The sequence below is a fragment of the Gobius niger genome (assembly GCF_951799975.1).
Source record: "Gobius niger genome assembly, chromosome: 2".
NCBI classification, from domain to species: domain Eukaryota; kingdom Metazoa; phylum Chordata; class Actinopteri; order Gobiiformes; family Gobiidae; genus Gobius; species Gobius niger.
The window spans coordinates 7,648,661-7,719,816 of record NC_136853.1 but is presented as its reverse complement, the minus strand read 5'-3'; the positions used below and the strand labels follow the sequence as shown (position 1 = coordinate 7,719,816).

The 71,156-nt window shown below is 41.3% G+C and overlaps 5 protein-coding genes across 5 annotated transcripts; 2 read left to right on the top strand and 3 right to left on the bottom strand.

The window, feature by feature from the left end:
- Positions 1-11,827: 11,827 nt before the first annotated feature.
- Positions 11,828-28,177, bottom strand: selenoo2 (selenoprotein O2). The gene is made up of 10 exons (XM_079582600.1): positions 27,851-28,177; positions 26,548-26,759; positions 22,627-22,830; positions 20,904-21,078; positions 20,713-20,843; positions 18,914-19,188; positions 18,603-18,783; positions 16,567-16,752; positions 14,084-14,243; positions 11,828-11,959 (listed from the first exon to the last, which is right to left on the bottom strand). The coding sequence occupies exons 1-10, from the start codon at positions 28,067-28,069 to the stop codon at positions 11,849-11,851; spliced, it is 1,854 nt and encodes a 617-aa protein (XP_079438726.1). The 5' UTR covers positions 28,070-28,177; the 3' UTR covers positions 11,828-11,848.
- Positions 28,178-37,774: 9,597 nt separating this feature from the next.
- Positions 37,775-38,709, top strand: LOC306959911 (uncharacterized protein; the record flags this gene model as incomplete). Its single annotated transcript, XM_079552166.1, has 1 exon — positions 37,775-38,709. Exon 1 carries the CDS (start codon positions 37,846-37,848, stop codon positions 38,707-38,709), a length of 864 nt encoding a protein of 287 aa, XP_079408292.1. The 5' UTR covers positions 37,775-37,845.
- Positions 38,710-40,736: 2,027 nt separating this feature from the next.
- On the bottom strand, positions 40,737-42,761 carry apex1 (APEX nuclease (multifunctional DNA repair enzyme) 1). Its single transcript, XM_079582637.1, has 4 exons — positions 42,647-42,761; positions 42,397-42,560; positions 42,105-42,297; positions 40,737-41,386 (listed from the first exon to the last, which is right to left on the bottom strand). Exons 1-4 carry the CDS (start codon positions 42,690-42,692, stop codon positions 40,872-40,874), a joined length of 918 nt encoding a protein of 305 aa, XP_079438763.1. The 5' UTR covers positions 42,693-42,761; the 3' UTR covers positions 40,737-40,871.
- Positions 42,762-44,340: 1,579 nt separating this feature from the next.
- On the top strand, positions 44,341-53,158 carry osgep (O-sialoglycoprotein endopeptidase). The gene is made up of 12 exons (XM_079582653.1): positions 44,341-44,439; positions 44,917-45,050; positions 45,323-45,442; positions 47,125-47,300; positions 48,374-48,469; positions 49,720-49,769; positions 49,844-49,922; positions 49,999-50,064; positions 50,304-50,394; positions 50,575-50,650; positions 51,441-51,539; positions 52,904-53,158. Exons 2-12 carry the CDS (start codon positions 44,936-44,938, stop codon positions 52,941-52,943), a joined length of 1,008 nt encoding a protein of 335 aa, XP_079438779.1. The 5' UTR covers positions 44,341-44,439; positions 44,917-44,935; the 3' UTR covers positions 52,944-53,158.
- A 2,970-nt stretch (positions 53,159-56,128) lies between these two features.
- LOC306982990 (uncharacterized protein) lies at positions 56,129-68,987 on the bottom strand. Its single transcript, XM_079582639.1, has 5 exons — positions 68,866-68,987; positions 61,565-62,038; positions 59,943-60,242; positions 56,818-56,850; positions 56,129-56,296 (listed from the first exon to the last, which is right to left on the bottom strand). Exons 1-5 carry the CDS (start codon positions 68,879-68,881, stop codon positions 56,247-56,249), a joined length of 873 nt encoding a protein of 290 aa, XP_079438765.1. The 5' UTR covers positions 68,882-68,987; the 3' UTR covers positions 56,129-56,246.
- Positions 68,988-71,156: the final 2,169 nt, after the last annotated feature.

The window sequence follows — 71,156 nt, the reverse complement described above, 5'->3', positions numbered from 1 at the left end:
TCACCCAGTCTCCCCCCGACACGATGATGAAGGAGGTCACCCACTCAAACAGCAGACCGCTCCCTGCAACATCAGACATTCTTCTTTTATTCCCCTTCCATGAAAAAGTCTGAGATCTGTGAATATCTCTCTTCCCTCTGCACCTCCTGCAGGGTCTTCCTTTCCGAGCGCAATCGGGTCTCGTTCTTGCCCATCTGGACGTCTTTCACTCAGACCTGCACAAGTGAAGACACAGCTCAGCGGAAGAAAGTGAATTTCAGATGCACTGTCTGGATTTCAGAGTCAGAATCAGAGTCACAATGGGTTTTATTGCCAAGGTTATGAACAGGTTCACAACTAGGATTTTTATTTTCGGTCGATGGTGCAACAAGAAATGTATAATGCAAAACTTACTTAAATAATAAACTATAATAAACTATAAGACTATTAGACTATGGCAAGACAAGTTTATTTGTAGAGCACAATTCATACACAAGGCAATTCAAAATGCTTCAAGAAAATTACAAGAAAACAGATCAAATCAATAAAAACATCAACATAAAATTAATCAGTTACAGTAAAAGGCAAGAGTGCAGATAAAATACTTTCAGTTATATGCTCGGGCATTGCTCGGGCAAAAAGAACTGTTTTCAGCTGCAGTATTGGTATATTTAAAAGCAGAATCGAGTATAAGTGATTTAAATACAGGGGTTATTGTTCTAGTCTTGTTGTTCAGTCTGACAGCAGTGGGGATGAAGGACCTGCTCCTTCTTGCACTGAGGGTGCCTCAGTCTTCCACTGAAAGAGCTGCTCAGCTCCTCTACAGTCCTGTGCAGTGGGTGGGAGGTGTTGTCCATGATGGAGGTGAGCTTGGCTAACACTCTCCTGTTCCCCAGGGGGCAGCCCGGTCTGGCCTCTCACTTTATACCTCACCCTTACCCCCGGGCGTAACCGAGCTTTACCCAAATCTAAAAGCTTAAAAGAAAACCATTCAAAAACAAAAATGTGCAGGAAAAGCAACAAAATGTGACGAAAACGTGATGACAAAGCAATGAAAAAAAGTGATGAAAAAACAACAAAAACATGAAAAAAAAAGCGAAAAACAAGAGACGAAAACACAATGAAAAAGTGACAAAAAAGTGACGAAAACACACCAAAAAGCCACAAAAAAGTAATGAAAAAGCAGCAAAAACATGACAAAAATGCAGCGACAACGTGACAAAAACTTACCATCACTTTTCTAGATTTGAGCTTTCAAATGAGGCGTTACAGTGTTGCTCTCCAGTCAAGAAGCCTTTAGATTTGGGTAAAGCCGAACTGGAGAAAATGCTCTCGGTTAAGGCGGGTGGTTAGAGTTCAACATATGTATTTGTGGAAGTGTCGCATTTACGCTAATTTGGGCCAGGCTGGCCAGAGTCCAGGGCTGTTTTTCGACCCAGTCCGCCCCTGGCCACCACAGAGTCAGAAGGTGGAGGCGACTTTGGCCCTTCTTGATCAGAGCGTTGGTGTTGTGGGACCAGTCCTGTTTATTGTTGAGGTCCACCTTCTCCGTGTCCTCCCCCTGGATGTTCAGCGGTGTGTGCGGTGACTTCCTCCTGAAGTCGAACACCATCTCCCTCGTCTTACTGTGTTTATGTGTTTGAGTGAGTGAACTCTGAAACCCCACACATGACCTGACAGGGGGCGGGGCTTTACAGCGGGATGGCTTTACTAAATGAGATGTAAATGAGCCCTATTGTCACTCCCAGAGAGGTGAGAACAGCCCGAAAGTTTAGAGGCCGATTCCTCTCTTTCATATATTTCCAGCTCCTAAATTCAACATCTTCTCCAAATATGATCAGATCTCCATGTGTTACACCTTGTTGGAAACTTTCCAATCCAACTCAAAATGCCCCAAAACCGAGTTGTGTCCCCGTTCTCCTGATGGGTCAAAATGATAACAGAGTTGGATTGTATTGGCCATAAGCTCAACCTCTTCTTTGCTCGAGTGTAGGTTTGGATTTCCTTTGGACCGCTTGCGTCGGGCGCAGCGTTTCAGTTCGGTTTGATTTGTTTCATATATACTGTAGGTTCAAAAATGAAAATGAAGGTGATGATTTTCAAGTTCTCAAGCCCCAAAATCGCTGTAATAGTTGGTTCATGTTTATTCCAATAGCAGCAGTGATTTTCATAAACATATCCACAAAAGCTCAAATTGAAAATGGTTCCCAGATCATGCTATAATTGCGATCGTTCACCATAAACAGTGAATATACTTGTGCCACTGTCAAACCCAACCCATATCTTCCATATCTTATTCAGGCCCATCCTTTAATGAAGACGAGAAGTTGAAGTATGTCCTTAACTCTGTAATTGATGTGGAAATATAATCCCGCCTTTAGGCACAGGCCACATTTCGGACTAAGCCTGGATTAACTGAGCTGGTTCAGGACGAGCCCAGCTGGAGGCAGTGTCTGTAACCGGGAACGGGAACAATAACCTTTTTAACAAGCTTCCTTTAGCTTTCACGTCGACCCAGTCCTTTATTTGCAAATGTAGGAAGTTTCCTCTGCAGAGTCCACAAGATACATCCGCCCTGTGTTTTAGGGTTTTAATAAGAGAGACCAGGCTAAACTGTGAGGTCATGGTCAGAGTGTGATGTCACTTCCTGTTCATGGAAGCAGCTGCCTGAAAGGTGAGTAAACCAGAGCAAAACTGAAAACATACACACTTTTGTAAACATTTGGTTGAGCTTCCACGCTGAAGAACTTTCATTTCTCATCATAATTTAAAGACTAAGTAGAATAGAATAGAAAAGAATAGAATAGAATAGAATAGAATAGAATAGAATAGAATAGAATAGAAAAAACTTTATTGTCCACCATGCACAGTGGTTCTTCATCATTGACTAAATACCATGGCTGTATCCGAATGTCCACACTATCCCCTATACAGTGACTATATAGTGCTCACGCCATTTTGTAGGGGTGTCCGAATGTCCAGAGAGTAGTCCACTCGAAATTTCCCACAATGTATCTCGAAAAGTAGTGAGCATCGATGGTCACTAAACGGGTCAATATAGACCACAATGCATTGCGAGAGTCGGAGAAGAGCCTGACAGAGACAGGTCTTTGAACTAAACAACACGACTGAAGTAAATCAGCTGTTTCAGTCGTGTGTTGCGTATTTCTCATGAATAAACGACCAAAATATAAACGGTTACGGTGAAAAGATGCTAACGTTAGCTGCTAACCTTTAGCTTGCGCTGTTAAATGACCGATAGCTTCTTCTCGAATAATCCAAGTCATTCATGTAAAATCCATGTGAAGTAAAAGCGTATCTGACTCGTATTAATCCATAAATATTCCACTGTCTCATGAGTCTGGTTGGTCTTTATCACAGAAATACTTTATTCCTGGAGTTTAGCGAACTTTTAGCAGATGTAGTCACTCAATCTGCTGGCGCTTCGGACACCGGGCTGTGACTTGCTTTCGGCACGTCTTTTGAGCTAACGCTGGGGTGATATTATATATTTTTTTCCTTTATTTGTGATGATAGTAACGCCTGTAAAAGTGCCAAAACAGCCGTTCTGTTTCATAAAATAAACGTTTGTAACAATAAATAAATTCAGATAAAAAATAATAAAAAACATATCTGCAGCCGCAGCACGCGTGACGTCACGCAGCGTGGAGAAAGTAGTGGCTTGCGTCCGAATCGCCAACAGAATCAGTGACTATATAGTGACTATATAGTGCGGGCCTATGTAGTGAATGAGGGGTTAGGGCAGTGGTTCTCAACCTGGGGGTCGGGACCCCCAAGGGGGTCGCGAAACAAATTTGGGGGGTAGCCAGATCATTTTTTCTTTGTTTTTTAAGAATTATGTAGGCTAATGTTCCGATTTCTCACGGTGTGACATGGGCGGGGGCGTCACAAACCCCTTTAACTGTTATAATGGGGGTCGCGGCTCCAATGGGCTCCACATGGGCTCCACATGGGCTGTATCCGAAGGATACAGCCCATGTGTTTTTTTGGCGTCTAAAATGGCCGACTGGGGAGTGTTGGGTCACACAGAAGACATTGGTGTCCTAAGCCTTCTTGATACCTGGTATACATGTTTTGGTGAGCAGTGATTGAAGAAGTGGTGGATGCTTTGCTATTGTGGATCTTCTGTTTTGTTCACAAACCAAGGAATACTTTATTAGATCTGATTAGATGAAGACTTACTGGATGGAGACTGTTCTCCTGCTGTTCCTCTTTGTCTGTCTGACGTTCTGACAGGTCTGATCCATCATGTTTCCTGTAGATCTAAGTGATGATCAAGTCCAGTAATTGATGAACTCTATGGTTTACAGGTGTTTGTTTAACAAAGTGATTTTCTATGTGAAGGACCTGCTGCTTGTTTCAATATTCTAGCTTTTACCAAATAACATTACAAATTCTATAAGATATCATCCTGTCATAAATGTTAGTGTGTCAACCCTTCAGATTAGTGACCCAACAGGAGGGTTGGGTCAAATCATTGCAGTAATTAAAATTAAAATTACTATTAATGATTCAATTGGATATTAAAGCCTCATGATTTAGAGGTACATATACACATGGTTCTGGTTCTAATGTTGAAAGCCTTGTCAGAGTAAAGCTAAGAAATATCTAATGTGACCCAACCCTCCCCGTTCTCTCCTGCTGTTTAACTCTTATGGCAGGGGTCGGCAAGTTTGCATCATAGAGGGCCGAATTTCATCATCGCCAAAACACCAAGAGCCGAACATCACCAGTGTCGCCTAAAGTTAAGAACCATTTTCTGCAAATGTCAATGTTTTACCTCAGTGGTTCCTAAGTGGTCCGGCTCCGAGACCCGCCATTACCTAAATGACAAATAAAACTGTAATTTGTCATATATCTTAGAAAATATTGCATTTACCACATGTTTTTATTGAACAAGCCGTAGATTTGCTTTTACGACTGAAATTATGATCAAAACAACCCAGTAATATACATTTTAACAGACTCCAGTGAGTTTCCGTAGAGTTTCAGTTGGAAAATATTGGGGAAAAAAGTTGCCTGTAGGCTCACGACCCACTTTTGAGTCCCGACCCACAGTTGAGAATCACTGTTTTACATATTATTGCTGGGTTGCAGGTGACATCACAGCGTTCTAAAGGCCTATAATTATATATAGAGGAAAAATTATTTTGTTTGTGAGGACATTTTTGGTCTTGTACAGAGAGATCATGGACCCAGTGGCTGATATTAATGATAATTTTTCTAATTCATCCATTTTCTTTATAGCTACGACTAAGTGTAATGCTGTTAAAAACTGTCTCCTCCCCCCGCTGGGTACGGTGACATCATCATATTCTAGAACCTGCAACCCAGCAATATGACCAAGTGGGATGTTCTGCAAGGACATTTAAAAATACACTTTAAAAATACATTGTTAAAGAATACTTTACCAGGTATTTGATCCCTTATTTGCATAATAATTAGGGCTGAACAATGTGGACAAAATTTCATATCTTGACTGCAGTTTTAGTGATTAAAATCTATATCAATTATATCTTGCTTTTTCAATTTTAATATCTTGAATGTCCATGTCTCGATAATCGATACGATAACAATATATCTTTCAGCCCTAATAATAATATTTCGCAAAATCATATTGGGGGCCAGGGGTTCTGTGCTGGAGGGCCGGATTTGGCCCCCGGGCCTGACGTTGCCTACCCCTGTCTTATGATATGGCACAGGGAACCACCATCACCCAAGGATGACAAGCTGCGACCCAAATAATCATGAATTCGTATTATGTTAAATTACTATATTAAAATTATTCATGAATCAGCTTTAAATCAGCCTTAAAAGCTGATTTTGAAAGATTCCACTGTCGATACGATACTTTTTCTGAAACTTTTTACCTTGTTAGCATGTGTTGGCATTTCATTTCCACTACTTTCCGCCCGGTGTTAACAGCCGCCTATACTTCCTATTATAATCTCCTGACCGACCTGAAATGCACAGAGCGGCCTCATTGTGTGCGGAGTTAATCCCCTCTTTGAGAAAGCCTAATTAAAAACACCGTGTTGGCAGATCTCAGGATTTCTGTCAGATTTCAACCGAGTTTTAGGGCAAAGACTGAGAGCGAGAACTGCTTTAACGAGAAGGAAAAAGCGAGCGAGGTTTGAGAACATACATTTGGAGTAGTTGAAACGCTGCATGAGAAGTGCTGTTTGAGTCGTCTAAATAATTGAACACAGAAATCTCCATTCTCCATGCACAGTTTTTGCGCATTACAAATTCAGTTAATAAAAAATCGGTTTCTTTGTGCGAAGTAAATCCCAGTGTCCCTGAATGTCCCACTTTGTGCAGACAGTGGCTTCATTCCACACATTCTTCACAGATCACACACGAACAACACACGGCTTCTGTGTGAGCTGCATGTTTCATAATCCCACTCACCCCAGCCGATGACATGTGCTACAAGGACCTCAATGTTTCATCAAAGTCTCTCAGTCACGGACGAGAAGAGCCAAAACATGGGAGTTCAGCTTCCCCATGGCCTCGTGTATGAAGCTGCTCTTCAGTCGACTGGAACTGGCCTGTACCATCACAAGCAATACAACTCTATGGGAGAGACACATTTTCAAAAAGAAAATATCTAAATGTTTCCCTGGTCTTTATTTGACAGTGATTAGATTCACAAACCTGACACATTATTCTTATGGCTGAGCTTCATCACACACATGTTTTTGAACATTGTCTCCACTTTTGACGCTTTTATGAGTAAATAACAGATGACTTTGCACTTTCCTGAGAAAGGAAATCTGTATTGTGAGCGTTACCATAGTTACCGCCATGGAATTTTCAGCTGCTCCAACTCAGTTTTAAACTATAGATACAGACGGCATCTCGTCATAGAAGGGGGCGTGTATCTATTCACCTTATTCCGGAGGCTCGCGTGGGCGCCGCCATGAATTGTGCCCGCCCCTTTTCTCCTATCTGTTAACATGGGACTGGAGAAGTCCACATAAAATCAGTCACTACACGAAAACAAAGCCGTTTTCAGACAAACGCTGCAGTGTCAACATGTCGGTGCAAATGAACATCGGACATTTTACACAAATCGATCGACTAAACATCAGATTTGAGCTGAGAATATTTTCCCTCGTTCTCCGTTAAAATGAACGGGCTTCACGCTCGACCGGAAGTGTCTGGACACCGGAAGTGCCGAGACAACGCAAAAAGTGGCAAAAGTGGGCGGGGTGGAATAAGGTGAATAGGCTCTTTAGAACGCTGTGATGTCACCTGCAACCCAGCAATTGCAGTTTTATAGTGTGACATCACCACATTCTAGAACTGTTGAGGTCGAGTCCTTCTCTTTCCATCTCCCCCTTGGCCCTTTTGTGTTTCCCTTATTTGTCAGTTCTGGGCGGTTCCCTCGTTAGTCACCACTCCATTGCCAGAGCGTAAGACGGAATTATTTGAGTATTTGAAAGAAACAGGACTTATGGAACGGATTTGAGCAAGCGTTTTTTTGTTTCCCTTTCTCTCCTATAAAAGTACGATATGCAGCTAAGACCACTCACAAGTCCGGTAGGTGGCGGCAAATGCACCGTGTGGATGCCAGCCGCCAAAAGAAGAAGGAGAAGGTTGCCAGATTGTTCAGGCTTTTTTTAAATAAATATTTTGTCACACTTTTTGATTCTTGAGACTAACCTGCCTTTTTCCGTGTCCTGGTCAGTTTAAGAACCAGTTCCTGTTCCCATCATGCTACTGTGCCGCCAGTGGCTTATGGGATGGCACATTTTCCGCCTTAAATGTCTTTATTTGGACACTATGTTGTTGTTGGACACTATACAGTAAGTGGCGGCATGAACCTTTGTTTGGCCTGCACAAGAAGAAGAAGAAGACCTGTTGGTGATGTCACTTCCCCTTCCCGTGGGTAAGGACGGTCGAATTGGGCGAATGGCTCTGAAGCTCTAGTTCACTAACTGCTAGTGTTAGTGCTTAGAGGCTATAATTTGATGGTTTCAGACGCAGCCATAGATGTCTGGAATGTGATGTCATATTGCTAAGCATTATGGGATTAGCAGCAATTATAAACTAATGGAGATTTTAAAAGTTAAAATACTGGAGTTATTGTTCACATTAAAACACCACAGTGAGTTAGATGTTTTTACCAGCAGTAACTCAGCAGCTAATGTAGTTGTTCTACGACTTTTTTCTCCACTTTTTATGCTGTTTTTAGCTCATGTTAGTCTATCTATGGAAAATGTATGTAACAGCTGCAAACATAGCGGATCTCCATGGTAACTGTGGATTTTCCCGAAGTCTATAGGCTCTTTATAATGTGATGCCACAGGAGCACAACCTTTTCATGATTTATTCATCATGAATTCATTGATATATTCACAGTTAATTCAGTTAATGAACTCACTAATGAAGGATCATCAGTAATCAGAGGTGGGTATAGTCGCCAAGCACAAGTGAAAGTAGTGACCAAAACAATTACTCGAGAGTCAAAAAGTACTTGGAGAAAATGTTACTTGAGTAATGTGTGAGTAGTAAAAAAAATGGGAAAAAAAACATGGTTAAGAGGTTCATCTTTTACAGGACATGCACAACCTATTGTACATGTTTTTAGTGGTAGGAGAAACCAGCACAGACACTGTGAGAACATGCAAAAACATACTTGGTTAAGAGGTTCATCTTTTACAGGACATGCACAACCTATTGTACATGTTTTTAGTGGTAGGAGCAACCAGCACAGACACTGGGAGAACATGCAAACACAGAAAGGCCTTGTCCAGGTGGGAATCAAAGCCTCATTTAAAAAAGGGAATCTTTTAAATATGTGTCAAGTATGTTCTGGTGAAAACATGTTGTGGTATAATCTGGACATGAACCACTACTGCCCCCTACAGGCCAACAGAAGAACATGTTTGTTCAAATCACACATGACCGATGAAAATCCTTGTGTGAAACTTTCTATTTCTAAAAGATGGATGAAGTTACAATCAGACAAGTCGAAAGTAAACATTTAAACGAAACAATTGCAACATGTACGGTTGAACATGTTGATGTCTTGCAATGTCTTTATTTGTAATCAGTGAAAATACTACTAAGAGTATTGATAATTCAAAAGGATGTCCTGGGGAAATATCTGTCTTAATGTTCAAGTGTTCAAGTGTGTAAAACAGTGATCCCGAATATAAAGCCAGACCCCTGTATAATCTGAGGGACCCTTTCAAACTGCAGCAGAGCCTTTGTGCAGGGGTGTAGCTTGCCTGCTCTTGCATAAAACGGCGCTTGGCTCCCCCCGAGTTTGATTGGCACTCGGCTCCTCTGGGCTGCAGCGCTGCTCATGCTGCAAGAGTCTGCAAGGTGAGCTCACAAAGTCACAGCGAGAACTGACAAATAAAACACAAGACAAGCACTTTAGTTCTGCCCGACGGACTCCAAAAGCCTCAACTCTGGCCAATACATTTCCCCCCAAAACAGACAGTTATTTTTGATGCAGTTTTATGTAGATTCACAGCATGTTTATGTTTTTCTTAAGCCTTTAGCAGGGGCCGGAGGGGGTCGGTAGGATTTCATCTCTGCTCTGCAGGTTTCATCAAATCTGGACCTTCAGTGTGCACTGGAGGGGTTTGCTGGCCATGGTTCTCCACCGGAAAAGGTTGTGTTACCACCAGCATTATCTAGTTGTTGTTAAGAAATAGATGAGGACCATGAGGTTTTCTGGAGTTTAATACAGAGCTCTGAACCTGAAGATGGGCTCTCTCAGTGACCAATGCTTTTATTTAACCAAATAAATAAGCAAATATACATCACAGTGAAACAGGTGGGGTTAGTTCTATATTAGAAATAAAGGATGCACCGATCGGATATCGGGCCACAGGCTTGTACTCATACTCGTACTCATTCATCAGGTCCTGATACCAGAAACCGATACCACTTGACGTGTTGCCGGCGCTCCTACAGGGCGCACCTACTGCTGAGGAGATAAAATAGCAACAAACTGGAGAATAGTTTAGTGTAAATCCAATATTCCACATAGAGCTGACTTTATTACAGACGACACTCCCTGAATCAGAGTCTGAGCTGGATCTAACCAGAGCTAAATGTTGTCAGTGCTGCAGCGTCTGCAGTGTTTACAACATACAGGCTAACGTTGCTAATGTTGCAAACTCGCGGAAAACAGTTTTGGCGATTCTTACGCCGTTTTATGCCCAGGGGTTTATTCATCTGAAAAACTAACCCAGCGACTAAAAAATACCCAGAAAACCCCAAATAAAGAGATAGAGCATGTTTATATTGAGCCAAAATGAGCTGCAGCAAAAAAATCTAAATGCTGAAGCTACTGGATAAGTTACTATAAACACACGAGAAAATCTACAGTGAGCTGTATTAATAAGAAACATCTCAATACTATTGTTCAATAAAAATACATAAATGACTAAAGCACAGGCACTGAGGAGCTTTAGGACATGAGCTGTTCTGTCTATGATGGACAGAGCAACAAAAATTAAACATTATATTGAATGAAAAATAAATAAAATGGCATCTGTTCAATTGTGATATAACTTCTCTTAAAAGTGTCGCCTACTTTACTCAAGGAAATGTAAATGAGTAAATTAACTAATTACAAACCAATCTGCTGTGAAAAACTCAGTCTATAAACCGTCTATTCACTTCAAAAAGTCTGTTGAAGAAAATGCCCTGTACTTGTATCGGTATTCGGTATCGGCAAATACTTAAATCAAAGTACTTGTACTCGTATCGGTTTAGAAAAAGTGGTATCGGCGCATCCCTATTAGAAATAGTCTATAAACTTGGATAAACAGTAATGGGCCTCTGTTACAGTGGGACCTTCAGTAAAGTCACAAAGTCACGATCATCAATCCACTAGTTTAACTAAATGTACATTTTCATCATTAGGTGGTTTTCTCTCTCCAGTACAGGGGCATTAAAAGTCATTCAATTAATTTTTCAAAATAAAGCCCTTGAATCGCATTAAAAAGCATTAGATTCAAACTGGCATCAAATCTAAGTTTATTGGAAAATTATGACATTGCTCAATGAAGTTCATCGATAAAACACAATTATGGTCTAACATATCAGCTGTAGTTTTAGCCGAAATTTACTCAAAGGTTTCCAGTTTAGTCCAATCCTCTTTCCTCTGTTTGATGAAATGTTTACGTATCTTAAGAGCTCGGAGTAGAGCCGCTGCTCCTCCACATCGACAGTCAGCTGAGGTGCCAGAGGAAGAAAATGGACAGATGATAACAAATAATGTTGATTTACACACAATTATTAACACTTTTCATCTCATGGATGAGTTGTTCATGGTACATTTTTTGTTAAGGTTCTTAACTTGGATAATAATTTGAGGAACTTTTAGTTGTATTGGAGTGATATTTGACTAGCTGTATTTATACTTATGAAGCTTATGCGCAAATTCAACCTGAAGACCTACCAGATGCATTCATTCATCCCCTCACCAGCCGCTCATCGCTCAGGATCCCTTTTTTAAGCTCCCTGGTCAATCACTCAGCCGTCTGCCAGCCGTGCTATGACCCTCCTCCACCCCTTTCTCCGCCTGGCTCCTCCTCAGCTCTGCTCATCGTCAAGTGGCCAACCCAGGTCTCTTCCACCACCACCAGGTTGAATTGCTCAAATACAAAAATTACTGCGAGTGCCTGCGAGTGTTCCCAGTGTTTCAGGCTCAGACAGGTCGAAGTGACTGGAAATCTGAGCCTTCATTCTCCATCAGCTGCAATTCCACAAACCCATGTGATGAAGAATTTGTGTTCGGCCAACGGGTACTGAGCCACACCACACATCACCCTCCCCCCCCTCAGAGAGTACAGTACTGGAGGAGGGCCTACGAGGATCATGTGACCTGTAGGTTGTGTGCCCAGGGCGGAGGTTTACGGTCGTAACCACAGTCTCCGTTCAAAGAGTCGGAGAAAGGATCCTCCAACACGTGCAGCACCTTGTTGACCTGAAACACAACGAGATCTGGGGGTTTATGATTGGATATTGGGACCGGTCCGCCCGTGTAGCCAATCAGAAAACAGAAGAAGAATCAGAAACAGGAGGCACTCAGGGGAATCCAAAATCAAAACAGCTGTCATGGCTTTGATATTGTTTCTTTTTTTTCCAATTAAAAACAAGCTACAAACTATGGCCACTGCCTCTTCTCCGTCCGCCATGTTTGTTTACTCTGAAGTCACGTTTGATCTCGAGGTTTCGCGAGATTTCCCGTCTGACCTGGGAGCGTTCGTGAGTGAAATCAGTTGGTGTGTGATGTGTTGATTTTCCCGTGTGGCTGAAAAATAGATCAAATTATATATTGTAGATGTAAAAATCTCTTTGGTCCTCATGACTGCCGTTGACACTGTGGCGATACCACCCCCTAGTGGCCAAGAGCAACTCCAGAAAGTTTGCTATAATATGGAAACCAATGGGGACTTTTCACATGTTAAAAACAAAGTTAAAGCCTGGCTCCAAAGACTTTCATTGTTTCTAAAAAAATAAATAAAGTTTATCCCAGAGAGCAATATGTTTTTTTTTCCACCATGCTGGTTTTGTTGTATGAATTTTTAAAGTTAAAGCTTTTGGCTTTGATTGACAGGCCCAGGAGCACGGTGGTGTGGGAAATAAAGACCTCACTCATCCAACAGAGCATGTTCCTGAAAAGAGCAATAAGGCGGGGAGCTCCGCCTTCACAGGGCAGGGGGCGGAGCAGCACCGAGCCTCCTCAGTTCTCCAGGGCCTGTCAATCAAAGCCCAAAGACTTTAAGAATCCAGAAAACAACAACCAGCAGGCTTTAAACCATGATACTCCTCTCAGTGCTGTCACAGAAGGGAAATATATTCATAGCAGGGGCGGACTGGTCATATGTCCATTCTGGAAGAGCACAGAAGGGCCACTGGGCTGGCCTCTCAGTTTTCTCCTTTAACCTCTTAACTCCCGCTTGAACCGAGAGGAGCTTTTCCCTCACATCAGATTTTTTTTCCCATCATTTTCTTGTTGGGTATTCAACTCATTTTTGTAACTTTTTGGTCATTTTTTTTTATCACATTTTTGTCATTTTTTTGTCACATTTTTGTCATTTTTTGTCACATTTTTGTCATTTTTTCGTCAATTTTTTATCCAATTTTGGTCATTTCTTTCGTCATTTTTTTGTCAATGTTTTCTCACTTTTTTGTCACATTTCCATCATTGTTTTCGTCACTTTTTTGTCAATGTTTTCTCACTTTTTTGTCACATTTCCATCATTGTTTTCGTCTCAGTTATGTTGCTATTTTCACAGCTTTTTTCCAGAAGCTTTTGGACTGGGGTAAAGCCAAACTGGAGAAAATGTGCTCGGTTCAGGTGGGAGTTAAGGTGTTAAGGGACTGGATGCAAGTTGGCCATTTTTATACTCACTACTGCCACCTCAGGTCATACATGTAACTGCAGTCTATATTAAGCTCATGCATGACGGCACTTTGGACCCAAAGAAACAACTTCTTGAGTAACAGTGCAGGATTTTAAAGGCAGTTGTGGTGAACAGGCCAAAAAAAGCAATTAAAAAGCCACAAAAACGTGACAAAAACACAACAAAAAATGTGACGAAACCATGACGACAAAGCCACAAAAAAGTAATGGAAAAAAACAACAACAAAACATGAGAAAAATGTGACAAAAACAGGCCGACAACGTGACAAAAAGTTACAATCACTTTTGTAGGTCTTCGCTTTCAAATGAGACGTTACATTGTCGCCCTCCAGTCGGTAAGCTTTTAGATTTGGGTAAAGCAGCACTGGAGAAAATGCTCTCGGTTAAGGCGGGTGGTAAGAGGGTTTTTAAGTCCCAGTCCGCCGTTGATTCATAGAAACAATAATATTCTCTGAAGCCGGGCGTTCAAGTTGTTTTTGGGAGATGTAAAGTCTTCATAGGATTATATATTGAGAACCAAAGAGAAGTGACCAGAAACCCACAGATTTGTTCAAAAATGATGATCGAAAACTTTGTAAACCATAAATTAACATAAATGCATTCTGTCACACTTTCAATATTGTTTGTGTTTGTGATCGAACAAACTCACAGTCACCCCATAGTTCATTGGTTCAGACTGACCTCAGAGTAGTCGCCTCTTTCCGCCTCCTGAACCGCGCTGTGGCAGATGTAGTTTCTGAGGACCACACGAGGGTTGGACTTCTTCATCATCTTCAGTCTTTCCTCCTCCACGACAGACGCTTCCACCGGGCTGCCGTCGCGCTCTCGAGCCAAACGCTTTCTGTTGCAGCAAACGCACAGACGAGAAAGACCTCAATAATCAAGGTTTAGTCCAATTCAGACAAAGGTTTGGTCCAGGTTTAAGTCATAGTTAAAGTGAGACACTGCATCAGTATTTGGACTTTGGCTGTAGGTGGCGGATATAAAGTATTCTGTCATTATGTATGTTTTATTTGATTTGATTAATTGCTAACTAAACCTAAATAACGCATAGAGCCAGGTTTAAATTGAAGGTTTTATTTTCTTGCTATATTAGTCAAAGATATGTTCTGTTTCTGTATTTTACAAAGGAAATGCCCGTATTTGGATTACAGAGTCTTGACGTGGAGAAAACTGGCCAAAACATCAACGTCAAGGTCAAGTTTAATTATAAAGCATCTTTAAAACAACCATCGCTGCCCATCAGTTGGAAAAAAATCTCAAAATTGGCCACCACCTGACGTTGTTTTACCTGCTGTGTCTTTCCTTAAAGGGGCAAGATGCAAGTTTGCCATTTTATGCTCACTGCTGCCACCTCAGGTCATATGTGTAACTGCACCTTCTATATTAAGCTCTTGCATCCCGAAATAACACGTTTCTGAGTGACAGTGTAGGATTTTAGAGGCAGTTGTGGTGAACAGGTCTGAGCTCATTCTACACATTAAGACATGGCTGGAACATGTAGGGGGAGGAAAATACTTAATTTTAACATTTTTAAACTACTTATAGTCCCTTTAAAGGGGCATTATGGACCTTTTTATGCCGAAAAAAAAACCTTGATATCTGTGCGTAATTTACCTTTTAATGACCGGCTGGACCGGTATGCTCCTTCCATAACTTTGTTTATTAACAAGGTAAAGGGACTAGATCAAACTTGGCCATTTTATACTCACTACCGCCACCTCAGGTCTTATGCGTAACTGCAGGTTCTATATTACAGTGCAGGATGGTGTATTTGCAGTGAGAAAACGTGTCTCTCTTTTCCTCTCGTGTCGTCAGGGCTTGGTATGTAAAGTGCACGCAGGTTGTTCTTATGCTTAATAGGCCTAGATGCAAGTTGACCATTTTATACTCACTACTGCCACCTCAGGTCATATGCGTAACTGCACCTTCTATATTATGCTCGTGCATGACGGTAGCCTGATAAACCACACCCACCTTCTTTCTGCACGAAAGAAGGTGGGTCTGGCCACGCACGGTAGACAAGTGTTTGATTGGCGGCTAAGGCCTAGCCGAACCAATCACGACCGTCACAGAGAAATGAGAAGGTTACGTCACTCGCTGCACCTCTATGTTTTTAGTTCAATTAACGTTAACATCAGCCAAAACTAATCATGGATGAAGTAGTCAAGGATTTTGCCTCGCGTTCTCCGCGTGAGTTTATATTCACTTCATATTTGTTTAATTGGACACGGCTGTCGTCACGTCCGCTAATCGCTAATTGGTTTATTTCACTGACAATCTGCGCACGTTAGGCCCGCCCCTTCAAACTGCTCCAATTGCTCCGTGACCAGACTAATTCCCTGCATGGAATGGACAGGGAAGAGTATGGCAGAGCCAGGCAAGCATGACGGCACTTCGAACCCAAAGTAACACCTTTTTGAGTGACAGTGCAGGATTTTAGAGGCAGTTGTGGCGAACAGGTCTGAGCTCATTCTACACGTATGTAGGGGGAGGAAAATACTTAATTTTAACATGTTTAAACTCTGTACTGCCCCCTTGTGCCAATTGTTATTTGTGTTTTGAGTTGTTTGTATTTTGTCCACTTCGCGCTTCCATACTTCTGTCATGCTCCTAGCTGTACCGCAGGATTCAAACTCCACAGTGTTTCTGCCTGTAACATTTTATTTTGGCCCTACAAAAATATCTGTAAGTATTCAAATTATATCAATCCTAGCTTCTATTAGACACCAAATTTAGTCATTTTAGCATGTTTCCAATAACACTGTTAGCATCCCTATGGCTTTCCCCATGTAAATTAGCATCATGCTAATCGCTCGCTAATGCGATCGTCTTTTGAGTATTTAGTTCACTTTATTTGATATATGAATTGTATATACGCCCAGTTAAGATTGTTATATGCATTCTTCGGGTTTCTGTATGTTACGGTTTTACAGTAAAATCACACCAAAACAGTGAGACGCTTCCTGGTCCTATATTGGAGACTGTTCGCCATCTGTAAAGCTAGTTCACACACTAGTGAAGGCAGAATAACATCATATCACTCCTCAAGATGCAAGAAGAAACAAATGTATCTTACTATGGAAAATCACACAAACAGTAACTTGGATAAGTAACTAATAAGGATAGGTGTTCGATTACTCGTTACGCTGCTCCTCGCTGACCTGTATCTGTGGACGAAGTGAGCCCAGTCGTCTCGTTGTTTTGCCTTTAGCTGTTTTTCATCCGTCTCCATGAGCTCCTTCAGCCTCCACATCCTCTGCAGCTGCCGGGACACGTCCGGCTGCTCGGCCACCAGCGAGAACATGGCGGGGTTGGACTGCGCCATGGACAGAATCATGGCCAGTTCACTACAGAGAAGATCAAGAAGATTGTGATCAAACTAAAATAGTTCTCAAAAAGATGAAAAGTAGATATGAAAATAAATACCCAAGTAAGACTGCCAAGGATTATAAAGATGTCATATTTAATCATATCTGTCCATTCTACACCTGGGCAGGTTAAATATTATATCCAACACTTACATGTTTTCTTGGTACGCCTTGTGTCCATAATGCTTGCAAATCAAGACATGGAAATTTAACATGGCAAATAAATTACACATTATTAATGCACTGTTGCTATTTGATAAGGAAGCAATAACAGCTAAGAGTTCATTTGCAAAACAAGATAACTCATGTTTTCGGTAATCGCAGCGTTTTTAATTAGTGTCTTTTTTGCCCTAACCAACTTTTGGTTAAGTGTGTTGGTAAACTCACAAAGACTCACAAAGACTGCGAGAACTCAGCGTGCTGGCAAAGTAAATAGTTTAGTGCAGTGGTTCCCAAAGTGAGAGAGTGAATGGGCGACTTGTTCCTTGGGCCTAGTGAAGGTAGAAAAGCACCATATGAGTTGAGACCATTTACCATTTATTTGCTACATTATTGCCAATCTGCCAAGCAACGTCTTCTTTTCTACTATACAAAGAGTTTATCTGGTTTTGCAAATCAACTTTTCACTATTTTAAGCAATTTCACCAATGAAAATCTTCAGCTAAATGGTTTATTTATAGGTGAGAGTGAATGGTCGTTGTTTTTATGGATATTCAAATATATATATTTTTAAATTGCACAAATTATCTAGATCAGTGTTTTTCAACCTTTCTTGAGCCAAGGCACATTTTTATCATTGAAGAGGGGGTATTATGCTTTTTTCAATCACATAGCACCAGTCTATATCACACTACAATGATGATGAAACCTTCTGTTGGTCTGTAAATGCAGTAAATTAGAATAACTGCCTTATATAAAATGTCTCTCTCAAAATGGCTGTAGTGAATGTCTTGAAATAGGCCTCTGTCTCTTTAAGAACCTCTGAGCCTTTCCGACACGCCCCCTCCACACGCTGTCTGTGGCATCAGTGGGGAGGGGGTTCTGCTGAGGAGCAGTGGTTGGTTACTCGGCTCGTGACGAAAGCTCGGAGGCGTCTCCAGGAGGTGGGGGCGTTCCTAGGAGGACTCAGGCAAACCTATCTCTAAAATGGCCGCCATCAGAGTTTTTACAGATTACTCAAAAATACGTGAATGTGCCAAGGCAACACTTCAGGCATGTTTTTAATGAGGGAATGACATAATAACATGATGTAAAGCTTGAAAAAGTCGATTTTGCATAATACCCCCACTTTAAAAAAAATCACGAGGCACACCACCAGCAGAAAATGTTAAAAAATGTAACTCTGTAGCCTATATTCAGTCGTTCTCATCAAAGTGTTTTGAATAGGAACATCATATAGTCTCACTAGCCACAATGCCCCAATGCATCACTAATTCTCTTGTCTTAAAGAAATTAACTACCTGATATGGAAGAGTATTATATGGTTACTCTGCCGATCACTAGACAGCATAGACACTCGAAAACAGTACATTATTTGTGGATAATAATGCATTTGTTTTAAAAAAAAAAACAACTAGGTGAAATTGGATAATTTCCCAAGGCACACCAGACAATATCTCACGGCACACTGGCACAGTGGTTGAAAAACACTGATCTAGAACAGTGTTCCCCAAACTGTGGTTTTTCGTCCATCTTTGGGTTAGTCTTTGTTTAGAACTACTTCATTCATGGTTTAGTCCAGATTTAGACCTGGTTTAGTCCAGATTTAGAGCTGCCCATAACCAGATTTTGGAAATACAATATCCGCTGCACCGCCGTTCACCCCTCACCGCTGCTCCATTGTGGGCTGGTTGGACACCTTCAGCTCTTCTATCGACGCACACTGCTGTAGGATCCGCTCCACCACGGACTCCACGGCCCCCCCGTCCGCCTCTGGGCCCCTCTGACTCTGCTCCTGTCCCGGCCAAGGCACCAGGCCCAGCAAACGGAAAGTGTTGGTGAAGTCTGCTCCTGAAGGGACATTTTGCCAACATCAGAGCCAGGAGAAGCAGCATTTGTTCGACCAACCCATCCACATTTATCTGTTTTTCTCCTTTACATCACTATTTATCCACTATAACGTTATCAATCAAGTCTTTACCAGTGTTGTGCATGAGCTGGAGCAGGTCAGCGATCAGCTCCCCGTCCTGTGGCTCCTCCCTTCCCAGGCCCAGCTTCCTCTGCATGTTCCCCAGGTACAGGGCCTCGTACGTGGGCATGAAGTCATCCAGAACGCCCCCGGCCTCCGCAGGGTTTAGCTCGGACCCCAGCGCTTCGGCCAAACGGGCCAAGTTCCACCGACACGCCGACGGCTGGGAGGAGAAGGAGTAGCGCCCCCTGGTGTCCGAGGAGTTGGACACAAAGTCTGGGTCATACCTGGGGAGGAATATGAGGATTTTTATAGACACAGGCGAGTTGAAGACTAATTTGGTATCATCACCCTAACCATCTAGCCTTTCTGTTCTCACGGCGGTGTGTGTACAATGAAAACTCTGGAGGGAACAAAAAATATAAAAGTTGTGTAGATAAAAACTAAGATTTCACATAAACTAACAGACTTCTCCAAAACAAGTCCCAACAGGCCTTGAACAAAACAAGTGACAAACAAAATGAGACACAATCTGAATCAGGGGTCCCCAGACTCTTTTCTCTGGGGCCACATTATCGTTCCTGACTGTGATAGGAGGATTTATCACGTGGCTATAATGTGTTGTTTATATCCTGATCTCTTATGTCAGTGGCCCTGCTGGACACGTGTGGAATTCTTTTTGATTTATTTAAGTTGCCCCCTAGTGGCTGGAATGAGTATACTGGTTATTTAATAAAAAAAAAAATATATATCATAACTCTGCACAGGAATGGGCTGTAAGATCACGTTGAAAATGTGTAAATGTACTTCGCCAAAAACTATATAAAAAAACTGAAATACTACAAATAATAATAATAATTTAAAAAAAAATCTAATTTCTTTTTCCTTTCTTTTTTTTCTTCACAAAAATTCAATCTTGCCAAGGGCACCAAATTGGCTAGGGCCGGCCCTGTAAATATGAGGAAAAAAAGTATATTTTAGGCATTTTTAAAACTGCTTAAAAAGCAGTCTCAGCAGAGATGCCCAGACTTCCCGATCCACGCCTCCTCCAGCTGTTCTACCCCTGAGGCGACACCAGGCCACAGAGACATAGTCCCTCCAGGACACGCTGGAGGGACTATGTCTCTGTGGCCTGGTGTCCTGGGTCTGGGCCTCCTCCCACTAGGACATGCCTTCCTGAGGCGACCAGGAGGCCTGAACCACCTCAGCTGCTCCTCCTGAGTGACTGAACTCCTCACCCTCTCTCGAGGGGGCCCAGCCTCCCTGCAAAGGAAACTCATTTCGGCCACTTGTATCTGCGATCTTGTCCTTTTGGTCATTTGGAATCATGTTTGGAAACATGAAACCTGAAAGCTAAGAACTACAAAACTGCTGTAAACGTTTCTGTCACGTTGAAGCCGCATTTATGTTGCATTTTTGACACTTTTTAGTTGCGTTAGTGCCTTTATTGTCGAGTTTTTGTTGCTTTTAATTGCATTTTTAATATGTAAATGTTGCTTTTTTGCTGCTTTTTTGTTCCCTTTTGGTCTCATTTTTCATTATTATTTTTGTACTGTATTTATGAGATGGACGGATGTTTGGCTGGGAAGCTGCAAATGAATTTCCCCTCGGGGAGAAATAAAGTCTTCTGAATCTGAAAATGTTTTAATTGTTTTTTTGTTGCTCTTTGTTCACAGCCTATGGGCCAGTGCTATACCTCATTTGAAAGCTAAGACCTTGTACTTTCTGAAATATGTGTAAGATCTGTGTGAGTTGGATGGCAGGTAACTGGTTAACATTGAAACTTAGATGTTAAGGGAGAAACCTGTTACCGGTCCATGAAGGCGAAGGGGCCGTAGTCCAGCGTGAGTCCGAGGACGCTCATGTTGTCTGTGTTTAAAACGCCGTGACAGAATCCCACGCTCTGCCACCGAGCCACCAGCCGCGCAGTCCGCTCCATCACCTGCGAGAAAACCACACGCCGTAACGGTCTGAAGCAAAGGCGACCATGACACGCTCCTACCGCTCTGAAGAACGCCGCGTTCCTCTGCCTGCGGTCGCTGAAGCGTTGAGTTTCGGGGTAAAAGTGTTCGATGACGTAATCCAAGAGCCGAGCGCGGAGGTCATAGCGGCCGGCGCTGGGCCCTTCCAGACCGGAGAACTCGTCCCGCTGAAGGAAGATCTCAAATGAACCGAACCTGTGGGAGGCAGAAAAAAGATTTTCTATACTCAAATGAGAGTCAGCAGAATTTTCAAGTCTCTAACTGGGAGAGGATCATTTAAATGTGGAAGAAAAAAATCTCCCAGTGATAACAGTATTTTTTTCAAAAATAAATATAGTAAAAAAACTCCAAATCTTCTGTTCCAAGTTATTATGCAACTCATCGTTTCAATACATTTTAAAGCTTGTAATGAACTGAAAATGGTCATTTGTTGAATTTGCAGCATTAGGAGGTGATATTTACTGAAATCAAAAGCTATTTCAATCAAAAAAATCTTAACAGGTCAAGTTATATTTTACCATAGGACCTTCTTTGAGCGGCTTCAAAATTCTTAAATCCATTAAACTTGTGAGTTTTTGGACAGTTTCTGCTTGGATTTCTTTGCAGGATGTCAGAATAGCCTCCCACAGCTGCCATTTGGATGAAAACTGCCTCCCACCCTCATAGATGTTTTGCTTGAGGCTCCAAAGGTTCTCAATAGGGTTGAGGTCAGGGGAGGAGGGGGTCCACATCATGAGTTTCTCTCCTTTTATGCCCATAGCAGCCAGTGATGCAGAGGTATTCTTTACAGCAGGACATGGTGCGTTGTCATGTATGAAGAGGATTTTGTTCGGGAAAGCACAGCTCTTCTTTTTGTACCATAGAAGACAGTGGTCAGTCAGAAAGAGGTCATTTTCAGACCTTCAGGGATCCTAAAGGGGCCAACCAGCTCTCCCCATGATTCTGGCCCAAAACATGACTCCGCCACCTCCTTACTGACGTCACAGCCTTGTTGGGACATTGTGGCCATTCACCAACCATCCACTACTCCATTGATTTGACCATCCAGGGTCACACGGCCTCATCAGTGAACAAGACTGTTTGAAAATGAGTCTTCATGTATTTCTGAGCCGTTTCTGTTCTTGACTGCAGCCTCTGGAGGGTCCTACACCTTGATGTTCGGGAGACTCTAGAGGCACCAGCAGCTTCAAATACCTGTTTGCTGCTTTGTAGCAGCTGTTCTATTCATCTGATGTGTTTGTCTGGCAGAAACCGTCCTCATTGTGCCTTTATCTGCACAAACCCGTGTGTGTCTGAATCATCCACAAATCTCCTATCAGTACGATGATTACGCTTAATCTTTCATACCTAGAGCAAGGCATTCAACTATTTCATGCTTTTCATCAGCAGAGAGATCCTTTTTCTTTCCCATATTGCTGGAAAATGATGATCTGCTTAATAATGTGGAACATCCTTTTTCAGTAGCTTTTCCCTTAACTGGGCTTAACCTGAAAACTAATCATCCCAGGTCTCTGAGATTAATGTCAGTGATTCAAAGAGACACAAAACCGTGCCTTGGGAGTTTCATTTTTTACCTTTATGGCACTGAAATACAATTTGCATGATAATTTGGAACGCAGTGTAAGGTAGATATTATCAGGTCAGAATCAACTTCAAAGCGTTGAGCCTCCAGATTTGAGTTGTTTATGAAAATACTTCATAATCAACAGAAGAAACTGTGGAAACGTTTTATGAGCTGTGCACCTGATAAAAGAAGGAGCGACTCTCAGAACGACGGCGCATCGTTCGGCCACGCGGCGGCCATCTCTGAGCGGGTCCCTGAGGACGCGGAGGTCAGAGGTCACGATGGAGGCGGCTCGAGTCGTGGGGATCCCGAGAGCCGCCAGGGCTTCACTGCACAGGAACTCACGCACACTGGAGCGCAGAACCTTCCTCCCATCTCCATCTCTGAAACAACACAGACAGACGTTAGACCCGGTTTAGCTTAAGTTACTGCTGTTGTGTCCTTTGGCACGACACTGACTTCCCCCGTGGTGTCCGGCGGGGGCGAGTGAGTGACCAGAGCTGATCGGGAGGTAAAGAAAGGGCAGATCAGCAGCAACATCACTCTTTAATAATAATTTTTAATAAATAATAATAAAGTAGTAGCCCAAATGTTAGTAGGTAAGTGCTTTATTTGTCATTTTAGAACTTTACAACAAAATTGTGTTCAGGTGTTAGTCCTGAGCCGCTGTGACTGAGCCGTGCCACCACTGAGGGTCAACCTGTCACCTGACCGGCGGAGGTAGAGGAAACCGACCGTAGCACCTGGAGGAAACCTGGCAGCCTTCAGTCTCCTCTGATCTTCGCCTCCTGGGTTTGTCCCTGTTTCAGAGCGTGGTGTCCTGCACTGGTCAGCTCCACCTCCTCCCCCCTTCCTGCGCAGCTCCCTCCGCTCCACAACAGTCTTTCACCATCTTCTGGGAATCTGTTTTATTCTCCAGTGAACGTCCATTAGCCAGAACAATAGCAGGGAGAGAAGGCGTGCGTGGCTTTACTGCGAGTCTTGCCCGGCTACCTCCTCGTTTGTCCCTTCCTTGTATCCTGTAGCTCCTCTTGTGACGCCCCCACTGTGCTGCGTGGGGGCTCTTGGTGCCTCCTCAGTGTTTCAGAAGAAGAAATCTGTAGGTCTCAAATGCCTTTAGGTCATAAGCTGCTGTTTGTTCAGGACCATTATGTAAAACAATGTGTTTTTCGTGAATGAAATGAGTAGTAGAGAGAGGGGGGGCTGGGGCTTCCATAATTTTTGTTATGGAAAGTTAGTTCTCTGTTTTGAAGGTGGCACATTTAGTGATGCAATGTGGGAATGCAATCCGGCAAAATAGAGTTGCTGAGAGTAGCTTTAAAGGTGCATTATGCAACTTTGTAATATTTGTGTGTAATTGTGGCTGCATGGGCGGTTATGATGACACTTTTGTATCGGGCATTTATCGAAGCAACCCTAGCTTTTTGCCTGGTCGCCTGGTACGGGAGCTCTTCTGTTAGAAACAAAAACGCCTTGAATCAGCTGGTCAAGTGGTCAAGTAAAGTCTCAGCTCAGTGTGGACTTTCTGCATGATAGACAGTTAGAGAGGACGGCACGAAGCATCGTAAAGACACTGAGCATCCTTTGCATTCAGAGTTTCGATTGCTTCCGTCTGGGCGTCGGTTTGTGGTGCAAATAAGCCTCACAAACCGTTTTAAGAAAAGCTTTGTTCCCACTGCCCTTTCCTTGATGAACAAGTCGGGATCATATTGCCCCTGACACGGCTTTTTGTCTTTGTTATTGTCAAGTGGCTTAAATTTCAGTTGTATCTGTACCAAAGGCACATCCTGTTAGTATCTGGAGCACTTACAAGCTTTATACTTAAATATGTGTGATGTTTTATCTTTGTATACTATGTTTTAATATGTTGACTAGTTCTCAGAATTGCAAGACGAATTTACCCACGGGTACAAATAAATTAACCTAACCTAACCTAACCTTACGTCACGGTGGCCTCTACAACACTCCAGGATCAATCCCGTCAGCAGTGAAAACCTACCAGAAACTCACCTGGAGAAACCTGGAGAAGCACAGAGGCCACTGTGATGGAAAATAAAGGCAAAAATAAAGGCCGCTGGGTCACTGAAAGGTCAAATATGCACAAATAAACCCTTTTTACTAATATCCACCCAAATAGCTTACCATCAACCACAACCAGGGAAAAAATATATATTATATATCATCATTATTTTTACTAGTATCATCTGGTTCCTAGTTCCTGGTGACTCAACAATAGATGTCAGATATGCGGCGAAGCTGTTAATCTCATAAGTGGCTTCTGCATGAATCACATGGCTGCTTCACAAGCTGAGCTCAACTTTCATCGTGCTTGTGGGGAAATATCCTTCATTGTTTTCAAAGCTTTCAGTCTAAACCTGTGGAACTTTATTGTTTGTTGCTTTATAATGCTATTTTTAGTGGTGGGACTCGATTAAACATTTTAATCGAGTTAATTATGGCCTTTGTAATTAGCAATTAATCACATTTAAGCATAATTTATTTAGGAGTTGTAATTATTTTTTAGAGGTATATTTTAGATGCTTCTTTGTATTTTCCTGGATTTGAACTCATCTGAAGTGGAGATGTGAGGCCTGTGTGAACATTTCAAACACTTTTTGGAGAATTATGCAGGGCTTAATTACTTATTACTTATTACATATTACATAATTCATTGTAAATTTAAAAAAAAATCTTAATGTGCCTTTTAACACAACACTAGTGACTTTTTGGAATGTTAACTTTGTTTGGCATTGATTGAAAATCATTGATAACCATTCGATTGACAACCATTGGCCGTCTGTAACTTGCTTTGTACCAAACATCGTACATGTAACGAGACTGTTGTTGTAGTTGTGCTTCGCTTCTGTTCTGCTCATTTCTGTTAAGTATATGAACATTTCATTAAGTGCTTTGTAAGGGTGGTCCGTGTTAAAACAGCCGCTTTGAAATGTAACAGGTTCCTTGCTAAGGAGGCAAATCCAATTATGATGTTGCTAAATGTATCATTGTATCATAATGTGGAAGGTTAAATCACAAACGGGTACGTTGTGTACACGTGTGCGCACGCTGTGTTCCAAGGCTCTCGTACTGTATGTTCTTTTGTACTATTGTTGTAATATACACTTTAATTGTAATGATTTCGGGGTGGGCGCTTATAAGCTTTTGCTTCGGCCCACTCCTTTTGAGCAGAATTCCAACTGCTCAAATAAACAAATAATCTTTTTAACCCCTTAACTCCCACCTGAACCGAGCACATTTTCTCCAGTTTGGCTTTACCCCAGTCCAAAAGCTTCTGGAAAAAAGCTGTGAAAATAGCAACAAAACTGAGACGAAAACAATGATGGAAATGTGACAAAAAAGTGACGAAAAATTGATGAAAAAGTGGCAAAAATGTCACAAAAAATGTTACAAGAAATGGACAAAAAATGGACGAAGATGACAAAAATACGACAAAAAAATTACAAAAATGTGACAAAAATTTGATACAAATTTGACAAAAAAGTGACAAAATGTGACAAAAAAATGACAAAAAATTGATAAAATGTTACAAAGAAATTACAAAAATGTTATAAAATTTGACAAAAAATGACAAAAAAATGACAAAAAAATGACAAAAATGAGTTGAACAGCCAACAAAAAAATGATGGAAAAAAAAATCAGATGACGTGAGGAAAAAGATCCTCTCGGTTCAGGTGGGAGTTAAGAGGTTAAATGGGTTTGTGTTGGCGCTTAACTGTGTGAATAAACAAGTTTGACAGTCGAATTGTTTTTGGCTTTACGTGTTGTTTGTGCCTAAGCAACGTTTGCAGGTGTTGAAAGTTAAGTGCGATTAATTTCGATTAATATTCTTAATCGCACTAAACCTTATAAACCTAATTAATCATAATTAATTGAAAAAAGTCCTGGCCCTAGTTATTATAGCTACATCTTTTTATTTGGACCTGTTTGTATTATTATTAAATAAAATATGTGCAGCCTATGTTGTACTTTTCTCTACTGTGAGAGCATAATATAAGGCTGCATGGCAACAGTGAAACCCAGAGGGGGCGGGGACTCGGACAAAGGTGGCCCAGATGTTGCTTTACAGTAAACGTCTTCACCTGGAGTAAGGAGTGACCCCGCCTCCTTTCAGCTGTATCTCCTGTCGCTGGTTTTCTGTTTGCACCTCTCCCAGATACGTGACCGCGCCGTCGCCGAGCTGCCCGGCGAACAGCCCGAACTGATGCCCGCTGTAGCAGTGCGCCGCCGGCCGAGCGCCCGGGAGGGGCCGAGAGCCACTGAGGTACTCGGCCGCCCGGGGGTCCCTGAGCACCTGAGAGAATCAATCAGAGAATATGACAAAGGGGTAAATGTTCAATGAGTTAACCTCTTGACCGAGCACATTTTACCCAAATCTAAAAGCTTCGAGGCCAGTGTGACGCCTCATTTGAAAGCTAAGACCGACAAAACTCATCTAAGCCTCTTCCCTGTTATGAATGTTGTTTTGGTTGTGTTTTCATCACGTTTTTGTTGCTTATTTGGTGTTGTTTTGGTCACATTTTTGTGGCTTGATCACAGTTTCATGACACACAAAAACGGCCAAAACACGACAAAAACATGACATATAACAATATCTCTACTCAGGATATAAAAGGAAGACAACTGATGTGGCAATTTTATGTACTCATAATCATTGCTCAAAAAGATAACAGTAAAAACATGGTTCCAAAGAGTGCACGTCTATGTGAAGAAACCAGTGAGTCAGTGTTTAAGCTGCTCAAGACGTTAGCATGCTACCGGCTAGCATTTTAGCTTCAACAGCTGCCACGCCTCATTTGAAAGCTAAGACCTACAAAACTGATCTAAACTGATCTTTTTCCTTGCCGTGTTGTCGTCACTTTCAAAAAAATTTCCATCGTATTTTTGTCACTTTTTCATCCCATTTTTATTTTATTTATTGATTTATTTGGTCGGGACAGTGCATGTTCATGAACACACATGGGTCTATAGCATGTACACATGTAGCCTATACATATATATGATTTTTTTTCTGGCAAAAAAACACATTAGGTCAGATGTACAAAACTGATGCTGGTAGAAAATGGTTCTCACATTGGGCTGTGAGTTTTGGCCCTTGGTGTTTTGGTTATGAAGAAAATAGCTTCTCCACAAGACAAACTTGTTTTGGTCTTGGAAATCGAACTTATTTTTTTCTCTTAAAAAACAAAACAAATAGTAGGCTAATAATAAAAAATATATAATAATAAATAAATACAATAACTAATTAAATAAATAAATAAATGATATTAATGAATGAATTAATAAAAATGAATTGGTATGCACTGCAGTACAACAACCACAAAAAGAAGTTTAAGACACGTTGCAAAAACACATTTCAAATCAAAAACGTCGTGTGTTGATCACCTGTTGCGGGGTCAGACCGAGCAGGGCTAACGCGGGTCCGGACACCGCCACCAGCTCCGGCCGAGGCAGAGGCTGCAAGGAGCGGAGGAGGGAGAAGCAAGCCCGGCGGACAGTTCTGGAGACGGGCCGGTCCTCCTCCTCGTGCACCACGGGGAGCTGCTGCAGGGCCGTGTGGGAGAAGCGCAGCCGCTCCAGGGCTGTGGGTTCAGGAGGCTCCATGTCTTGGTCCACAAGACTCACTGCACGCCCGGGCCAGTTTTGCTCATAAGATGATTTATGTCACGCCTCTCTCAATAATCCTGGGAAAGTCTGAGTGTGGGCCTGGGAATAGCATGTACATTTGTAAAAGCGATGACATAATGACAGTAAAACATCTACAGATAAAGCACACGTCAGAAATATATATATTTAAAAAAGGACACTGCCGTATTCTGATATTTCCAGCTATTTCTTCCTCCCCTTGCAGTACTGTGAAGTGTCCAGCAGAGTGCGGTGTATAAACATGGAAGACTCCACGAAGAAGAACACAATAACAACACAAGCTAAGCTAGCTACACCGACTTTAATTGATCTAAAATATACGCAAAATAGGAATTAACACCGTCCCTTTTATTGTTAGAATTAAACGATAACCACAATGTACTTTTTGTTTTGGGAAATGTTTGTGCAGTTAGCCGGAAGAACACGTTTTAATAGTTAAGTTAGCTCGTAGCAGCTAGCACACAAAGTTTAAAAACACGTTTGAGACGCGGGTTAACCATCTGATTTGACTACGCGATGTTTTCTGAAGCAGAAGGTTGGTTTTAATGCAAAGCAAGTTTATATGAACACGTTATGCAATGTTTTATATTTGATTTGACTAAAATGATGCCTGGTTATTTGAGCCCTGCAGTGAGAAGTTGAACAGTCCTGCTCTTGAATGCAGCTCTTGTGTGTTCAAGACCCACAATGTTCAAGACCGCAGCCTCTTGGCATCTTGAGCAATGTAATATGAATGTAATGTTATAGTAAAGGGGGGACGGATTACACAAAACTTGCCTTTTTTTTTCTTTTTAAAATAATTTTGAATTAGAATATTGTATGAGCAAAAGGGAACAAAATCACCAAGTTCTTTAGATCTGCATCACACATACATTAAAACCATGATGAACTTTTTTAACCTCATAACCCAAAACCTTTCTCCAGTTCTGGAGCCGTGTCGTCCCGTCCGAGGCACTGGTGGGCAACACAAATGTATTAAATAGATATTAATAGTTCTATGATGGGTTAAAACATCGTTCACAAATAGAGCATTGCATCTGTGAAAAGATCAGCGCTCTAAAGGGAGGGGAATCTTATTTGTATAGCACTTTTCATATGACACAAGGCACACGGGGCCAAAGCGCTTCACACATGAAAGGGAGGGGGGTTCATTCACTCCATGCTAATGGTGGTAAGCTACATTTGTAGCCACAGTTTCCCCCGGGGCAGACTGACAGAAGCGAGGCTGCTCACATATGCGCCTCACACATAGGTAGGTAGGCATTGGTTGAAGTGTCTTGCCCAAGGACACAACGACAGTCTGCACCTGCAGGAGGCGAGATTCGAACCCCCGACCTTCCGATCATGAGACGACCCGCTCTACCATCTGTGCCACAGATGGTAAAAGATCTGTGATTTAAATAAACAGCTCTTCAAGCTTGGAAAAATCAGTTGTTTGTCCACCAGTCACCAAAAGATGACGGAAATAAACAATAACAGTGATCGTCCCTATAGGCCAGGGTCACGCCTCATTTGAAAGCTAAGACCCAACAAAACTGATCTAAACTGATCTTTTTCTTTGCCGTGTTGTCGTCACTTTTGAGTTTTTTTTGAGTGCTTATCGTATTTTTGTCACTTTCATCACATTTTTTCCACATTTTTATCGTTTTTTTGCCACTTTGTCAACGCTTTGACTTTTTTCCCAAGAAGGTTCTGCCATCAGAGTTTTTACAGATTACTCAAAAATACGTGAATGTGCCAAGGCAACACATGTTTTTAATGAGGGAATGACACAATAACATGATGTAAAGCTTGAAAAAGTCGATTTTTCATAATACCCCCCCTTTAAGAGTTAAAGAGAGATTACAAATATAGCGATACAGATCATTTGAAATAACAGCAGTCGCTTTCATGTCTTCTGTTTCCCGCAGACCTTCTGCCTCTGGCCTCGCTGCGTCTCCTGGTGCCTCCTCTCCAGCTCCTGTCCGCCTCCATGTGGAAGATCTTAAAGCAAAAGGACGTGATGAGTTTCTGGAAAGTGTCGGAGTTTGTGTCGGTTGTGATGGAGACGGTCCCAGAGCTGCTCCTCTTCAAGCACTGGACTCAGCTGACCCTGGGGCTGAGAGCCAGAGTAAGTACAGTCATTTTAATAATGAGATGAAAAAGTAACAGTACAGTTGAATTTAAAGAGATTCTTTGCTTTGTCTCAGTTTATCCTTGAGTTGTGCCAAAGAGGAGAAGACCAAGAGTTGATTATATCTCATCTGGAAAGTATGAAACAGCAGCAGTCGACTCTGCATGAAGAGGTAAGTGTCGATATCCATTAAAGGCATTTTGTGATCGTCATTTACACATAAGTGACAAAAACGCAACAAAAGCCTGCCGGGAAAAACAACAATACCACAATAAAAAAGTGCAGAAAATACAATTAAAATGTGACAAAAATTTGAGGAAAACACAACAAAAACAAGCGGCAAAAGCAGCAAAACCCCCCACAAAAACAAGACAAAAATGCTTTTAAAATGTGCCTAAAATACTGCGACAGTGCGCACATGCACCGCAGCTCTGCCCAAAAGGTATGCCGACCAGACCGGACAGCCCGTGCGTGGAGTGCTGCCGAGTCAGACCTGACTGAAGCGCGCGATCATATTAGTGAGATTGATGCGGCAGGCGGGGCCGGGGCCACGTTCACGTGTGCACTGCATGCTCTGCTCGTGCTGCGTAATAACAGTTGTTACTAAAGTTTATGTCTTTCCACAAGAGTAGTAAACTATTCGTCCATTTTAAAGAAGGTTATGATCAGATTTCGTATTAATGAAACTTAAAAGGTGATGCGTGTATCTTATTCGAGATCTAACCTCTAGCTTCTATTATATATATATATATTAAGCTTGTGCAGGACGACACTTCGGATCCGGAGTAACACCTTTCTGAGTGACAGTGCAGGATTTTAGAGGCAGTTGTGGTGAACAGGTCTGAGCTCATTCTACACATTAGGACATGGCTGGAACATGAAGGGGGAGGAAAATACTTAATATTAACATTTTTAAACTCTGTATAGTCCTTTTAGGGCGGGGGATAAGAGGTTAAAGAAATGTTACTGGTCATCACCAAAACAAAGTGTCAAAGCAACAATGTCTCTCAATAACCAAAGCAATAATAGAACACTGTCGCACAGTCGACATGAAGAAACATCATGGTGAATAAAGCACGGCCCTGTTTCTGACAAAACCGCGACATGAGGGGAGTTTTATAGCGATTATGTTGTTTATTAGAAATGTAATGTTGTCGCTGTATAGTTTTACTCACCGTGTTGGGACTGCGCCAGGTTTGACCCGTGTTCTTCCGCCTTCCAATAAGTCCTTGTTTACAAAGGAAGCGTTTGTTGATAATAGTCCATGCTCAAATAAGGCCATCTTGGTACAAAGAGTTTTCCAGGCAAACTTATCTCACCTTGTCACTTTGAAACTTCAAATATAATCCAGAAATGAAAATGAGCTGGTAAATGTGTGTATTCCAGCAGCTCTGAGCGTGTTTGTTTGAGCAGCGTGAGAGCAGCTCTTCCTGGGTACCCAGGGTGGGGGTAAGATTAGCCTGGCCAAACATACACACTTTGTCATCTTTATATTGCAAAAAATTCGAAAGAAAGTATGGCTGGTCAGGCTAGGGGAAGATGGATGCAAAGACAGAACACACAAAGACAATCCAATCCAAGTCCTAACTACGCACGAAAACCACCACAACCAGGTTAAAAGCTCACAAAGGTCCATTTTGCGTAATATGTCACCTTTAAGAACATTTTTGCAAAGGGCTAAGTGTTGAATAGTTTGTGTTCATTTATAGTTGTCTGATGAGGACAGAGCCGGGGATGACATTGGAGAGTTGATTCATTCCCTTCTCAAGGACAATCAAGAAAGACAAGTATTTTTTCAAGTAAGCCGTTTATTCTGGACTCCAACAATATTACATCATGAATGCAGTCATGCCCAGAAGTACAAAAAAGTAAAAGGATTGTGTAACATTTGTGTATTAAAGGAGGTTTGGTGCGAGGAGCAGTGGCATCGGTTTGACACTGATCTGCAGACGTTGTTTTGGGAGTTTCTTTGTCGACTGAATCAACTTCTGCCTGTACCAGAGCTGGAGCAGGTGAGACTAACACTGTCAGGTCAATACCAGTTTGAGCACATCAGTCGACCTAAAATGTCATTCCTCTGTATTTCCAACAGAGTGTTTTGTGGCTTGGAGAAAGCTCTGTTTTGGAAGATTTTCTCCCGTGCCTTTCGGAGCCGACACACATGAAGAATCTGCTCCATCACCACAAAAAACTTGGACATTTAGAGCAGCATGGTAAGCAGCGTTTTCTAAATAATACAAATATTATGTTACTACAGTACAATTCCTAAATAATACAAATATTATGTTACTACAGTACAATCCAGTGTTGTACAGCTATAGTCAATATTATCAATCACCTTTAATAATAAACATAATGCATTTCTTCTTTAATGAATCATCATCCTTATTGGTGGAATCTAAGTTGTGTTGTTTTGAGAGCCGGAGTTTTGTACTTTATCAACTAAACAGAATTTATGTAAACTAGAGGAGGGGCTGAGTGCTCGCTGAATCACTAGGAAGGAAAGTAAATGCTAAGGAAGCAAACCCTTACAAATGATCAGGTGCTTGAGAAAGTATCGATACTTGGTATTGCAGCACAAAGTATTGCGATCCAAATCCGATCCGATATTTTATCCCAGCCCTAGTAATAAGACTTACCTAAGTCTTATTGCACCTAAATTACCCGAGTAAGACTTGCCCCGATGAAGAGTCAAAACGCGCAAATTCCACGAGACATGAGATCTTGACCCATCCCTAGTTGATACTGTAGATCAGACCTGGGCAAAGTACGGCCCGCGGGCCACATCCGGCCCGCGAGATGATTCAGTCCGGCCCATAACTTGTAGGGCATAAATTCATAAGCATGTCAAAAAAAAAAGTAAGTCTCTAGCTCATTCCTGTGCGGAGTTATGATTATTTATTTTTTTATTACCAGAATGCTCACTCCAGCCACTAGGGGGCAGATTAAATAAGAATAAAAGTAAAGAATTCCACAGGTGTCCAGCAAAGGGCACTGGCATAATAAGATATAAGGATATAAACAACACATTGTGTGACTTGCAAGTGGGAAATGGACAGTCTGCCCCTGGGCAGCTGTGGCTACAATAGTAGCTTACTACCACGGAGTGCGGAGTGAATGAATATTGACTACAAAGTAGCAGAGACTTGTGACACAGGCTTGTAAAGTGTAAGCCGTTGTTATGAGGCTACAGTCCTGCCAGACTCATCATTATAGATTTATTGAAAAAAAGTCCTCAATGTATTTTCCCAATCAAAACATTTTTTTTATTTTGGAGCTTTTGTTCATGGACCCCGGCGATACACTCCCGATATATTATACTTATATCCCGATATAAGTTTGAGTTATTGTTGGTGCGGCCCTCCGACTCAATTCAGGCTCCTCATGTGGCCCCTTTTGAAAATGAATTGCCCACCCCTGCTGTAGATGAATGAATGAATACTACAGGACTATGGAGCTCAAGTGTCCCGTCCACCTCAAAACTCGCAGTTGGTTCCAGAAGCAACTTTCCCTGATTTGAAAAGAATTAATAGTTCAAAACCTGACTAACCTCCATAAAATATACATTACCGCTCCAAAGTTTGGGGTCACTCAGGCCGTTCTAGAAGCTCTAGAACTGGCCTAATCAGCACAGCAGTTTTCAGCAGTACCAGCATAATTCCACAAGGTTTTTTTTAATCATCATCATAATCATCATTACCGAACACAATGTACCATTAGACACTGGATCGATGGTTGATAGAAATGCACCTATGTGGGTTTTCCATTAAAAATCACCTGTTTCCAGGTGACATTCACAACTTCAACAATGTCTACACTCCAAAAAATTATTTACTAGATTAGTTTAAATGTCTCAATTTGAGCACAATAATCCGCATTTTAGTTGTTTTGACTAGTTAAGATTTAGTTGGGCATTTGACCTAGATTATTTCACTTGTTCTGACATGTTTCTGACTCGTTTCAATACATTTCACCGTTATTTCAAGTAAGTTTCTCTGCCAATGGGGTAAGAAAAAAGGTCTTGTCCCTTTGGCAATTTTACTTTCAGGCGAGATTTACCATAGAACCATCTGAAAGGTCATCAAACTCGCAAAATAATCTTGGTCAGATCAGGAAAAAAGGTCTAAATGAGTGAAAACCCCTCAAAACAAGAAAATATTTCCTCAGTTCAAGTCCTTTAAGCCAATGCTCGATGTTTGCTTTTTGTAGTGTAGACTGTATTTCTGAAATGCCCAATTGTTCCAACATCTAATTTTGTTTGTCTTCTCTCTCAGTTCCTCCGTCTAGCATGGGCGACCACATCTCGTCCTGCCTTTCAGCCGCTTCCCAAAACAGACCGTCAAAACTTGAATCAAAATGCGACTTGGACACAGAATCCGATCCTCCGCCTGCCTCAAACGAAGACCTCCAGCCGCAAGAGGACGCCGCGATGGAAATATTCACAGTAACCGAATGCACCGAGATCGAACTGACGGCTACGGCCACTGACGTACAGGTCGTGGTCATAGACGATGCGACTCATGACCGGCCAATCAGAGAAGAGACCGAAGATGTTGGCGCGATGGAGGAAAATAGCGGATCGGCCATTTTGAAAGATGGATTCCACGTAACTGCGCCCGATATAGAATTAGTGTTCATAGACAATACAGCTTCGAACGGCGCGATTGAAGAAGAGACCGTGATTGCGTCAAATGAAAATGTCAGCAATGGACAAGACGAAGCAATGGAGGAGAGTAACGCGGCGGCCATTTTGAAAGATCAGTCTGAAGTAATGGAGCGTAAAAGGGCGCCGGGACCTCACGACTGCCCCGATTGCGACAAAAAGTTCAAATTCGCGTCGTTCCTGGTGGCGCACCGGGTGATCCACACGGGCGAGCGTCCCCACAGGTGTTCGGAATGCGGACAGTGCTTCTCGTTCCGCCAGTCGCTCGAAAGGCACAGGCATACGCACAAAACGGGCAGAAGAAGCGAGGACAAGCAGACGCCAAACGAAGAGGGGGTCGTTAACGGCAACGAGGAAGGAGCTGAAGTCGCAAAGCCGTCCGAACCGCTGGACGAGCAAAGCGAAAAGGCGAAGGGAGAATTCAAAACGTCTGCGAATCAAGCGATCGACGCGCAGCTCATGGACGACGTGATCTCCCTGGTCCAAGTCCGCACGAGTCGCAGGAAACGCAAGGCCACGAAGAAGATGAGGAGTCTGCAGAAGAAACTGGAAAGGCAGAAAGAAGCGGAGAAAGCGAAGGAGGCCCTGACGAAGACCGTGACGAAGACCAAGCAGCCGAAGAAAAGGTGGTTTGAGGTTTCATGTTGTAGCTTTTGATTTTTGCTCTGAAAGTAAACTGTTTTCTTAGTGAATCACTTTGCGCCAAAATCACAACAAAAGCTTCTGCGAATCATTGGAGCTCAAGCTGATTTTTACAATTCTTTGATCGATTAGTTTGCTTTCCGTGACAAAAGAAACACACAGGTGAAACTCGGAAAATTCTGAATATTGTGAAAAGTAATTCAACTTAAGATGTGAAACTAATATATGATATAGACATGACATGCAAAGTCACATGTCAAGCCTGTTTAATTTTGAACTTTGGCTCACAGCTTGTAAAAAACCCAAATTCGAAATCTCAGAAGATTACAATATTACATGAAATAAAAAATAAAAACATGTTTTTAAACAGAAAACTGGGCCCTCTGACTATAACTATAACATGCATAAGTAGTTAGTACTTGGTTTTTTGAATGCCTTAATGTGGTTGCTTGGCGTGGATGCTCAGCCTGTGGCTCTGCTGAGGTGTTATGAAGACCTGGATGCTTCAACCAGAGGAATATGACATTTGATGCCAAAATCATCAGGCAAAGTGAGATATATCAAGCCTTTATTTGTTATAATCCAAAGCCATAAACATCAAAATGATAACAAAGGCATGACATATGTCACTGTGCATGTCATGAGCCTATATCATATATAAGTTTCACATTTTAAGTTGTATTACAGAAATAAATCAACTTTTTCACGATATTCTTATTTTCCGAGTTTCACCTCATTTAGAAACTGCTTGGTTGTGTCTAGATTGACGTTTTTAATTGAATATATTTTGTTTCTTTAGTTCCGATCATTCATATGGGACAACCATGACCTCGTCCAAACAAGTTCACAAAGGTAAGTTCGTACGTCACCTTTTGTAATAGTAGAGTACTTCATCATAAACGTGACCTTTCAGTGTCTCCTTACGTCGACATGTTCAAATAAAATATTAGATAAACTGATTTATTCTTCTACAAAAAGATATTACATGAGGAGCAAACCCTTTGACGATGTCCATGGGCTCCAGACCCGGATCTTTATTTCAGTCAGTTTTACCCAGAACTGTCCTGAACAAACACAAGTATCAACTATGGAGCAAACGACACAAGTGAAGGCTTTTAGCTCTAAAGTCGAGAGAGGGCGAGCCCGAAAATTGGCTTTTGGCTTCTGAAATGGCTTATCATTGGTTTCAACTGGCTTTTTGGCGGAAGGCCAGTCCGAGAGCCGACACTTTCGCTTAAGCGACACTACACAGGCTTATGGAGTATGTGGTGGCGCTGTGTAGGCTACATACTATACACCCCCTGTTCCCCACCGTCTTCTTGTCTTTAAGTACTATCCTGTAATTTAACAAAATGAAAATACAAAATGCTGTCTCCAGCCTGAACTCAGTCATAGCCTCACGAGAACAGCACCTGCAACAGCCTGAGCAGCAGTGATCGCCAGGTTTGTGTGACAGCGGGAACAAACTCAGCTGTCAAGTTATGAATTAAAAAAATATTGTCTTGAAATCATCCCCACCTCAGTGTCCCGCAAGCCAAGGGGTCCTGACCCAGACTTTGGGAACCACTGCATGACATCTAGGTACCACAAGCACATTCACAGTCCACACTGTCATTCATTGATGACCAGTGGAGGCAATGGTGGGTGAAGTGTCCTGTCCAAGGACAACCATGTGCACCATGAACATGTTATTTAATGTGAGCTCAAAAGTAAAGTAAAACAGCTTGAACCATAGGTTATGCAGACGTTGCTCTGTATCGACATCACACGCATCATTTTTTCAAAGCGGCATATTCTCCATAAGCCTGTGTGGTGTCACTTGACAGCGAAAGGGGAAGCTCCCGGACAGGCCTTCCACCAAAGAGCCAGTTGAAACCAACAAACCGCAAAAAGCCAGTTGAAGCCAATGGCAAGCCATTTCAGGAGCCAAAAGCCTTTTTACGGTCTCGGCCCTACTGCTAAAGTCAAAGCTAGAGGGACTAAAAATGATTTGACAATTGCAGCCTCTTTTTATTAGTTGTGGTGCAAGATTTTACTCACAAATGTATGGCCATGACTTCATATTGTTGTTCATTTGTTTTCCTTTAGGTGCCACAACAAAACAAGCATCTTACTTGTGTCCTTATTGCCATTACAGGTGAGGACCCAACTCAACAACACCTCAAAGAATCTCACCCGAACCGACCGGACTCGGAGAAAAGGCAAACTCCTGAAGCGACGGAGGGACACAAAACTGTCGGCAGCTTCAAATGCTCGGTGTGCGGGGAACTATTTAAATCTTTAAAAGACCGCAAAGACCACATCGCGAGCACGCACATGCAAAACGGCGTCTACTTCTGCGGCCGATGTGGCAAGAACTACACCTGGAGGGGCGCCTTCATCAGACACGTCAGGATGTATTGCTCGGAAGGCGGGGCCAACGGTTTCGCCTGTTCCCACTGCGAGCTGGTGTTCGACTGCGCCAGCACCTTGTTCAGCCACATCCAGGCGCGCCACGAGGAGAAGGTGCACGTGTGTAACTGCGGGAAGAGTTTCCCGTACAAGGCGGCGCTGACGGCTCATCAGCGGACACACCAGAAGCAGCGCCCGCACGTGTGTGACCAGTGCGGGAAGGGCTTCCTCTATAAGGGCGGTCTGCTCGGGCACATGAAGATCCACTCTCAGGAAATGCCCTTCTCCTGCTCCCACTGCGGCAAAGGCTTCAAGCGAGAACGTAACATGAAGAAGCACGAGCGCTGCCACACCAGGGAGGACGTGTTCAAGTGCTCGCAATGTGATAAAACCTTCGTCTACAAAGCCACGCTGACGAGGCACGAGCTGACGCACACCGGGGAGCGGCCGTTCCTCTGCTCCGACTGCGGGAAGGGTTTCTTCTCGCACGCGGAGCTGCTGAAGCACGAGCGATTCCACACCGGACACAAGCCGTTCGAGTGCGGAGACTGCGGGAAAAGGTTCACCCAGTCGTGCTATCTGACCATCCACAGGAGGTACCACACGGGGGCCAAGCCGTACGCGTGCGGCGACTGCGAGAAGAGCTTCCTGAGCGCCAACCGGCTGAAAAGACACCAGAGGACGCACACGGGGGAGAAGCCGTATGTCTGTGACGAGTGTGGGAAAGGTTTCAGGCAGTCGTACCATCTCAAGATGCACCAGAGAACACATGTGATAGATCTGACCTGAGAGGACTTTCTGTTGGTCAAAAAAACAGGGCCTTGTGCTGATAAAGACATTCCACTTCAAGTCAGTTTGTGTTTAATGTGAATCTGCATAGTAATGGCAGATATTAACTGTACATCAAGTTGAAATTTATGAAATAAATTCAATAACCCACAATATCACAATAGAATTCTGTTTTCTGTATTTTTCTTCGTTCTGTTTCACACAATTTATGGCGTCATTGAAAATATATCAGACTTTTTCGCTCCGTTACATTTTCTCCAGGTACTTCAGTTTTTTAGTTTAGTTTATTTGTTTATTTGAGCAGTAGAATTTCTGCTCAAAAGGAGTGGGCCGAAGCGAAAGCTTATGAATGCCCACCCCGAAATCAGTACTTTTGGACTCTTACTTGGGGATTGAATTGGGTCACTACTTTTTACTTGAGTAAAATTTCAAAGTAACGTTACTCTTGAGTACTGTATTTACTGGACTATAAGTCGCACCAGTCAAAAAATGCATAATGAAGAGGACAAATGCATACAGGTGCTCATCATATAATTAGAAAATCATGAAAGTGACATCTGTCAAGCTGAGATTTTACAGGCTGTGAGCCATAATAATCAAAATGAAAACAAGTAAAGACTATATATCTCACTTTGCATGTAATGAGTCTAATATATATTATTTCACAGTTTAAGTTGAAAAACTGAGGTAAATGCACTTTTTCCGGCAGTGTGTTGTTCAAGTACCCATTTGCAAACTCGTTCCTCTAGCTTTAGCCCGCAATTATCGATTTTAGTTTCTTTCTTTTCCACAGCATATTTCACTACTTGCAACTTGTAATCTGTAGAATATGATCTTTTGTGTTCAGTCTTACTGGTTCACAAGCCTTGAGCGCCCTCTAGCGGCTGTCAGTTTGAAAATAACGAATATGTGAAATTATATATTTTGATATAGGTCGCAAGTAAGTATAAGTTGCACCCTCAGCTAAACTATGAAATAAGTGTGACTTATGGTCCTCATGGTGGGAGCTGACATTGCTATAATACCACCCCCTTGTGTCCAAGAGACACTTGGCAGCATTGATTCTAATGAGATTTCCGACCTCCCAAGTACGGCTTAAAAGCCTGGCTGAGTTTTTCTTTTTCTAAAAAATGCTATGACCCCTGTGACAACGCTGGGGTAGGTGAAATATTTTTAACCACACTGGTTTTGGTTTATCAGCCCGAAAAAGAGGAAGCCTTTTCAGCCAGACTGGCTCCAGAGCCTGTCAATCGAGCTCTGGAGCTCTGTGGGGCTTCTGCCTGCCCTGCAAGCACCGGGCTTCCTGTCTTTTTGCCCTTTTAAGGAACAGGCTGTGTAGGAGGAGTCTGAGCGGCCATGTAAGTTTCACACAGGACTCGGGACCTTTTCTATGAATGGGGCTAAGGTATTAATCGATCTCTAATTATTACATCTATGGGTACATCTGATAACCGCATAATAGTACAAAAAAGTACTTTTTCAACTTCGGAGTTGACTTAAACCTTATTTGAACAAAAAAATAGAAGACAAAATGTATCAAAATCCAGTCTTTATTTTCTACAGGGATAACACAAAATACAGAAAAGTAAAGCACCGTTTAGTAACACTAATATGAAGGTTCGATCAGACGGACTTCAGTTGTACATCTTTCAACAGCTTACACATTTCAACAGATTTAGTGTTGGGAAACTCATTTAGGCAGAATGCTTGGAGAGGTTTAACCCGGATCTTGGTTTGTCGCCTGTTAAGCTTATACTGACTCATAGTCGGACTACCTAAATATCGCAACGTCTAAAAAACACAGTAGTAGAGTCTAAATCTGCAAAACATACTGTAGACCTGAATCTCTTGACAATTTCCTTGGAGACTTATATAAAAAAAGGGCCAGCTGTAAAGTTCAATTCTTAATGAATGTGCAATAAACAAAAAGCAGCTGTGAAGGCAAGAAGAAAAGCTTTGTGCCAGAGGAGGAGTTTCATTTTAGAGATTTAGCCTGTGTTTATTTAGCCCTGGCAAAAACAATAAGTACAAAAAGACGTTATGAGATGGTGCTTTTACGAAGAGTTTGAGATCCACATCTAGGCGGAATTAGCAAAACTTATCTCAACAGTTTCAGCTTACACGGCCCGGAAAACTATCAAAGACTGGCTACAGTCACGAACCTAGATGGCCAAGTGCAAAGTAATAGGACAGTGATCGCTTCCCATTGCTTTGCTGCGGATTTTGCTGTCGCACAAGCCTGAGAGTAACGCGGAAGACAACACGAAGTAATCCAGTCGCCAGCCTACGTTTTTACCCCTGGCGTTCATCATGTACGTCCAGAAAGTGTACGCGTACTGCTGCTCGGGGTACAACTCCCGGAAGCTATCGACGAACCCGGCCTCTAACAGCTGGCTAAAGCCTTCCCTTTCCTCGGGCGTGAAACCGGCGTTCTTCTTGTTGCCTTTGGGGTTTTTGAGGTCGATTTCCTGGTGCGCCACGTTGAGGTCGCCGCAGAGGATGAGCGGCTTTTGCTTGTCCAGGTCGCAGAGGTAAGCCTTGAAGTCCTCGTCCCAGGTTTTGCGGTAGTCGAGACGGACCAGGCCTTTGCCGGCGTTGGGGATGTAAGCGGTGACCAGGAAGTAGTTTGGGAACTCGGCGGTGATGACCCGGCCCTCTTTGTCGTGCTCCTCTTTGCCTGGAGAAGTCAAAAGGTTTGTAAATATTAGGGCCCGACCGATATATCGGGTCGATGTGAGGTATTTTACTATATTGGCTATCGGCCGAGAAAAATGTCAATATCTCAATCTAAATTACAAAAACCTTTTGCATTGGAAAGAGCATTTTAGTCAGAGTTTTAAATTAACCCTCCTACCACTTCCTAGGCATAAGGGAGTGGAGAAACCTAGCGGTGAAAATCGTCCACAAGTTTGTACCTATTTTATAAATTTTTTATTATACGGCTCTCCACAATGCAAGTAGAACGCTCCATTGACTTGAATGGGATTTTCCAACGTTCTACCAGTCATTATTTTCTGATAGAGGACCTCTGAAAAATAAAAAAAGGCCGCTGCCAATGGCAACGGAGTTCATGCTTGTATTACAGGTGTTTCATATCACTAGGAGGAGAGGCTAAATGCTGACAACATCTTTGGTCTTTTTTACTCAGTATGGTAAAACAGTGGCCTGTTCCTTTAATGCTGTCCCTGGACCAACAGCATTAAGACGTGAATCTGTGGAAAATGTACCTTTTTTTCTCTCCGGTAGGCTACCTGCTTTTAATACTGTCATTTTTCAGTGCCGGTAGTACCTAAACCTTTTTTTCCGATACCATACTAGTAACATCTTGAATTGAATGACGATATCTGTATGTGTAATCATTATACACAGCACATATAAACATGCTCATCCCTCACCGATGCCATAGGTGACTTTGATGGGCTCGTTCTTGCAGAGCATGGCCACGCCGCTGTAGCCCGCGTTGTCTTCTGCGGTGGCCCAGTATTTATGCGGATACTCCGTCATGGAGGTGATGTCGGCGGGGAGGGACTTCTCCGCACATTTGGTCTCCTGGAGGCACAGGATGTCCGGGGTCTCTTCGCGCACCCACTGGGGAAGAAAAAAATGAGCTAAGCATTTTTAGGAAAGTCACAAGAGACCAAAAGCATGTACCAAGGACTATGGACAGAATAAAGAGTTCAAACTCACGTCCAGTCCCTTCTTCTTGACCCAGGCGCGGAGTCCGTCCACGTTCCAGGAGGTGATCTTCAGGTTGGCCTCTTTGCCGTCTTTACTGCTCAGTTTGTCTGGAGGGTCCTCGTACAGGATCGGGGCTTCGGGCTCCTTCGCCGGCTTCGCTTTCTTGGTTGAACCTAGAGGAGAATTTAGATTTAGAAAAACGGGTTCCAACAAAAACTCTCAATATTCTATGTTTATGGGTCACTGGTGTGTGCAGTACCATTCTCTCCCTCCGCCCCTCCGTCTACTTTCTTACTCCTCTTCATTTTTGAACTGGCTCTGGCTCCAAACACACTCAAACGCACAGCACGCACACACACCACACACACAAGGCGCTGGGGGAGAAGACACGGACAAATGATTAATTATTATTCCTTCCAATGCATCCACAACCGTTTGTTATGTGTTCATGTTGAACTTTATCATTCTCTGTGGAACATTTAAAACACTTGAGGGGGTCTCAAGTTTGTAGCCACTAGCCAGCAAATACTGAATTCTCTGGCTGTAGTTTCTACTTTCTGTAGTTTTATTAAAAACTCACTATACAATGTAAACATTAACAATATAATAACAAAGCTCCATAAGGTGCACATTTAAATAAAATAATATCTTAAATAGAAATAGCCTCCAAAATAAAAAATATTTTTCTGAGGGCATCATTTATATATAAAGAGATAACAAAATAAAGGGCTCAGTTAACCTGTTTCTTTTTGTTAACTTAATAATCTTATCTGAATTTGAAAGATCTCGATATACGCAATATGGTCTAATTCCATATCTCATAAAAAAATATATTGATATATCTTAAATATCGATATATCGCCCAGTCCTAGGCTGTGGGCTCCAGTCGTTAAACTCTTAGATTTGGGTAAAACAGAACTGGACAAAATGTGCTTGGTTGAAGTGGGTGGTAAGAGGTTAATAAATCATTTGAATTCCACTTGATATACAAAATATGACTTGATTATGTTTTGGCTGTTCTACCAAGCTCCATGTGTTACTACAAATTGTTATAAGATTCTTAAGTACTTTTTTTGTACTCATAAAACTAACATTTTAAGAGTGAATCTAAAGCCTTACACACACAACAGATTCAGTAAGAACCCGAGAAATACAATTTCATGCATTATCTTGATTGCAAAGATGGTGCATCTAAAGATATTATGTCTTAATTAGTAATCCCAGTATCTTGGCCTATCGTGCACGTAAAAGGGGACTCTTTTTTTTTTTTAACAGAAAAACATCTCTAGGTTTACTTTAGTCTTTTTTGTTTATATAGAGTGTGCAATAAAGAAAATGAGGACTGCACTTTGCATGGCCACCAGCGAATAGATCGTACACTCGTGTATGTTTGGGGGAAACAAAGTTAAAAACACCATGCTAACGCTAGCCTTCCTCCTAATCTATGACAAAGACCACAGTAGCAGCAGGGGCCTGTTCACAGAATGAATTAAAACAGCTGCACGGCTCCGTTATTAGCCTGTAACAATTCATCAACGCAAACACCTGGCGAGTGTGAATTAGCTTTGTGGTTAAGTCATGCTCCAACGAGAAAAAAGATGCAAATAATAATCTTACGTGCACTTTTGCAACAGGATGCGAAGAGAGAAGGAAGCAGAGAAGACACACAAATGCTTTTCCTTCAGTCACTCCCCCCCAAACTCACCAAACCGTGTGCAGATCGTGCAGACTCAAAGAACCCACGTGTTTGCGTTGCTTAGTCAGTGCCTACAGAAAAATACTATCAATAAAACGCGACATCAAAGCTCTTTAAACCATATCTATACATAAATAGTCACAGCTGTTATGGCCTATATATATGTAAATGTTGAAATATTTTTTGCTAAAATTGATTTTTTTAGAAGCTGGAGGTAATTTCCCGTCAGGCAAAATCCGGCGCTGCCTTGTTTTGGGTCCTAAATTAGGACCGCTGTAGCATGTTGTTAGCAAAGAGCTAGCAGAAGCTTCGAAAATAATACATTTGTAAAGGAAACCGGTCACTTCTCATTAAATGTGAGCAAATATATTGAAGCATTATGTGTTATTTAGCTTCATAATGAAGTGTGGTGAAAAATATTCTGTTAATACCGCGTAGAACAAGAATTATTGCTGTAAATGTAGAGCAATACAGGCCACTGTCTACTGTCAATAATGCATTGATTTATTAGTATGTCCTGAAATGTAGGTATTTCAGTAGATCTATTGTGATGTAAAAGTTTGCTTTGGTACATTATGTTTCAAATAAAAATGTATTATGTATTGAATATGACAACATTTCGACTGTACTGTTCCTTGTATGAGAAATTAACACTTATTTGTTAGTATTCTGGGGTATTTTGTGTGTTTTTTTAATCCAAGTAAGTAATCACAAATGATGAACTGGGGGGAAATAGCTTGCTTTGTCTCTTTACAGCTAAATGTAGAGGTTGACTTTAGGCTGAATGCCCTACATTGGTCTAGTATTTACCTTCACTACCTCTGTCTTTACAGTCATTTACCATTTGTTGCCATGACGATAGTGATAGGTTTTGAGGGCAGTGCCAATAAGATTGGAGTGGGCATAATCCGAGATGGAGAAGTGCTTTCTAACCCGAGGAGGACCTACATCACTCCTCCTGGACAAGGCAAGGACACTATTTTAGCTAATTATTTAATATCCCTTTGCTCTCAAAATATTCCAGTAAAATAATAAGTCTTTTATTAATTTCTAATTGATCTAACTCATGTATTTGTATTGTTATTGTGGGTTCTGCATTGTTTCATCACTTTTTTATGTCTGTTGAAGCTACCAAGTGATTAAGTACTGTATTTCCCACATAATTTCATTTTCTTACTAATTGGGGTGTTGAAGGTATGGCATAGTTTGTTCATAACAGTGACGGTATTTTATTTCCAGGTTTTTTGCCGAGCGACACGGCCAGACACCACAGAGCCGTCATTCTCACAGTTTTAAAGGAGGCTTTGAATCAAGCCGGAGTCAAGCCTGAAGACATCGACTGTGTAGCTTATACAAAAGGTATGACTTGGGGACATAAACATTTTTGACAGACAGAACAAAGCATTATGAGTAAGTAATGGCTCGTTTCCACCAGTCCTATCCTACTGTACTCCACTTTGTTTGATCCTACTCTACTTGGCCTGGTTGTGTTTCCATTACTCTGTAGAATCTGATACTGTATCCATGGTTTCCAGGGTGTGTCCATGGATATGGCTTTTTGCTGTATCCATGAAAACAGTTCCTGCTTGTACTAACCAGGGCCAAGCAGGTACTAAAAAAAGTACCAGTTAACTGTAAAATGGACTGGTGGAAACATTTCAAATGCAGGTAGAGTAGAGTAGGTGGAAAATGTATTATTTGGCATTGTAGAATTGGCTCCATCTCCTCCTTCCTCTTCCATCTTCTGGGAAGAGCGTAGCAGACAAATATAAACCGTCTTATTCTCCTATGAACAAACATTAGCCAGAACAATAGTAGGGATAGAAGATTTGTGTGGCTTAGCTGTGAGTCTTGCCCGGATACATCCTCCTTTGCCCCTTTTTTGTTTCCTGTAGCGCCTCTTGTGACGCCTCCACACTGTGCTGCAGGTGTGGGGGCTCTTGGCGCCTCTTAAGTGTTTCAGAGGAAGACATGTGTAGGTCTCAAATGTCTTTAGCTCATAAGCTGCTGTTTGTTTACTTAAGATAAGATAATCCTTTATTGATCTCACAATGGAGAAATTCACTCGTTAAATCAGCTTTGCGAACAACACTCAATAAAACACAGGACATGTGCATCAATAAAATAGTAAGTAGGAGTATTTTATATACAATGAAAGTAAAGGGTGTCATATATCCAAAAATGCAAATGATAAAAAATAAAGAATATAGAATAAGGATAGAGCAGACTATATTAACAAAATGTCAGCAGTGCAAATTCTTCCAGTCTTAGTACAGGAAAAGTGATACAGAGCTAGAAATGACGCTTGTCCAGGGGTTATTGCACAACATTTTTTGCATAGTAGTTATTGTTGCTTTTAAAAAAGTTGGTTCCTTCATTGCTAGTACGGACTCTTTTCAGTAAAAAAAAATCCCAGAACCTCCACCAAAACACAGCAAAGATGTACCAAAGTATCAAGTAAAACAATGAGGAGAGCAATAAGAGCGGGAATAACTTAACGTTTTTACACACTGACACACACCTTAACCTTCATTGTCTATTTCTGTTGCATGAATTTATTCATTATTCCTAATATCTATCGGTCATAGGCTGACCTGACGGCCTCTCAACAGCTGTGTGGATTATTGACTTGCACTAACCAGATACTAATGACACTTGGTCAAATTTTGGACGCTCGAGAGTCAAAGTAACACTGAGTAAAATTGTAAAAAAAAAAAAAAGACTTTTGATCTATGAATTTAATTACTCCTTTTTGTCCAGTATGGCGTCCCCGGGGGTTTGTGACATTATTCAAACAATTGTGCTTTTATTGTGTGGCCTCTTGTTAATTAACACGCCCTGTCGCATCTTAAATTAATCTAGAAAAATAATAATATGCAAACAAAAGTTTAACATAGTCGGAAATCAAAACAGAAGTGTATGGTGTAGAGTCGGATATTTGGCCTTACTTGTTCTTTTATATATATTTTTTATATGTATATATTAGAACACCAGTTTAATGTTTATGTGAAATTATATCATGATGTGTTGTTATGCGGCAGGTCCTGGGATGGGGGCTCCGTTGGTGATCACGGCGCTCGTTGCTCGCACCGTGGCGCAGCTTTGGGGCAAACCGCTGCTGGGCGTCAACCACTGCATCGGACACATCGAGATGGGACGCCTCATCACCAAAGCCCACAACCCCAGCGTGCTCTACGTCAGTGGGGGAAACACTCAGGTTTGTTATTATGCGTCAGTGTGTGTGTTTATGTATTTTCTTTTAATATATTTCTATTTTTATCTATTTGACACATTTCTTATGCTGCATTTCATGCTACCCACATGTCGAGATGTTAAATGGGAATCACTTTGTTGACTTGTTAAAATGTGTTATGAATAAAGGTGTGGAAGATGCTGGTTTGAAACATATCATTTAATTCAGAAAATAGTTCCTGTTTTAACCCCTTAACCGAGCACATTTTCTCCAGTTTTACCCAAATCTAAAAGGTTCTTAACTGGAGAGCTTACAGCCACTGTAGGCCAGTGTAATACCTCATTTGAAATCCAAGACCTGAAAAACGTTTATTTTTTTTCATGTTTTCATTGGTTTTTTGTCACTTTTTTGACACATTTTTATCACATTTTTGTCACATTTTTTATCAAATATTCATGTTTTTTGGCCACTTTTTTTGCTACATTTGTATAATTTTTTTGTCAATTTTTTATAGTTTTTTTTGTCACATTTTTATTGTTTTTTTGTCATATTTTTATCACATTTTTATCACTTTTTGTCACATTTTTAAAATCAAATTTTAATTGTTTTTTTTGTCATTTTTTGCTGCATATTTGTCACATTTTTATCACATTTGTATTGTTTTTTGGCACATTTTTATCACATTTTCGTTGCTTTTTATATGGCATTATTGTCACGTTTTTGTCAGGTTCTGAATGATTTTTTTCTGTAATGTAACTGTGATCAAACCACAAAAGTGCGACCAAAACATGTCAATAAAAGCAACAAAAACATGATGAAAATACGTCCTTTTAGGTTGTAAAAGGACGAAAACGTTACAATCATAACGAGGAAGAAGCTTTGATGAGTTTTGTCACTCTTAGCTTTCAAATGAGGTGTTACATTGGCCTACAGTCTGTAAGCTCCAGTCGATAAACCTTTAGATTTGGGTTAAGTGGTGATCGAGAGGCAGGTGACACAGACTTGCAGCCACGTGTTTCATCAGTCATCCCCAGGGCAGCTATGGCTCAGAAATACGTAGTTCACCCTGTCTGTGTTTTGTGTATTTTGTTTGGCAGGTGATTGCGTACTCAGAGCGGCGCTACCGGATATTTGGAGAGACCATCGATATCGCCGTCGGGAACTGTCTGGACAGGTTCGCCAGAGTCATCAAGGTCAGTTTGTGTTGAGGAATATTTGTTCCACTGAGGCACTCCACTACAATTGACCTTAGTGAAGCACTGCCTGTTTTTCCCCCTTTGATTGATTGATTGATTGATTGATTGATTATTTTGTTTCGAGCTACACAAAACAGACACAAAAGCGAGAAAAACAATAATAATAGTTACAAAAAAACAGCATTCTAGCTCGAAAAGGAGTGGGAAGAAGACAAGCTTGTTAACTCCCACCCCCTATTCACTTTGTTGTTGGTTACATATTTACAACAAATGCAACAATGCATTACATGAAGTCAACAATCACAGTATGTTACACTTTATAACAAGTGTATAATTTTTTTTTCCTTATGCCTTTTTTATTACCATGTTAGTATTACTGTTAATCATCATCATCATCATCACAACCCATGTAGCATTACTTTGTGTCAATGTGCATGAATGATACATAACACACTCTGCATTTATTCATGAAAGGTATTGTATTGACTGATTGGTGCTCGTGATTAGCCTGGCTAACACCAGACTAAAATCACAAGTGATATTTAGTCTGGGGACACCAATTCATTTTGTCGTAGGAGAGGTGTGGTTTATGATCGTCCATACTCGTTTATTGGGCGATACGAAAAAAGAAAAAAAAGTCTATCATGCGTCTGCACGTAGCCATGGCCAATCGTATCATCGTATGAGATGACGTATGACGTACCCGCTGTAAACTTTTGAGCTAAATTATTTAGAACAAGGTCTAAAGCTTGATCGAAAAATACCATCGTGTCTGCTGCTGTCACGTTGGATCCGTAAATAAACTTTTTTTTTATTATCCGTAAATAAACTGCAAGCTTCCGTATATGGAATAGCGCGTCATCGTCTTGCCGTCCCTCCTCGCTCTGTGATTGGTTCCCAAATCCACCGGAAAATTTGGGCCATGGTCCCCAGGCTGTTGTGCAGTTCGAAATAATTCGAGCGCACACAGCAGCACGGCGTTAGCCAGGTTAGCTCGTGATAACAATATTAATCTTAATGATGTGCACTTAAAAGGAATCAAGGTTCTGTTTTCTTTCTTTTTTGTTTTCTCTTATGTTTTTTTTTTGTTTTCTGTGTCTGGACCTGCTTTCAAAAACACAAAATGATTACATCCTAGACATAAATGAGTGCGTTCTAGGCGTTAAAAGCCAGTTTGAAGACTGAAAGGGACTGATCTGTGAGAACCCGCTGACTGAGGGGCAGCATTAACACTTCGCCTATTGCAGATTTCCAATGACCCCAGTCCAGGCTACAACATTGAGCAAATGGCCAAGAAGTAAGTACTGACTTTTACAATAATATTCCCCCCTGATGTCAGCAGAAGAATAATCTTTTGTCTTGCGTCTGCAGAGGGACAAAGTACGTGGAGCTGCCGTACACGGTGAAGGGAATGGACGTGTCTTTCTCTGGCATTTTATCTTATATCGAAGTAAGAAGGGTCTCCATTCACAAAAATATGTGCCTTTTTTTCCTGCCATAACAGCATTTACTGCGTCCTTTTGTAGGACGCGGCCAATAAGATGCTGAGCTCTGGTGAATGCACAGCGGAGGATTTGTGCTTCTCCTTACAGGTCCGTTATTTTCCCCCGAGAACATTCTAAATCATCACTAAATCATTGCAGAGGGTTTGCACATTGCTTCATTTCATACTTAACTCTGGGTAGTCAGTCAGCCAAGTCACTTTTGCCCTCATCATTTTCATTTTATACATGTGCTTGTTTTGTATTTGGTTCTGTTTTGGATGCTGGATTTTCCTTGTAGAGAAGATCATGAGTAATGGCACCATGTAGTGACCGCTGTGTCCCTGTAGGAGACGCTGTTCTCGATGCTGGTGGAGATCACAGAGAGGGCCATGGCTCACTGCGGGTCACAGGAGGTGCTCATCGTCGGCGGAGTCGGCTGTAAGGATCACTCTTTTTATTATTATATCTAAAAAACAGATAGACTCACTATAGAGGCTGATGGTACAGAGCCAAACTGAAAACGACCTGCATGTGGCTCGATGACTCTTTATAAATGAATACAGTTTCTCTTGTACATGTAAATACAGCGTGTGCTTTAATCCTGGCTCTCTGGTTCAGGTAACCTCCGTCTGCAGGAGATGATGGGGGTGATGTGTAAAGAGAGAGGAGCCAAACTCTTCGCCACTGACGAGCGGTAAAACACTCACACTCTTCCTCCTCTGGAACACCGTTCGAGAGGCTTTATAGTTGGAGAGTTTTCCGTATTCTATGCCCTGCTCAGTGGACCTGGCTGTGGTGATTCTCCTCTGGTCTCCGCTCTCCTCATCCTTTGATCGTCACTTTGAGGTTGTTAATTAACAGCAGCGTCTGCACATACGTTCATCAACAATCTGCTATTTAATACGGCTGTGCTCAACAAGTCGTATCACCAACATATCGTTACAGAGTTTGTGACAATGTGCGTATTGTATCGAGGCATCACGATACACAAATATGTTTGTCTATAACCATAGACTTTACTCAGAACGTATCACGACTTGCTCTCACTGCTCCAGTGAAAGGCTTGAATCACACGTTCTTTATCGCTTACATTTCAGAATTCATATCTTGTATTACGTACTTGTACTTGTGACGTAAACTGGTGGGACAGTGCCGTTATCAACAGTGTTATTGGAGCCCACAGTGAGGAATTCAGTTTTAAACTAAGATGGAGAAAATTGTGGGAGACGCTCAGTGTGTTCCATGTTTTATAGCAGCAGCAGCAGCAGCAGCACTTCAAAGTAAAAAAAAAGTCAGAAGCTAATGTTTATTAATAATAATGTGTGTGTATCGTAGTGTGACGACAGTTTGCTCCTTATTTCTGCTTTATCTTTCCGACTTATTTGTTGCCACATTTCTCCAGCCGTTGGTCTTTTGTCAGCGGCGTCTGGAACACTGTGCTCCGGTCTGGGCTGCAGATAACTCTTTTGTTCCTTTAACTCCAGGTTCTGCATCGACAATGGGGCCATGATTGCGCAGGCCGGCTGGGAGATGTTTCGTTCAGGGCAGGTCACGGAGCTCCAGGACTCGTGGATTACTCAGAGGTGAGGCTACATTGCACTCGCACCAAGTGAACCCGACAGAAGCAAGAAGGAAGAAAACACCAGTTATTTTCAACTGTTCAGTCTGTTTTAATAACGAGCCGCTGGATCTTTGCCAAAACCTACTTTATGCTTAGTCTTAAAGGAATAGGCCACCGTTTTTACATACCGAGATATGCTCTTACCTCACTTTAGCCGAGTTAATATATCCCCGTCTGGTCTTTGTCCGTGCGCTCTGCCAGGCAAACGGAGCACATACGCAGCCTCTCCCACATGTCATATAGCTCCAAAAAAGCTCACGATAGAAGCTACCAAGCTCTTCCACGTGTTCCCTATTTAAATAAAGTTACGTGAAGTGTTTTCATGTGAAGTATATTTACACAGAAATGTAGCGTGTCGATTTTATAAGCAAATAAAAAGGGGGACTATATTGTGAGGCGTAATGATATGAGGAGCAAAACGTCCGTGCAGTAACTCCTAAAGACTTCCCCCGCTCACTTCCGTCAATAACCTTTAGGAGTTACTGCGCGGACGTTTTGCTCCTCGTACTATTACGCCTCACAATATAGTCCCCCTTTTTATCTGCTTATAAAATCAACATGTTACATTTCTATGTAAATATACTTCGCATGAAAACACTTCACGTAACTTTATTTAAATAGGGAACACGTGGAAGAGCTTGGTAGCTTCTATCGTGAGCTTTTTTGGAGCTATATGACATGTGGGAGAGGCTGCGTATGTGCTCCGTTTGCGTGACAGAGCGCACGGACAAAGACCAGACGGGGATATATTAACTCGGCTAAAGTGAGGTAAGAACATATCTCAGTATGTAAAAACGGTGGCCTATTCCTTTAATAGTGATCTTTATGAAAAAATGACTTTCATATTTGAATTTGAATCAAGGACAAGGGCTATGGCAATATATTGATTTTATAATATCAAAATACTAAAAAAACACATGTATTGTTGGAAAGCTTTCAACAACCGTTAGGTTAAACTTTATTATCCCAAAGGGAAAATTGTCTTGCAGTGGTTCCTATATGGGTATATGGGTCCTATCCCAAGGTATGGGTATGTTTGAATAACACAGTGAATTCACTTGGCTTGGGAACAAAATATATTCTAAATATGAAGCATATAATTGATAGTCATGTTAAAATCTATCGCAGCTGATAATGAGCAATATATCGATTATCGCTGCATCGGCGATAAGATGATCGTTATCGTGTGGCCTGTATCGAATCATGAGGTCGCAGCTTATAATGAAAAAGATTAAACACGAGTCCCAAAACTCCACCATTTGGCACCATTTGATTATTAAAACCCTTGTCTTGGATATAATTCATCTTTTGTGCGTTTTGTTCCAGGTACAGAACAGATGAAGTGGAGGTGACGTGGAGAGACTGAGGTCACATGGTGCCGGGTCTTTACTGCTTTGGTGAAACTGTTATCAATGACTTATTTATAGTTTTGTAAGAGACATTTTCCTACAGAGAGAAAACTAATTCAGATGCTCTACTGTACTGTTGAGATAAAAAAAAAACACTTTGTACAAATGAGTCCTGTCTTTAGTCTGTGAAATGTCTACAAAGTAAAAGGGAATTCAGGTATGGAGACTTCATGATCGGACTCGCTGCTCGACTCGGGCATTGATCTGATCTTCGTGAGGCTCGAATTAACCGCCTCTATCCTCGTATCACGCGGCTTATGCTGGCAACTGTTGTAAGTTGTCATTTCAGTTGAAGATTCGCAAAAAAAATATTGCCTCTTTTTATCCAAATACAACACTTGGATCCGCTACTACGATGTACTGACGTTTTACCACAAGAGGTCACTGTGGAGGCGTTTCTGAACCAACAGAATTAGAAATTTGTGAGCGAGATACAGACGGCGTGGCCTAGCCGAGGGGGCTTAGTGACATTTTTTCACTCTTTTTAGCCGTTTGACTATAAACATCTCACAATAAAATCGAGCCAAATCCTTGTGGATGTTTTTTCACAGCAAATTGTTCAGCACAAGCAAAAAACGGCACTCGTTAGCATCGCTTCACCAACGTTAGCAAACTTCCTGGTTAGCATTGTCAATTTAAGTATTTATGGGCTGTTGAACTACTTTGCTCCTCTCTATGTCTCTGTATCTTTGTTTAGTATAAAAATAATGTTCATAATTTAGCATTTGTCAAAGTAAAGTTATTTTTCCCCCTCTAGCTGACCATATATGGGCATTTGCACAGACGCTGTATCTATGTTGCTAAGCTTACCTGTATGTGTCATATGGACTTTTTCTACTAAATGAAGATACACAGACATGGAGAGGAGCAAAGTGGTTCAACAGCCCATAAATAACAGAGAATGCTAACACGATGCTTCACAACTGCCGTTTGTTTTTTTTTGTTTTTTTGTTTCTACTGAACAATCTGCTGTGAATAAACATCCAAATGGTCCTAATTTAGACTTGACTATATTTCGCCAGCGATGCCGTCTGTATCTATAGGCAAGCCATAATCAATCAATTTGTTTTTATTGTGTTTGTGTGTTTGGTATTGCTGTGAGGAACATTGAGTGGTCTTGTGCACAAAATGTGCCATATAAATAAACTTGCCTGAAGGCGCAATACTGACCACTGAGGTCAAATACACAAAGATTAACTTTTTTCCCCCCAAAAAAGTTGCATAATGCACCTTTAAATCACTAACTTTAAAGGGATATTTCAGGATTTTGACATAGGGCCTCATTTCCTAGTTATCCAGAGTGTTGCTGATTTCTGGAGATATTTTTTTTGTAATTCATGCAGTTCTTATATTTGAAGAGTTTCGTGGTGCCAGGCTAATGCAAGGCTAGTGCATGTCTATGGTATCAGCTAGCCTGCATCAAAAACAGTTTGACCCGCTCCACAGTGCACCTGAAGCAAATCACTTATAACACCAGACTAACCATATAGATACAGACGGCATCTCAGGAATCGCCCATATATGGTCATGTTTGAAAAAAGGTGAGGGGAAAATCATTTTGCAAAAAAAATTTAAACTTTCTCTAATTATTCAACAACTACTTTAACAAATGCTGAATTATGAATATAGTTTTCTACTAAATAAAGATACAAAGACATGGAGAGGAGCAAAGTGGTTCAACAGCCCATAAACACATAAATAACAGAGAATGCTAACATGATGCTACATGTTATCGGCATCGTGCTAACGCTAGCTAGCGCTCACTATGACTGCCATTTTTTTCACTTCTACTGAACAATCTGCTGTGAATAAACATCCATAATGGACCCGGTTTAGACTTGACTTTATTTGTATGTGATAAATAAGTTTATATTTTGCCATAACATGGTTAAAAAGAGCTAAAAACTGTGTTTCCTAAAAGATTCTATTTTCCCCCTTGACGAGGCCACGCCCCCTTCTATGACGAGATGCCGTCTGTATCTATAAATGTTTGTCGATAGAATTTTTGGAATACAACTGACCTTGCATCACATGAATGATCGCATTTTGAGGGACTATTTTCTAGCAGATCACTCCGCCGCTGCGTAGCTTATACAACCACGAAGCTGATGCTGCTCAAATATAAGGTATTTTAAATGCAAAATGGTTAAAATTATTCTATCAACAAAGACATTTATATGGTTAGTCTGGTGTTATAAGTGATTTGCCTCAGGTGCACTGTGGAGCGGGTCAGACTGTTTTTAATGCAGGCTAGCTGATACCATAGACATGCACTAGCCTAGCACTAGCCTAGCACCATGAAACTCTTCAAATATAAGAACTGCATAAATTACACACAAAAAAAATCTCCCGAAATCAGAAACACTCTGGATAAATAGGAAATGAGGCCCTATATCAAAAATCCTGAAATATCCCTTTAATGTCCAGACTTTTCAGCCTGAGGTAATCTGTTAATACATTAAACAATGTTAAAGCCAAGCTAAATGTTTTGTAATGTTTTTAAATAAAACATAAAAAGCCGTGTCAAGTTTATTCCTTTTATTAAGCAATACTGTTCACTTACATTCCTTCTCCAGTGTAAATTTTTATTATTCAATAAATTCTTTTTCCAAAAAAAAAAAAAAAAAAAGACAATCAACACATACTGAACATGGTAAAATCCCTTGGAGGATGATTCATGAGCGACACTCACTCCAAATGAAGGGCAAAACAAGCAGAAAAACAGCATTAAAGTCGGGAGACTGGGCGATTTGTACTGTGCTTTTGTGCCGACGCCCTTCTGTAAACCTTTTTAGACATTCTTCCGAATCCAAATAAAAAGTGGGGACAAAAGTGCTTGATTGACCACTCGCTTTTACAGAGAAAAAGATTTGTTAAAACTACAGCTTTGAAATATAATGCAAAGATTTTCACTTACAGCTCTTACCGAGGCCATTTAAAAAAGAAAAAACATCTTTCTGAACTCATACATGCTTTAAAAATCGATGAAAACGAACAGATGGGTGTGATTAAGGCAGGATTTTTTCTTTTTTTTTTCGTAAGGCGTTAAAAAAGTCCATTGTCCAAAAAAAAGTGTCTGTGGCTTTGAGGAGAAATTGTCCTGAGTGCAGAAAGTGGAAGGAACTTTGAAATCTGTCCGTAGATTTTGTTTATCATTATTATTATTTCAGTTGCTTTCTTCTTTTTTTTTTGTTCTTTTTGTGGGTTTTTTTATGTGCGTCCGGGCGTGTGGCGGGATAGACTTTGGGCTGGTCTCACTGTTAAGCGGGGTTGTCCTGTAGGGCGTTGTACCATACTACCATTTTGGGATCTGAAACGAGAAACAAAAGAAAAACATAAACGTTATTATGGTTGTTCTGTTCAGGGGCGACACATCCAGGACCACAGGCGTAAAATACGGGGGGGGGCAGGAGGGTTGTAACCCCCCTAACTAAAGCGCTTTATACTGAAAATGTGACCATATCCCCTTTTTTACAGTTCTCTAAACCTTATCCAAGACCCTGTGGAATAACTCAAATTCTTGCTTCAGTACATCCATGGAAAACATAAATCACAGCCATGACATTTTCTACCACAAAACAAAACACTTATCTCTTTGGCATTTGCTCCAAAAATATTTGATCTAAATCCAACTGCTCTTCGAACAACCAAAAACAACACTATAAATTATAAGACGCGTCAGCCCCATGTTGTAAAACCTGTCAGTCCCGGCCCTCGTCTGGCAGTTTACAACTCATTATCGCTCATAATCTGCTCGTCATTATCTGTAATGCAGCTCTCAAAGCAACACAAGAAAAAGAAAATACAGGTATAATAATTGGACCAACTCACCTTTTTTCTCTCTGCTGCATGTAGCGTTCCACTCTGCAAAGACAAATGTAGAGACAGAAGGTTAGCGACGCATTTCTCATTTTTACACTCTTCTGGTGAGGGAAAATTAACTGATGAAAAAGCAGCGTCTAACTTTATCTGAATAACTGGATTTTTGTTCAGGGGTGTTTGGTTGTGACGCTTTTGTCTCACTACTAGAGCTCGGTGAGACCGGGCTTTTGCAACGCCGAAGTTGTGGAATGAGTTGCCGTTATTTATAAGATATATATGGTATGGTATATAATCCTGGTATATAATCCTGTAAAAACAATTACCTGGCCACTCCAGCAAAGGCAGGTTTTATTCTATTACTTTAGGCGATCCAGTCAGTTGCATTTCGTACAAGGAGCTCTGTTATCAGGAGGGAGGGGTGAACTCCTTTGCAACGACTGGTTTTCGCTAGCGTTTGGTCGTGATGTATGTAATGCGCCCGAGTGAGTGAAGCAGCTATCAGAGCTCCGTCAGAGCTCCGTCAGAGCTCCGTCAGAGCTCCGTCAGAGCTCCCTCAGAGCTCCCTCAGAGCTCCCTCAGAGCTCCCTCAGAGCTCCATCAGAGCTCCATCAGAACTCCATCAGAACTCCATCAGAACTCCATCAGAACTCCATCAGAACTCCATCAGAACTCCATCAGAACTCCATCAGAACTCCATCAGAACTCCATCAGAACTCTATCAGAACTCTTAGGGATCATTCCTTGCACATTCCAAGGCTTCAGCTTTAATTTCTGGATATTTGGGAGCCGAGCCAGAATGGATTGAAGAGTTTCCTTTACTTTCGTATCCGCCGCCATTGCCAAACTACAACCAGCAAATTGGTTGAAATTCAACCAATATAACGCGGCCAATGAGATCAGACCCAGACGAACATGTAGGGACATTATAAGTGACCGGAGTTTACGGACGGCTACGGCCAGGCTAGGTTAACTCAGCGATTGAATTCTCCAGGTTCTGTGCTTCACAGTGACTTGCAGCATGTCCACTTTGACAGAGTAGCTAACCAGTTTACATCGCCATGTTTCTCTGTTCCGAGTGCCGTTCGCTAACGTACTTTCTACTGAACAATTTGCTGTGAAAAAAAACATCCAAATAGATCTGATTTTTTGGCACGTGATAAATACATTTAGGTTTTCTACCCCCGCCCCATAGGACGCATTGCCGCCTGTCCCGGATTGTGATGAAAGTTTATCGGGAGTAAAAAGAAAAGGGCACACTGCCCTACCTACTGCTGTGTCGACACGTCAGGTTTAGGGATGTCACGGTTACCGGTGTAGCGGTAAACCCCGGTAAAAATGTTGACAATAATAACTACCGTCTTGTTTTTGACAAAATATTTTACCGCGGTGGATTACGGCGCCCGCGGTTTAGGCAAAATGAGCCTTATGAGCCGCCGTCTCATCTGCTGAAGCTGCCGCAGGCGCCTCTGTAGCTACAACCAAAACAAAACTTTCTCGAAGCTGGAAAACATGTCCGACACGACAGCGCAGGATCTATCAGCCTCAGAGACCGAGCCTGAAGTCTGGACATGTTTTGGGTATTTTAAGAAAGCCGAAGAACAGTTGATAGAAGAGTTTGTGGAGCGTGCAGGAAAAAGTGTCTCCAGATGCAGCAATACTTCGAACCTCTGACTCACCTGCGTGACCGTCTCCCACAGCTCTATAGCAGTAAGCTAACGTTGGCGTTTTAGCTGAAATGCTGATGTGGGACTTAGGGTTGAGGGAGAATGTAACAAGTCGCCCCGTGTCGCGGATACTAATGGCACAATGCGTTACGGGGCTCCCGGTGGCAGATTGCAATAGATTCACTCTCGCCGCAGTATTAAGAATTTAAGAATTTCCCCAATCTGCAAAGCGAAAGCTCACTGGAAGGACAACAACAGTTTTCCTGATATAGACGGTTTATCTTCGTTTCTGACGCTATAAATAGTCCATGTAATACCCTTGAAACGATCAACAACATCGTTATAGTTCCTTTACTTTGATGTGAAAAGGCTTTGTCTGTATTTTTTTATGTAACAAGCACTGTTAAACTTTTTTGAAACTATTTCAGTTTGTGTAGGACTATCAACGCTTTCTGAACATATGAACACACATTTTTTTTAAATACCGCGATAATACCGAAAACCGAAAACCGTGATAATTTTGGTCACAATAACTGTGAGGTAACATTTTCATACCGTGACAGCCCTAGTCAGGTTCACAATAGGTTTAAAACAAGTGCTTGCATTTTTCTCTTGATGAAGTGTCTGTTCCCCTGAGGACCTTCTTGACATTCAGTCAGGAGCCTGGAGCGAACATACCAGACTGTCTCACCATCCGAGTATGTGAATATGTGAATATGTGAATATGTGAATATGTGAATGTGCGGCTCCACCAAACCCTCGTGGCATAAAAGCAAACGCGCTGATTGTGAAAGTCACACTGTCACAACTGAGGATTTGTGGAAAACATCAGATTTGTGTTTTAATAAATCAAGGGCACAGTTTAACCTCTTAACCCTCGCTTTAACCAAGAGCATTTTCTCACGTTCGGCTTTACCCAAATGTAAAAGATTCTCGACTGGAGTTTACAGCCTATAGGCCAGTGTAATGCCTCATTTGAAAGCTAAGACGTACAAACTCATCTAAGCTTCTACCTTGTTATGTATCACAATTACACTAAACAAAACAAAAACGGCCCCAAAAAAAGTGAAAAGGAAAAAAAAAACGTGACAAAAATGTGAGGAAAAAAAACGTGACAGAAATTTTTTTTTACAAAAATGTGAGAAAATAAAACGTGAAAAAAACGTGACAAATGTGGGAAAAAAACATGGCAATAAATATGAAAAAAAGTGATGAAGCCGTGATTAAAAATGCAACAGAAACGCAGGAAGAAGCTTAGATGAGTTTTGTTGGTCTTAGCTTTCAAATGAGACATTACCCTGGCCTATGGGCTGTGACTTGGCTCTTTTCAATGGAAAAAACAATCCCAATATTGTAAAATCCCCAAATGAGACGGAAGAAGCTTTTAGATTTGGGTAAAGCTGAAATGGAGAATTTGTGCTCGGTTAAGGAGGTTAAACATGTCCGGGAGTATTTATTATCATTACTCACCTCTACTGTGGTAGTGCAAAGCCTCCACTAGATGGCGGCAGCTGAGGAGCAGTTTGCCGTTGTTCTCCTCGTCCTCCTCTGGGGGGCGTATGTTGGGGGCGAGGGGCGTGGGGGTGGCGGCTGGACTGGGCACGTGGTCGGGCCCCTCCTCTGTCTGCGTGTCTGAAGCCTCGTCTGCATTGGGGACCGGGGCAGACGGGTCGGGGCTCTCGGAGACGGGACGCGCTTCACTGATGAAGCTCAGCCCCCACTGGTTCTGCAGGAGGACTCCGATCGCGGGGCGGTCCTCCTCGAGACCACCTGTGGAGAGGGGGGGGGGGGTGAAAAACATATTCTTACATATACTTTATTAACTGTGAGATTGCCAAACTGTTCTTAGGCAAACATGAGCGGCGCCGTATCGTTCCGCTGGTGAACTTTTGGACCCTGAAAAGAATCACTGTTGTTTTTGGCTGCACTCGTGGTTTTAGTCTTTTGGACGCTTTTTAGTCCCATTGTATAAGTGATAAAAAGCTATCACACAAGGGCTCCTATGGTCAAATATAACTTGACCTGTTAATATTTTTTTGATTGAAATAGCTTTTGATTTCAGTAAATATGACCTCCTAATGCTACAAATTCAACAAATGACCATTTTCAGTTAATTACAAGCTCTAAAATGTATTGAAACGATGAGTTGCTTAATAATTTGGAACAGTGGATTGAGGTTTTTACTATATTTATTTTTGAAAAAAATACTGTTATCACTGGGAGATTTTTTCAACCACATTTAAATGATCCTCTACCAGTTTAAGACTTGAAAATTATGCTGACTCTCATTTGAGTTGACAATTTAGAAAATCTTAGAAAAATGTCCTTTGCATAATAATTTGGAACGCGGTGTATATCATGTAAAAACGCTGGCCTGTTCCTTTAACGACTTGTTTAAGCTTCTCATGATGTGGCGTCCACACCAGGACAATTGCTCGCCAGAGTCTGACTTTACAGCGAAGTCTAGTCGCAGAGACCCTCAATAGGTGATATTATGTGAGAGATAAATGCTGTGTGTGCCTTTAGATTTTCACGATTTTGTAAATGGTTTCAACTTAAACAGTGCTTTGCCATCGACCAGGCACTCACAACACTGCAAGGAACCATTCACGCCCTCCTGGCAATACTTTTTTTTCCAGGACCACAGGAAGAATAGCAACAGCCCTGCTGTGCTAATGTGGATCTCATCAATAAACATAAAACCTAAAATTAGGCATTTTAACCTGCAATAATCCAAAAATTGTCTGCAAAACGGGCACTTAGCCAAACGGTCGTATCTTTACAGGCCGCGTCAGTATAATAGCTCTGACCTTTATAAGTAAGAAGAGCTAAAACAATATGCCCTCCTGTCATTGTTTTACTTTCTATGATCTCAAATGGAGGTAGACCTAGATTCAAGTTAGTTTCAGATAATGAAAAATACAAAAGCCTTTAATGCGTTTGTCCAATCGGTGAAAGGTCATGGTTTTGCAGTATTTTGCCTGATGTCATTTACATTTCATAAAAACAAGCTGCCAACTGCTAATACCATCTTATTATTATATTATCATTGGGGCTAGTTCTGGTGGTAAAATGGCGGCGTTCGTGCTCACCCGTGGCGGCTCCGGCTTTCACTTTGGAGGCGTAGCTGACGGCGGGCTGCAGTTTGGCGGGGCTGTCCTGAACGGGAAAGGCGGGCGGAGGCTTCAGCAGTGAAAGACTGTCCTCCACCCAGCGCTCCTTCTGGGACGCCTTCCTCTCCTTGGCCCCCCTCTGGCTCTCCCGCCGCGAGCTCCGGCCTTTGTGGGCCTTGCGTTCCTTGTCCTTGCGGGCCGCGGGAGCCGGGGGTTGCGTCGCGGCCGGGGCGTGGGTTTGGTTTTCGGGGGATATTTGACGCGCTTGTTGCTGCTGTTGGCTGTTACTTTCGGGCATGCACCCCCCTCCGCCGCCGCCCCCGCCGCAGTTGCCCGACCCGGGAGAGAGGCGGCGGTTACGGATCTGAGGCTCGGTGTTGGCGGCAGAGACGAGCACCGCGGGGTCACACAGAGGGTCCGATTCGCAGACGGTGTTGGCGGCTTCCCAGGAACCTGCGACAGACGAGGAAGTTAAAATACAGACCGTAAATAACAAGAGAGAAAGGAAAACGTTAAGAAAAAGCTTTACCTCAAGAAACCAATCACTTAACTCATTTATTAGATATAGTTACACATAATATTTGGGCATTTTCAGTATCAGCTATAGTAGAGCTGAGCGAAAAGGCTATAATATCCCTTTAATATAGAAGTTGTAGTTACACATAAGACCTGAGGTGGCAGTAGTGAGCAGAAAACGACTAACTTGCATCTAGCACCTTTAAACGGTTAATCCATCGCTAAAATAGTTGTCTGCTATTTAAATAATCGATTAGTTGTCGATTAATCGTTTAGTTGTTTCAGCCCTAAACCTCAGATCAAGTAAAAAATACAGATTTTCCCCAGTTTCATTTATGAATCTTCGTGTTCTCATTCAAAACTGTGCTTTTACTGTTCGAGAATGTAAAAATGACAATTACTCTGACCCAACACGATTATTGAAATGGACAAATGTTGAGATTGCGATTTTGATTACATTTTGATTCATTGCCCGGCCCTCGGTTTTAGACACTTCCCGTTTGTTGCACTGGAAAGAGCTCAGTCACAGCTTTAAAATGAGACTCCCACAACTTCCTCGGCCTCAGAGGGCGGACAAACACGTTTATTTGAAGTATTTTGCCGATTATTTTCACGATTTGGTTGTGAATGGTGTATGACTTTTTTCATTTTTATTTATCACATAACGCTAAAGTGGCATCGCTTGAGGACATGTTGATGGAATAAACTTAAAGGACGCTTTTGGCGCCAATTCTGCTTCTGATTGGATGAGACACAGGCGGATATTTATGAAAGTTTCAATGTACAAAACACTACAGACCCCAACTTTGAAAAACAGGTTTTCATAAAAAAATACACAATTTACAAAACTAAAATTGGACTAAAGCTAAATTAAGTTTTTCATGAGACTACAATTGTGACTAATGTCCAGATGTTTTAGTCGACTAAAATAAGACTAAATAAAAATGAAAGGGAGAGACTAAAATCATCCAAACTTGTATTGACCGTCTGAAAGATCCTCAGATCATGTAAACTCTGCCAAAGGAGCAGCTCTGAGCTTTGTTCATGTGGGAGAAACTCTGAAGCAGAGGATTAAAGATGACTAGAATGAATATTATAAATGCTAAATTTAGTCGACTAAATTTACTTGCAATTTTAGTCGACTAAAACTTATGGAAGCCCGTTTCCGCCATGTTAAAAAATAAAAGCCCAACAGGAAGTCGAAATTACGAGATTTAAAGTCATAATTTTGTGTTTAAAACACAAAATTTGTGTTTAAATCTCAAAATTACGACTTTTAAACTCATACGAGTTTAAATTTAGAAATTCCGAGTTTAAATCTCAAAATTCCGAGTTTTAAAAGTCATAATTTCGAGATTTAAACTCGGAAATACGAGTTTTTAAGATCCGTGATCATAGACGTCAGCCCTATTTTACTTTGAAATTCCGGATGCTGTTGCCGTTCTCTTTCCTGTCTGATGCGTCTGAACTGTGGAGCTTGATCTGGCCGGCAGAGCCGTATCTTGGAATCGTATCATGCCTGAAAAACAACTGCGAGTTTGGGCCAAATTCGTGCCTCTTTGCCTCTGCCATGTCCTATGGACCCCTCCATGGTCTCCCCGCTTGATAAAAGGGTGATGCCGGTGGACAATGGCTAGTTTGCCCGGTTAGCATGTGCAATCCACCTCATTGTTGATTAAAAAAAAGTCTGCAATTAACCACCAATGCTTCAAACCTGACCCAGTGTGTGATAATCTTCAAGGCTGCATTATGTGGTTACGGCTTTATTGACGTGTTTAGCGTATAATACTTAATTCCACAAGATCCATTACTGGATGCTAGAAGCTAGTTAGCTCTGGGTACTAAGCAATCGGCTACGGCCAATTGTACATGAAGTGTGAGTAATAAACTGCCAAATCAACCTGCCCGGCTCAGTGTTGTGTGATCGTTGTTAAAGTGATGCTTTATGTAGACGGTGGGTTTATTGACTTTATTCAGGCATATTTCCCATGATCATGATCATCCGAAGTTCATGATGCTACGATCGTAGCATTAGCTTTGGGAATGCCCCAGCATCATCAAGGCCTTTTATTTTTTAACATGGCGGAAACGGGCTTCCATAAAAACTAGACTAAAATTGAAGATGATTTTTTGACTGAAATCCAATTAAAAAAATTTCAAAAGACTACAACTAAATTAAAATATGTTGTCAAAATTAACACTGTATTTGAGTCTGTTCTCTAGAAAACAATTCGATTCTAAAATAACTTGACTATTTCAATAATTTATCATTTTTCCAAGTTCCCTCTGAAATACTTCAAATGAATGTCGCCATTTTTCACACATTTTGTCACATATTATAAATTTGCAGATCTTCCACACAGTATTGTTCCGTTTTCTTGTTTAAATGACAAATATTCTAGTACAAGTATCGGAAAAAGTCCAGGTATCGTATCAAAAACCAAATATCATTAATTTAAAGTAAAAAATGTACGGGTATTATTACAAATCTGTCTTATGGTTCTGCTTGTTTTCAGACAATGGAGGCAAACATTCTCTCCTCTGGGAAAGGGAAAACTATCCCAATGCAATGACCTCTGTCCAATATATGATAATCGTTTCTTTGCTCTACATTCTCCACAGATTTCTATGTGGTTGTTGTTGTCGTCTCAACTTAGCTAAGACATGAACCGGGAAAAGTCCCTTGGGAAATCACATACTTTAAACTCTCATCATGAGAAACCTGCTCCGAGTCCTGCCCCAAACAATCTGCCACATTCCACCTTCCCTCATTAACAAAGTGTTTATTATTAAGTCACGAAAGCTCCTGACAGAGAAACTTGGCACAACATGAAAACCTGGGAGCTTTGGTGCTTCAGTCAAAACACCTTTTGGGGAATTTGAGTAAAAAGGTTCATTTTAAAAACAAATGGCTTTTAATTTGTAATTGATCATTCTTGAATCCAGATTAGATTCCCACGTCGCCCCGAGTGAACATTTCAAGCTTGTCCCGGAGCGTTTCCCTTTGGGAGGGGCTGAAATATGAACTGGCAAAGTAACACGAGAATCAAAAATAATTCAGAACATGTTTTGCAGAGGTCGAGTTTAGGTTTATAGAAGACCAAGCGGAGAAATGAGACATCAGAGATACAATGAAGATTATTAGATTTTAATCATGCGCTTCTGGACTAAAAACCTTTTTCACGTAGAATTTACACACCAGTAACATTGAGCTGAGCATTAAAGTTTAAACGGTGCACAAGAACAAACTTTAAAGTGATAGTCTGGGGGTTGGGGCATCCAAACAGAGTCACGCTCAGGACAAAACACAAAAATATCAATCAATCCCATGCAGAGGTTACGTTAAATGAAAATTCTCCGTCATTTACAGACTATTTTAAGCTTTGATGGAAAATGTTCATGGTCGTCCATGAAAGTCCAGAAGCAGCACAGCTCCCTCTCTGAGCGCAGGTGCTACGTGAACGCCGCGTAGTTTCAGTGTCGCACGGCAACTAAACTGCCTTTTACTGCTGCAATGTTTCACTTTGGAGCCGAGAGCGCCTTGACTTTGAAAATCCGTGAACGACAGAGGAGAGAGAGAAGAAGTGGTGGTACGTGATGATGGTAAGATGCACATGTTCTGCTGAAGATTGCCCCGTTCACAGTCAACGCTTCGCTCACTGGATTTCTTAAACACTAAAGTTTAAACTGAGAAAATGCTAATAATAAGCTCCAATATGCATTTGTATTGGTGAAATATGAGCCTTGACATTGACGAGCAGATGATGCTCTGAATAACAAATTAAGTAAGGGATGATGCACGACGAGGTGTCCATTATCAGAAATAACTGGACGACGTGGAGACGAGAACCGTCCGACACGAAGTGGAAACGCTTTTACCTGATCCCCCGAACTGAAACTGTTCATTGGGGCCAGTTTGCTCATTTTTTTAAGTCCTGGGCAGGAGTTATTTCACTTTTTAAGCTGTTTTACCTGAAGCTAGTTCTAGTTCAGTTGTGTATCGTTACCATGGAAACAGCTGCCAGTGATACAGAACATGATTTAACTGTTATTTAACGGTTTCCGGGCTAGGTGTACAATATCACCCTCCAGCCATCGAGCATTCACCCAGACCATAGTATAATTAACTAAAATCACAAGTGATATTTAGTCTGGGGTCACCAATTCATTTTCTCGTAGGAGAGGTGTGGTTTACGATCGTCCAGAGCCGTTTATTGGGCGCTACGAATGTCTATCATGCGTCTGCACGAGGCCACAGCCAATCGTATCATGAGATGACGTATGACGTACCCGCTGTAAACTTTCGAGCTAAACTATTTAGAACACGGCCTAAAGCTTCTTCGAAAAACAGCGCCGCGTCTGCTGCTGTCATGCTGGATTCATAAATATTTTTTTTCTTTTTTATCCGTAAATAAACTACAAGCTTCCGTATATCGAATAGCTCGTCATCGTCTTGCCGTCCCTCCTCGTTCTGTGATTGGTTCCCAAATCCATGCGAACATTTCGGCCATGGTCCCCAGGCTGCTGTGCAGTTCCAAATGATTCGAGCGCTCACAGCAGCCTGGCGTTAGCCAGGTTAATTGTCTTCATGTGCACAGCTAAAAAGGGACAGACTACAACTGTCGTAATGAATAAGACCTTTTATTGTCATTTAATACTTCCATATAATACATTTCGAATTTTACTTTGAGGCTTTAAGTCACTAAATCAGGCTAAACAGATGCAGCGATACCAACAGACTTTGTTAAAAGTGGCTGCAGTGAGTGAAAAAGTGAATGTTCTTCTTTTATCCAGAGTGAGATCAATAAAGTCTTTTATCTTTTCTTGCCAATTAGATAATCATATCAATTATTAATAAACTATAATGAAGAAAACATTAAACATGGATCATTGGACTAAATATCCTCGGCTACATGACATGGACACCATTAGGTCAATATAACCAACTCACAACATAAAGTGAACTGATTATTGCAAATATGTTATCAGTTTTTCCATAAACTAAAATACATAAAAACCACACTCAGCCGCTCACTGGCCAATATGGTAAAAAAAAAAAAAAAAAAAAGAAGTGCCCAAGGCACTTCCAGGTCAGCGCTGCCCCTGCGGACAAAACAAAAGCATCTCCTGAGCGCCTGAACAGATGTCACGTTTGCACTGGAAGCTCTTTCTAACCTACTCTGGACACCTGTTCTTTTTTCTTATCTAACTATAATGTCAGAGAAAAGCGCGTTAGGCTACGAGGGCGGGACTTTATTCAACCTTCCAAGAGGCCACTCGCCGGAAGTTGGAATTTCTCTGAGGTTTAAGCGACTTTCACCAAAATAGTGTTTTTCTGTGACTGTCTCTGATGGATGTTTGATTAACCTTCACCAGAATCAAAGTGGATTAACTTTTATAACCAACGCGAGTCCCATAATGTGATGGAGCGACCAGAACAGTGCGTGTTAGCTTGTGTGTGTTAGCCATTTATGAAGCTGTGTTGCAGATGTCAACTCCTTATAACTGCTCTGTGAGGTAACTTCACTTTTTGCTGTTTATTTATATTTGTACTACTGCAAAAGTGGTATGAGCGGAGAGAGGGGGCAGAGTTACCTGAATCGAAGCGTTATCTTTGAGTTTGAAAAGTACCTCCAGATAATACTTTTATTTTTCACAAAAATAGTGCTCCATAGTGATAGAGGTACAATATATCATATAAATGCCTATACTTTACTTTGGAATGGCTAAAATAGCAGGATACAGATCTGTTATAACATTAGATGTATTTACCAGGAGTGACTCAACAGCTAACAGTTGTTTTTTTTCCCCCTCCACTTTTTATACCGGTATTAGCTTATGTTTTACAGCACTATGGAAAATGTTTGCTAGCAGCCACAAACAGGGCGGATCTCCATGGTAACAGTGGATTTTTTCCGAACTCTATATTTAAACATTCGATAGGCAAAAGATCAAATGAGACTTTCCATATTTTCAAGAGAGCAAACAGGCAAAAAACCTGAAAATTTTACTAAAAGATTAAAAATAATTAAATATAAATTTTGCATACAGGGTCTCCCTTTTGTAAGCCATCAAGTCCCAAGGGCGACAGATTAATCTTACACACAAACAAGAATAGAATTTCAATATATTTAAGAAAAAAAATAATGTAGATGCTTGAAAAAACGTAAGAACAACAAACTGGAAGAACAAACATGATTTTCACGTGATCAAGAGCGAGCCGAGCGCTTCACTGTCACGGGAGTAAAAATGAAGAGTCATAAAAACGCTTTGAATTCAACAACAAAAAGATAACACGTTTCTTCTCGATTGACCAATCTGGCCCTTCAATATCTGTACGTGTTGTGAAACGCGCTTTTATAAATGGCAGCGGGAACAAATTGTTTTTTGTGGAAGCTGAGGTTAAGTAGCTGCCACGAGCACGCCACCAGAGCTATGACAACGCCGGTTAGCAATCGTGCCCAAACAACGGTTCACGCGATCAAACTCGACATTTTTAAACAAAATACAACATTATACGAGTTTAAGATGAACCATTACACAAACTTATGGGCTGTCGTTCAACACACGGCCTCCAATGAACCCGAGTCGAGCCCGAACAGCGTTAGCCGAGCTCAATATAAAGTTTCGTAAGAGTCCATTCAAAGCGGGAGCCTCGATACTTGTGGCTAAAGCGGTGCTAACGTGGTCACACACACGGACAAAGAGCTCTCCGGAGGCGGACATTCGCGCTCAACGGGGTCACAAAGTTGTTGGGGACTCACCTGTTTTGATGTGCATGTCTTTTCCGCGGTTTGCGAGGCTGATTTTGAACCGTTTGTAACTTTTGTTTACAGCGGAGTGGACACTGCGGCTCCAGGAAGCGACACACGACTGAGGGCGGAGCCGGGGGTGCAGCAGATAAAGCGCTCCGGCGGGAAACAGGAAGAGGACAACAATAATATTCATAATTATAATAATCATCAAAATCATTATAATTATAATCGTAAAAATCATTATAATCATAATAATCGTCATAATATTCGTCATCATAATTGTAATCATCATAATAACAGCAATAATAATCATAATCATAACAATGACTATTATTATTATTCAATCCAATCCACTTTATTTGTATACAGTGTTATTTTTGACATTTTTTAGTCTAGTTTTAGTCAAAAAATAGCTTCAATTTTAGTCTAGTTTTAGTCGACTAATATTGCAAGTACATTTAGTCGACTAAATTTAAGACGAATTTAGTCGACTTTGCATTGATAATATTCATTATAATCATATTTAATCTTGTTCCTCTGCTTCATGGAGCTGCTCCACATGAACAAAGCTCAGAGCTGATCCTTTGGCAGAGGATTTACATGATCTGAGGCTCTTTCAGACGGTCAATAGAAGTTTGGATGATTTTAGTCTCTCCCTTTCATTTTTATTTAGTCTTATTTTAGTCGACTAAATTATCTGGACATTTTAGTCATAGTTTTAGTCTCATGAAAAACTTTTAATTTAGTTTTAGTCCAATTTTAGTCGTCAAAAATAACACTCTGACTAAAATTAAGACTAAATGTTTTAGTCGATGAAATTAACACTGTTTGTATAGCACATTTAACCAACAAAAATGTTTCCAAAGTGCTGCACATGAGATCCTACAAACAAATACAATACTTATTAGCTCTACCACAAAAAAAAAACAGATTAAAAATAAAACAAAAAGAATATACTAAAACCTGCATAAAACAATAAATAGTTCGTAAAATACATTAATAAAAATAAAGTGGATAAAACAATAAAATAATTAAAAACAATGAATAAAACAATAAAACAAACAACATAAAATAAATAAAAGACACAGGGACCATAGAACTCACGATGTGTTAAAAGCCTGAGAATAAAAATGGGTCTTAAGACTATATTTAAAACACTCCATTGTGGGGGCCGTTCGAATGTGAAGGGGCAGAGCGTTCCACAGCTTAGGGCCGACAACGGAGAACGCTCTGTCCCCTCTGGTTTTCCGCTTTGTCTTAGGAACCACAAGCTTATTAGCAGTTTTATAATATAATCCTATGAAGTTGAAATGATGATCAAAAGAACTCATAGACTGAGGAATGTTTTTTTTCAGTCGATAAATATCATAAGAAATGTTCCCCGGGAAATGTTCCACTAAAAATGGTTCCCACATTTGGGTTCCGAGCCACCAGTTGAAAACCACCTATACAAACATATATAAACCTATATAACCACTGATGTAAACCTAAAATGGGGGGTCTGGAAGGGAATTTCTAAAGTGAATTGACAATAAGTATTGTTTAGAGTACTTTAATCAGTGTTTACAGTGCTTAGACCTTCAGAATCTCGTTATATTTGTGTTTTTATGGACAGTATACGCTCGAGGGCCTCGCATTACCTGCTCTACTACCACTACACATCAAGTGCATCATAATAAAATACCAGTGATGTATGTAGGTTGTGTTCACGTGACATCACAACATTGTAAAGAGCACAGTTTAAAATTGAGGTGGAGCAACTGAAAATGCCAATGGTAACTGGCAAATTGCAGATTTTTTTGTCTTAGTTTTTGGTTAATATGTCATTCACTACTGGAAGAATCCACATGGAACAGGAATGTTCAAAGTTCATTGTCTCCTCTCTCAGCACATGTCCAATTAATGTCCAATTATTTTCTCTGAAAGTGCTGACAATATTCAAAAACATGAGTGTGATGTTGTCCAATAGGAAGGACTTTCAGACATAAGAATAATGTGGCGGGTTTGTGAATCCAAATACAGTCAAGTGCTGATGAGGAAAATCAATTTTTCATTTTTGTTTTGGATATTTCTTACAAAAACTGTATTGTATTGGACCCTGCTCCACCTGACATTATGACATCACATTCTAAATTGTGAACACCTATTACCCTTTACATTTGTATGTGTTTAAGAAAATATATTACCTTTACTTTCTTATCTATATGTTTGAAGAAAACCTCAAGTTCCTTTAAGTTGAATTGCTGACTCTTGTGCTGAGTGTGGACTTTGGGAAATGCCATGTTATGCTTCTGTAGCCA

What these genes read in the sequence shown, in the direction of transcription:
- selenoo2 (XM_079582600.1), bottom strand. Translation starts at nt 28,069, where the DNA reads ATGGAGCCTCCTGAACCCACAGCCCTGGAGCGGCTGCGCTTCTCCCAC. An exon ending in GTCGCTCCTTCTTTTATCAG is followed by an intron (nt 21,079 to 22,626) that starts GTGCACAGCTCA and finishes TGCCTCCCACAG; the next exon opens with GTTCGGTTCATTTGAGATCT. An exon ending in CCCTTCGCCTTCATGGACCG is followed by an intron (nt 19,189 to 20,712) that starts GTAACAGGTTTC and finishes ATTCCTCCCCAG; the next exon opens with GTATGACCCAGACTTTGTGT.
- apex1 (XM_079582637.1), bottom strand. Translation starts at nt 42,692, where the DNA reads ATGAAGAGGAGTAAGAAAGTAGACGGAGGGGCGGAGGGAGAGAATG. An exon ending in AGGGGCGGAGGGAGAGAATG is followed by an intron (nt 42,561 to 42,646) that starts GTACTGCACACA and finishes ATTCTCCTCTAG; the next exon opens with GTTCAACCAAGAAAGCGAAG. An exon ending in TCAAGAAGAAGGGACTGGAC is followed by an intron (nt 42,298 to 42,396) that starts GTGAGTTTGAAC and finishes TTTCTTCCCCAG; the next exon opens with TGGGTGCGCGAAGAGACCCC.
- osgep (XM_079582653.1), top strand. Translation starts at nt 44,936, where the DNA reads ATGACGATAGTGATAGGTTTTGAGGGCAGTGCCAATAAGATTGGAGTG. An exon ending in GCATTTTATCTTATATCGAA is followed by an intron (nt 49,923 to 49,998) that starts GTAAGAAGGGTC and finishes GTCCTTTTGTAG; the next exon opens with GACGCGGCCAATAAGATGCT. An exon ending in GACTCGTGGATTACTCAGAG is followed by an intron (nt 51,540 to 52,903) that starts GTGAGGCTACAT and finishes GTTTTGTTCCAG; the next exon opens with GTACAGAACAGATGAAGTGG.
- LOC306982990 (XM_079582639.1), bottom strand. An exon ending in TTTGCACTACCACAGTAGAG is followed by an intron (nt 56,851 to 59,942) that starts GTGAGTAATGAT and finishes TTGTCTTTGCAG; the next exon opens with AGTGGAACGCTACATGCAGC. An exon ending in ATGCAGCAGAGAGAAAAAAG is followed by an intron (nt 56,297 to 56,817) that starts GTGAGTTGGTCC and finishes TTCTCGTTTCAG; the next exon opens with ATCCCAAAATGGTAGTATGG.